The following is a 60,948-nucleotide window of genomic DNA, read 5'->3' as shown; positions in this document are numbered from 1 at the left end:
TTCATGCATGCAGTTATTTATGTATCTACCAATCTATAAAAGGGAGGAGAATGATTTGGACCTGAGCCAAGTCCAGGAGTTCTTAACTTGGGGGCCTACGTATAGATTGGAAGTGGTTGATTTGTAAATTTGAACAAATATATTTAATTTTAAAGATATTTCTAAAATAAATATAAAATAAAATGTATGCAGGTACAGAAAATCTCTTTTTAATCAACGTCTACCTAAATTTAACATTTCCATCATTTAAAAATGCTCCTCTGATCTCTACAGGCTTCATCAGACTCACGACATGATCCATAACTCACAAAAAAGCTTAAGAATGAATAGACCAATCAATCTCGTCCTCTTATTAGTTTTCAAAGTAATTTTCATTCCAAGCTCATTAACAGTAAACAAAAGTCCCAATAATTAACAAATCATATGACATTCTAAGTTTTGTATCTCATTTATCCACAAGATAAAATATTCTGAGGGCTCCGCAGTTTCAGGTAAATTGTCCTACAAAAAAATGCTTGGAAAAAGTTTGCTCCGGGGAACCAAATAAATAATGAACACCAGGAACTCCGGATTGCGTGAATTTCTGACAGAAAAGAGTAGCGGGTTCTCTGTGGTTTCTCTCGAGACTTGAAGAGGGAAATCTCATCTCTCGCGAGATTTCCAAGATTGCGGATATCACTAGAGGAGCTGGTCAGGGTGGGTCTTAGGAGTCCGAAGGGGTGGGGCGTGATGGGTCGTGGGCGGTGCCCTGGTTGATGACATAACGGCGTCCAATGACGTGAATTGCCGCGGTGTGCTCCAGCCAGTGCTAGGGCTCTTTGATTTTAATTGAGAAGATGCAGCCACAGTCGCAACCTATATCGATGGGATTCCCTGGGGTGATCACGGTCAGTAGCCCCTATCTAGACTCTGGGACAGGGTAGGAGGCCGGGCTCTCTCCCGGCTCCGACTCTTCCCGGAGCCCCTGAGCTTGAGGAGGGAAAAGTGGAGGCGCTTCCGGGGGAGGTGATTACCTGGGAACTGACAGGGTGGGTAGGCTTGATCCGGACACGGGCTCTGCGTAGGTCCGCTCAGAAACTGCCAGAGTCAGAAGAGCCCCCTGGAAGTCCTCCAGACCTACCTAAACCCCCCCTTTTACAGATGGAAAAACTGAGCCCCGCGGAGGACCAAGTGACTTGTCGAAGGTGCTGTGGACCGAGGTTTGGCAACCTGGTCCTAGAACCAAGACTGCGACTTCCACCTCCCTGGGCCTCGGTTTCCCATTTGAAAAATAGTATGAACTCCTAAGGACTCTTCTTCCAGCTTTAAATCTCTGATCCAAGATAGTGAATAGCCAAGCCACGCCTCCCTCCTTTTCTGCTTGCTGGCCAGAATTCTTGTTTGACAAAAGAGGAAATTAAGGTATTGAAGAGTCTATCTTCTGGAGTTGGGATTTTAGAGAAAGGTATCCTGATACAGGGAAACGTTTTTAACTTTTTAAGGTTTGTTTTATTCGCTATATATCTAAATCTCAGTACTTTGCATATAATCAATGCTTAATAAAAACAGGTTGATGAAGGGGATGGGGGGAGTGTGAGTTTGTCAGAGGATCTGAACTAAAATCCTTGGGAATGGCACTTGGAATTCTTTGAGCCCCTAAACCAACACTGCTATGGTAGCCATCTTGTATATAATTGATTAATGAAACACTTGTTGAATTGGATGGAATCAGGACTTCAGAGACCCAAATGTGTTAAATAGTTTGCCCACATATTAAGTGGCAGAGGGAAGATTTGATCTCAGGCCCTGTGATTCCAAATGCAACACTCTGTGTACTATATCAGCTGACTCATTATCTGTGGTTCAGGCTTAATAATATGTTAAAATGAGGGTTTTTAAATTTTATTTAATGGATTAAATGACCATTAGACTCAATTCCATCTCTATATTTATGATGTTTTTCCTGTGAACCAGGAATCAAAATTGGGGTTTCCAGTGCTATCTCTAACTAAGAAGGCCAGTTCCTGGGTCATTCTGGGCCTCAGGCTTCTGTCAGTCAAGCAGCTGGCAAGTCAAGAAGTTAAGTTAAACAAACCTTTTTCTTAAATGCTGCCTAAATGCAGAGCATTATCCTATTCCCTGAAGATATAAAGAAAAGGGCATGAGGGTGGAATCCTGCTCTCAAAACTCACAGATTGGAAGAAGACATCATGTAAACAGTTATGCACAAGCATGATCTATACAAAATAAATTGGCAATAATCTCTTAGGGGAAACATTAAGATTTAATAGGTCTGAGAAGTGCCTTTGGCATAAGATATTTTAGCTGAGATTGAAGGAAGCCAGAGAAATCAGTAGATGAGATGAGGAGAGTTTCAGACATGGTTATAGTCAGTGAAAATGCTCAATTGGGAGATGGATTTTTTATTTTGTGTTCTATTGTGTGCATTTACAAATTTAATTCTGAGAAAGTGATTCATAGACTTAAGTTTGCCAAAATGGTCTATGACATAAAATTTCTAGTCCTATGGCATCATTTTCCAGAAGAGCAAGATGAAGCACAGAAAACGTGTCCAATGTCATAAAGTCAGTCTGGTAAAATTGATAGGCAATTTGGTGTGGTGAAAAAAATATAGCCCTAGAATATCAATACCTGTGTTCAAATGCTGGCTTTGCTACTAGGTAGTTTAATCATTTAGAGTAATTCACTTCAATTACCTGAGCCTAAATTTCCCTGTTAGTCAAAAAAAGTAACTTCACCATCTAAAATACTAAAAGGACAAAGCCCACATAAGACATGCAAATCAGCATCCTTTCTATGACATTGCATTTGTCTCCCTCAAAAGCATAATGGATAGAGGTGAATATAGTTGTAGTGTGTGTGATTTAATGAATGAATGAAAAAGCATTTATTAAATTCTTACCATGTGTAAGACCCTGTACTAAAAACTGGAAATAACAGAGAAGATAAAAATTGATGCCCTCTATTTGCTATATACCTTTTAATACCTCTCAGAATGATGCCTCATTTACAATCTGCATTAGTGTACCAGCTTTAGAATAGGATCCCTAGATCCAATGATGTGCTTTCCCAAAGCACCTACCTTTTGCATCCTTAGTTGTTTTTGTTTTTTTTTTCTGTTATTTTCTTATTATTCCTTCCCAATTTTCCCCTCTTCATTGTGTGTGCTTTTTTGACCTAACAAGTCTCAGGAAGCAGTGCTAAATATTCAAGGAGGCATTTACAAGTAAAGAAATTTTTCACACAAACAGGTTAAAGTAAGAGGAGTATTGTCCAAACATTTATTCAGGGTATTTTTCTCATAAGAACTAGTAACTGGTCCATTAATAACTTATATCAATTTAATAAGTTTATGATGTTTATTCCTTACAGCACACTGACTGGTCTGAGCCATGGTTATTGGGACTTTTAGCCTTCCACCTACTTTGTCTGTTGCTCACTTACCTTACTTTCCAACGATATCGACTTCAGATTGGGCATTTCCTGTGTTTGGGTGAGTTAAAAAACAGTCCTTGAGTCCAGGCTACAATCTGTGTGAAATAATCCTTGCTTCCACCTTCTACAGATATACCTCAGAGTGGAGTGTAAGTGACTTTGAGTTCTTGAAGGCAATGATGGATCCAAACTCTGATAATCCTTATGAAATTGGAAATGTTTTAGTTTGGAACCTAATAATAGCATATTGTATGTTTGTTATATGAAGTTACCAGCCTAGCTGGAAATTGGAGAAATTTGTTGCCAGAGGGTAGCTCTCATTTTTTCTTCCAGAGCAACTCATGGAGACTATCTGCTAAGAAGTAGAAGTGTTATAGTCTACATTGATGGAAGAGAGTATCTACACTAATGAAATCATGGATTACTTAAGGAGTGAAATAAGTGGTGTACACATTATGAAAATGTCCAGACCTACTTACCCTAATTTTAAAATTAATTTTAAATGCAATACTATAAACCCAGTACTGTATACAAGTAGGTACTTAATAAATCTTTGTAGAATTGAATTGAGTTTTTGTATGCTGTTTGTACTTGAATGAATAAATCTTAAAGTAGAGTAGGCAGTGAACTAAGTGCCTCATAGTTCAACAAGATATCATTTTACTCAGTACTCAGTAACTGTTAGTAGACACTGAACTAAACATTGGTGTTTTTTTTTTTTTAACTATTTGTAAAAAAAGAAATTGTAAACACATGTGTATCTACATATTTATACATACATATATTTTTAGACATACAATTTCTGCCTTCATGGCGCTTATAATCTTATTTGACAGGTAAGATGTTGGAATGATTTGCCATTTCCTTCTTCTATTCACTTTACAGATGAAGAAACTGAGGCAAACAGTTAAATGATTTACCCATGTCATGCAACTAGTAAGTCTGAGGCTGGATTTGAACTTAAGAAAATGAGTCTTTCAGACACAAAGCCCAGCTCTCTATCCACTGTGCCACCTGCTTCCTCATATAATTTTTCCTTATGCTATATAAAATAAGTTTTAAAAATGCATTTTAATTATTAATAATATTATAATATTTTAATAATTACTAATACCAAATGATTTTCATTATGATTTGTTTTCTTTTTTTTCCAGTGACTTTAGTCTATTCTGCTGAATATATTAATGAGCTGGCTGCTATGAATTGGAGGTAAAAATAATTTAAGATTGTATGTTTTTTTGATAAAATACTTTATAACATATTCTTCAATTTCTCCTAAGTTAGAGTTCAGGAAACTGTTTCCAAGATTTTTTCATTTTATTTATGCTTTGGAGAAGAAGTTTCATACTCACTGTCCTTGTACAAGCAGTCCAAAATTCCATCCTGTGGGCTGAACCAGTTTAAAATGGGAAAAGTATATGAAAAATAAATAAAAATATTATACAGCCTACATATGTATGTATATGTATACATGTACATATGTATATATATATATATATATGACAATATGTAATTTTCTAAATCATATTTCCTTCCTTCACCTTTCTCTATTAAAGTTCAATACTACTACTTTGGAGTATATAGCCTTGTTTTTAAGACTTGTTTTTTCATCTGAACAAGAGACTTTGGGGCATTTCTTTACAGCTTTCTCATTGGTATTTTCTCTAATTAGAAGATGGAATATGTTTTGGAAATTGGCAACCCTATAAACACCAGGTTTCTTTACTTGTAGCATTTTCCTATACAGATACCTCTGAGCAAAGACCAGAATCTTTTCTGGGCTACATTATTAAGTTTTATGCAAATTATAATAAAGTAATCAGAGGTCAAAAGAGACTAAAGAGAGTTTAAAAGAGAATAAAAATAACTGAGAAATTATGGATACTTTAAAACAGTAATACACTGACAGAATATTGGCAGGGAATATACTTTAATTTTGAAAGAATTTGAGAAATTATAAGGAACTAAGCATTTAGCTAAAATTAATGTAGAATAAGGAGTGATTTAATAAAAACTTATTTTGGAATAACTACACAGAAGAAAAAGTGCCAGATAGTTTTATACTTATTATAGTAACATAGTGTGCACATTTTGATCCAATAAAAATATGAAGCCATTTCTTCAGGAATAACATTGTTTATTAACAGATGCATTCATCTGCTGACAAAGAATGATTCTCTTTTCTGGCTCCTAAGAGTAAGAGAGCAATTGAGGATTTAGTCCTGTCTCTTGCTAATAAAGAGAGTATGTCCTTTCTGATTGGCCTGATCATTTGAACTTAGCACCTCCCTTTACAGTCCCCATTGGTGAGTATTTTGAAAGAAGAGGTAGACTTTGAGACTTCAGTCCTTCCTCATTATTTCATTGCAAGAGAGGTGGGTTTCACAAGGAACCAGCACAAACTTTCCCTAGCAATGTTCAATAGCTGACTTCCCTTCCCTAAGAGAGTTCTTTAAAGATAAGTAAGGAACAGGGCTCCATCCTGCCTCTAACAAAAGCTGTTCCTTTCAGTTACATTTATAAATGCTCTTGGCTTCACCTTTCTTGAGTTTCTCACTAAGCTTTCCTGAAGACACATTTTGCTACCATTGCTCTTTCTTGCTTTACAAGGTGATATTACCAGTGATATTTTAATGTGTTCCTTTATAATATTTTCTAAAGAATTTTGTATCAGAATTTGGTGTTGCCTGACCTACAAAGATTTTTCTAATGGTAAAGAGATGAAATGTTTAATGGTCACAGTTATTCCTGAATTCTTTTAATGCTAGCTATCATTTAAATCATGCTTGCTTATATGTGAAAGCATTCATAAACATTATCCCATTTGATCCTGACAACCACAATGAGGAGGATAGGTGCTATTATTATCCTCATTTTATAGTTGAGGAAACTGAGGCAAAAAGAAGTATAGTGATTTGTCCAGGGTCACATAGCTAAACAATGTCTTAGGCTGATTAGAACACGTCTTCCTGACTCCAGAAACAACATTCTTTTCACGATGCCATGTAGCTGACATTCTCTTTACCTTTTATTACATTTGCTTTACATCTATTAAATTTGAGGAGAAAATGGTAACAATCTAAATTATAAACTGAATTTGTTTTTAAATTTTTCAGTTTTGATCCCTTTTTATAATGTCAGGTGGAAGCTATTGTAATTAACATACTATTTTATCCTTTCATCTTTTTGGGTGTTGATTTTGAACTTCCATTAACTAGTCAATGATTTCACTGCTTGCATATAGCAAATTAAGAAATGTGTCCTTTATCAATAACTAGCTATTCTGTTATTGAGATTTGGTTATTTTCATTCTTTGTGAAGTGGTTCATTGCTCACTATGTCCAGTAAGATCCTGATTCTTTAGAAGTCTTAATGATATGTAGTTATGAAACCACTGAGTATACTAATAGTTTACATACCTTTCATTTCTCAAATAAGCCAGTTCCCCTTATTTGCATCTCTAAGAAGAAACTTCATAGTATGGATGATGTGCATATGTGTGTGTGTGTGTGTGTGTGTATATATATATACACACACATAAATAAGCATATATACATACATACACATGCATATGTAAAATATATTCATAATTATCTATTAATAGTTTCAGAATTTGAAGCCAATGGAAAGCTGTAGATAATTATAAAATTAATCATTTTAGTTAAAATAATTTCATTAGGTTTAATCTTATGATATATATTTCTTTTTTATAAGTATCTGGCTTTTCTTTAAACCAATCTTGTTTCATTCATTTTTCTGATAATTTCTGGAATACATAATTAATTTGATTGCCTTCTAATGTATTAGTATAAAAAAAAAAGATTGTAGGGAGAGAAATAGATTTAGAAATTGGTTTTATGATGTGGTACTGCACTGACTCATATATTTCATTAGATAATTCTGCTGTGTGTGGGAAATTTTTAAAAAGAGCTTTCCAACTAACATTTTCTTTTTTTTTCATATAGGTTATTTTCTAAATACCAGTATTTTGATTCAAGAGGAATGTTTATTTCCATGGTTTTTTCAGCTCCATTGCTGTTAAATGCTATGATCATTGTGGTATGTCTATTACAAAATCATAAATTTTAATTTTATCTCTTCAAATGTACTTTATTTATGTGTATTGCTCACCAAGATTTATTTTTTTAGATTACATGGGTACGTAAAACTATGACTGTAATGACCGAGTTGAAGATCTTGCAACAGAAAAGAAAAGCAGAAAGAGAAAAAAGGAAGAAAACAGAATAATGTAGAGTACCTTTTACATTGAATTTTCTAACAGTTATCTTTGTTTCCAATATTTGTATATCATGAAGTAGACTATATTGCAATGGTACCTTTAGTAAGTTCATGGTTTGATGCAGACATACATTCTTTTATTTGTCTTTACTATGATAGAGGAAAATATTCAATTCATTTATTTAATATAAGTTCTAATTTAATTGTAAATGAAACTATATTTCCTTCAGCTCCAAAATTGTGTTATGCCGATTTATCATTATTGATACAGTCTAAAGATAGCCCAAATAACACACCAAGGTCTGTGATTTAAACATATTAGTGTTCCCTTTGTACTGTATCTGTATTTGTTATTTTAGAAATTTGTTCTGATTATTAAGTTATACACTAATCATTTATGGCAGTAGTGTTGCTCAGCCATTTATAAGAATCCCTGCTGGTCACCTACTGACTCAGAAGACCACATGTTAACTTTATCTGTGTTCTATTGTATTTTTTACTTATTTTGTTAAATATTTTTCAGTTATATTTTAATCTGGTTCAAGCACACTCAACAGTGTTATGGGTTAGCTACGTGTTTGACACCTTATTTATGTGATAAAACATTCAAAATATTTTTCTCTTTATATCTAACATTAAATAATGATTTATGGCAAAATTAATGGAATCTGGTTTGACATCTTCAGAAAATGATCTTAGTTTAATGAAATATTCTTTAAATTACAATCTTATATCATTTCCCCACATAAACAGTTTCTGTATAGATTATGTGAAACATTGTGACCAAATAATCCTGTATGATAAAATGAATTGTCATGAAAATTTTAAAATGTTGTTTAAAATATATATGTATGCTTTTATAATATTTAAATTAATATTCGATAACTCCAAGTATTATTTTATAAATTTATTAATAATCACTTGAAGTACAGGAAATAAAAGGACAAAAGTAAAAGGCTGAATAAAGAAAAGTTTTCCCAGCTGCATTCTTGGGAAAAAAGAGAGAGGGTGGGTTACACATAAACTTTATCTCCAAAAATATAAAAACATAACGTAAGAAGGAAAGTGGGATGCTGGGATATGGTGTCCTGGGGAGAAGATTCTTATTATACACTTGAAAATGCTACAATAATTATTTTTAAAAATAATGAAGTAGTTAATATCTTATGTCCCAAAATTCTTAGTGAAGTTTTAAGCATTAATGTGCTAAAAGAAGTTTGAAACACCTTTTACAAGTGAGCATACATCAAAGATTCTAAGAATAGGATTATGATAAAACAACTCTCTGTTTTACAGAGCCTTTATATTTTTAGAAAATGTTAGAAAATCCATGTACAATGAGATAGTTAATCCATTTTCTTTGTTGGTGTATTTTCAGGATTTGACTACTTAGAAACAATACCTCTAATTTTATTTTTAAAGAAGACAATATAATGAGATACACCCTGGTTTCCTGGTTTGTAGTCTCACTCAAAGTAACATCCAAGTTCTATCTCAGTCTAAAATTGTACAGTTTATGTAAAGAATGATGAAAGATTGTTGTAGAGAAAAAGTATACACATATTTCAGAAGGCAAACTGATAGAGCTACATTAATAACTGCATTGATAATATTCACTAATATTTACATAATACCATGCTAAAACACTATAGATTTTATCTCATTTGATCCTCTCAACAACCTTGGGAGGTAGGTGCTATTATATTATTATTATTGTTGTTGTTATTGTTATTATTATTATTATTACCATTTTATGGGTGAGGAAACTGAAGCATACAGAGGTTAAATGACTTGTCCAGGGTTATACAGTTAGTACATGTCTGAAGTTGAATTTGAATTCAGATCTTCCTAACTCCACGCATCATGCTACCTACCTGCCTTTTTTTCTTTTTAAAAGAAGTTCTTTTCCTCAATGTTTTAAATAAAATAATAGATCTCCATTTTTTTCTAGAGTAAAAAAAAAAGTCTTAATATTTTAGAAATTTAAAAGATGGGTGACTGAGATATAGCAATTATGCATAAACATTTGGAAGGCAAAATAATCTCAGATTCAGAAACTAAATCTTTTTTTGTTAAAAATATTTGTCCTTTGTGGATAATGATATACATAATGGCCAGGAGGTTTTGTTGGATGTTGGTTTGCCACTTTACAAAATTACTTAAATTAATCTTAAAAATAAGCAAGGAGCTTTTAACCTGAAAATGTTTTATCAGCTCTTAACACTTAGTAGAGTAGCTTTTCTTCTTAAGCATATGTTGGCACTGAATATGAAATAGTATAAAGAAATAAAATATCATTATTATGGTTTAATTTTTAAATGAACATAAATCAAGCCTAATTTGTTTGAGTTCTGGAATATATGGTATCCTGATAATTTGCATAGTTACTGTGAGGCTTGAATATTAACTGAATAAATGACCATAGAATTCTTCAAAAATTACTAATTTGGGATGCTAAATGGTACCAGAGAGGGAGGAGAGTTAATATACTCTACACTTTATTCAATTTACACCAAAGAGACCATAATATTTCATGTGTAACATTTTGAAATTGTAAAAAAAAAAAAAAATTATAACTATTGATGTCATACTCTGAAAAATCATTATACTAGAAATAGAGGTAGCTAATGGGAAAACAACACTGTCTTTGAACTTAAATGATGTAAATTATGCTTTTACTACCACTGAAACAATGATTTGTGGGTGATTGAAGTCACTTTAAAAAAAGAATATGGTTGTGCTTATTCCGTATTAATAAGATGTATTTCACTCCACTAAAAAAGAAAAAAGGAAGTTAAAAAACATAAATTTTTACTAAAATTCAACCTCATTTATATTTTACCTGAATTTTTATCTTAATCCAGAACTATCTTAGCTATAATTTGAACTCTTAGATTTAATGTAACAAAAATATTTTTGACTAATATTAAGAACTCTAAAAGTATTAGAGAGTGTTTTCATTATTATTAATTATTTTCATATCACATTTATTTTATCAGGTCTGTCATTGGGACCTTTAAAGAATTTTAAAAAAGAAACAAACTATATAGATGATTTGATCTTGTTACTGAAGCTATTTAATATTTTTATATTCAACTACCTATTATAAATCTTGGTTGTGATTATTAGTAGGAAGAATCCTAGAAACCTTAGGACCAGTCTCTGCATTAATCTAAATATCAGATCATGCAGAATCTGCCCAGGTGGTCTGCCTTTAGACCCTATTGTTCCTGTATAAAATACAAATTCTTCAGCCTACCATTTAAAGCCATTCACTGTCTGACTCCAGTCACATTATTTCCCTTCATTAAATATTTGTTTCAACAAAGCTGTTCTTGAATGTAACTTTCTACCTCTCCTTCCTTTATGCCCTTGACTGAACCCACTTCTCTCCCCTTTATGCTTAGAATTATTTCTTTCCTACCCACTCTCTACCCCTGAGAATTTTTAGCCTCATTTAAGCCTTTTCCTAGGTGCCAACTCCTAAAGAAATCCTTTCCTCATCATCTTACCTGTTTGTGACCTATTCTTCAAATTGTGTGTGCGTAAACACACACATTTATACATACAAATATTCACATACATATTGAAAGGATGGGTTTTGGTAACGGGTGACTAGGGGTTTTGCTTTACCTAGTCTAAATACCAGTCCTTTCTAGATCAGGGGTCTGATGTCACCTTCCTGATCTTAAGCGAAATAAACTCCAATCTTACTGTGGTTATAATAAAAAGGTTTTATTGAATACATACAAATTGGTTAAGGTGAGGTGAGTGGGCTGTAAGGTTTCCCTAATTTATACCTAAGTCTACCTTTTTCCCATCAATTTATCTTTTACAAGATTTCTTCACTCAGCAAAACCGAGCCTCTTTTAAACTTGCTCTCTGCCTTGATTTCCCCTTTCTGTCTATATAAAACCTAATCTAAGCCCACGTAAGTAAAAATAGATTTTAGTTCAATTGCAAATGGAGTCCAAAGTCAGGATTGATGCTGTTCACCTTGGTTAGAAATTGTTCACCAAGAGGAGTAGTTGGCTTCCAGGTTAAGATGGCCGCAGAGTAAAAAGCAGCTGCTTAACCTCTTCTAACCGAAACATATTGGATTCCTCATGGGGACATAAAAACAAATCCAGACGAACGAAGGGACCCCACAACAGGGAGCAGCATTGAAGGTATGTGGGATCAGGGCATTTCCATGTTAAAAAAGGGGTGAAATACTCTACTAAAATACGCGAGCTGAGGAACCCCCTTCCCCCACACATACCACCTACAGGACCAAAGCCAGCTCACAAGAGTTAAAGCAAGTTTGGAGCATCCATTAAGTCCTTGACAGCTTCCTGGGGTCACCATGTTCCTGAGAGCAACAAGACTTAAGACCCCAAGAGGCTAAAAAAAGTGCAGTCATTGAACACAGACCCTGAGCGCAGGCAAGGTCGCAGCTGCAGACTCAGATTCTGAGGGCAGGCTCGGACCTTGGGTGGGGACCCAGTGCAGAGGGGTGCACAACTGTAGAAGCAGTGCCCTGAGACTGTTAAAGGAGCTTTGGGCAAGGGGACCACCAGGAAGCTTGACCCTGAGAAGAACTAGACCTGAGACCTCAGGAGCCCAAAGAGCTCAGACAGACCCTGGGCTTGAGGATAAAGCGATGAGGGCACTGGGCTAACAATGGCAAGCCAGAGACAAGAAACCCAGAAGAGAAAGATCAAGAAGAAATCTTTAACAATCAACAACTTTTACACAGAAAAAATCCAGACAACAGAGTAAACAGCAGAGGAGAACAAAGAAGTAATCATATCCAAACCTCTAAAAAATGAAAACTGGTCACAAGCCCTTGAAGAGTTCAAATCTGAGATTATGAGAAAGATGGTAGAGAACTGCCAAGAAAATAACAGTTTAAAAGGCAGAATTTCGCAATTAGAAAGTGAGGCTTAGAAATCAAATGAATTGATAAGCAAATTGAAGACCAGAAATGACCAGCTGGAAGCCTTGAAGAACCAAACAGAGCAGATTCAAAAGGAAAACCAATAATTGTAGCCAAAAAACAGTCTCTAAAAGCTAGAATTGGGCAATTAGAAAAAGATGCCCCCAAATCAAAAGAATTAATAAGCAAATTGCAGACCAAAATCAAACAGCTGGAAAACAGGATAGATAAAATTGAAAAGGAAAATCAAAAGAATATAGCAAAAAAACAGTCTCTAAAGGCAAGAATTGGGCAAGTAGAAGCCAATGATCTCTCAAGACAACAATAACAAATAAAGCAAAGTCAAAAGACTGATAAAATAGAAGGAAACATGAAATATCTCACTGAGAAATTGATAGATCAAGAAAACAGGTCTAGAAGAGATAATTTGAGAATCATTGGTCTTCCTGAAAAAAACAAATTAATAGAAATTTGGACTCCATACTAAAGAAAATTATTCAGCAAAATTGCCCTGAAGTTCTACATCAAGAGGGCAATATAGACATTGAAAGGATCCATAGATCGCCCTCTACACTTAACCCAGAAAAGACAACCCCCAGGAATATAGCCAAATTCAAGAGCTTCCAAGTGAAAGAAAAAAATTTACAAGAAGCCAGAAAGAGACATTCAGATATCAAGGAACACCAATCACGATCACACAGGATCTGGCAGCCTCCACATTACAAGACTGCAAGGCTTGGAATATGATATTCAAAAAGGCAAGAGAAGTGGGTCTACAACCAAGGATCACCTACCTACCAAAACTGACTATATACTTCCAGGGGAAAGTATGGGCATTCAACAAGATAGAAGATTTCCAAGTATTTGCACAGAAAAGACCAGGACTAAATGGAAAGTTCGATATCCAACCACAAAAATCAAGAGAAACATCAAAAGGTAAATAAGAAACAGAGGGGACACTCTTTAAGTTTGCCTCTTTAAGAGTTTCAATAAGATCTAATTATTTGTATTCCTATATAGAGAAATGTTACGTGTAATTCTCTGTAGTTAACGCTATTCACTATTATAGTATCCACTATTAATAGTATTTAGAAGAATTATTCACAGGAAGAGGTTGGAGTACTAAATCGTCTAAGATGATAAGGGGGTGGGTGGGAAAGAGGAGGGTGAATAGTAGAGGACACTAAGAGAAACTTGAATGAATAAGAAAAATAGGATATTCTATTACTCACAAAGAGAGCATGGGAAGGGAAGGGGATGAATAATATTATAAGAAGGAGAGGAAGAAGGCATTAAGAGGTAATATATAAACCTTACTCTCAGTGGAATTAACCCTGAGAGGGAAGAGTAGCTATATCCATGGGATATAAAACTCTATATAACCCTACTGAGAAAGTCAGAAGGAATAAACCAAGGGGAGCAGAGGAGTGGGGAGGTCAAAAAAGGGAGGGGAGGAGAAGGGAGAGGGAATTCATTAGGCCTTAAAAATAAAAAGAGGGGAATAATAAGGGAGGGGGTAAAAGGGTAGTAAATCAAGGGAGGGGACAAGGGTTACTGGTTTAAAACAAATCACTAGTTTAAAAGGAAATAGCCTAAGAAGGGTTGAACTAAGAGAGGATACCAAAATGTTGGGGAATACACAACTGATAATTATAACTCTGAATGTGAATGGGATGATTGATTATACTAAACTAAAAAGCTTTTGTACAAACAAAAACAATGCAACCAAAATCAGAAGGGAAACAGCAAATTGGGAAAAAATCTTTATAACAAAAACTCTGACAGGGGTCTAATTACTCAAATATACAAGGAGTTAAATCACTTGTATAAAAAATCAAGCCATTCCCCAATGGATAAATGGGCAAAGGACATGAATAGGCAATTTTCAGATAAAGAAATCAAAACTATCAATAAGCACATGAGAAAGTGCTCTAAATCTAATAATTAGAGAAATGCAAATCAAAACAACTCTGAGGTATCACCTCACACCTAGCAGATTGGCTAAAATGATAGTAGGGGAGAGTAATGAATGTTGGAGGGGATGTGGCAAAATTGGGACATTAATGCATTGCTGGTGGAGTTGTGAACTGATCCAACCATTCTATATGGCAATTTGGAACTATGCTCAAAGGGCTATAAAAGATTGCCTGCCCTTTGATCCAGACATACCATTGTTGGGTCTGTACCCCAAAGAGATCATAGATAAACAGACTTGTATGAAAATATTTATAGCTGCGCTTTTTGTGGTGGCAAAAAACTGGAGAAGGAGGGTATGTCCTTCAATTGGGGAATGGCTGATCAAATTGTGATAGTTGTTGGTAATGGAATCTATTGTGCTCAGAGGAATAATAAACTGGAGGAATTCCATGTGAACTGGAAAGACCTCCAAGAATTGATGCAGAGTGAAAGGAGCAAAGCCAAAAGAACATTGTACATAGAGACCGCATACACTGTGGTAAAATAGAATGTAATGGACTTCTGTACTAGCAGCAATGCAATGATCCATAACAATTCTGAAGGACTTATGGAAAAGAACCCTACCCACATTTAGAGGAAGAATTACAGGAGAGGAAACACAGAAGAAAAGCAACTGCTTGAACACATGAATTGAGGCAGACATGATTGGGGACATAGACCTGAAACTACCACATCTATGCAACTATCAACAATTTGGAAATAAGTCTTGATAGATGACATATGCTAAAATTATGGGGGGGGGGAGAGGTTGAGGGGTGAAGGGGAATGTAAGAACATGAATCATGTAACCATGATAACTTTTCTAAAAAATAAAAATTATTAAAAAAATTGTTCACCAAGAGAACTAAAAGTAGTTTGGATCAGTAATACTGATAATTGCTGGCAGAGGCTTTCCAAGTAGGAGGAAATGCTGGAAGAAGTTGAAAAGTGTTGAATAGATGGCAGGTTGATCTCCAGAAATCAGTCAGGTAACTACAGGTATCAAGAGCTGGGCTCAGAACAAGTTATTCTCCCTTCACAGTTCTAATCCAACTCCCAGAGTCTGTCCATTGCCCTGCATTCCACATCTCAAGTTTCCAAAATCTTTTCCTGGCTGCTTTCTTCCTTCTTCATTTTGTTTCTTCCTTCTGTTCTCTGTTCCTCCACTTCCCAATTACTTTTCATCTTTTCCAAATTCCCATCTATCAATATACATACATATCTGTGTATATATATTAAATTGCATCCTACAGATTATAAACTGCTTGAGGAAATCAGTTATTTTTAAAATTATACTTAGTGCCTTGTATAGCCACTTTAAACAGCCTTTTAAATTGTGTTAATAAAAAACTGAATACATCAGAAATGCTTCATCAAACCTTCTTAAAAGGTAACTAACAATATTCAGAAATAATTCTCAATTCGTTTATTTTTATTTTCATAAATAAGCTACCCTATTTCAAAATGTTTTAGATAGGGAATGTAAGGAGTGGAAGAGTTGTGCTGAATCAGATATTTTTGTGACTTCCCAAAACAGTGTTATGTTACTATGTAAATACTTCCATACTCTCTTCTTGTACTCAGATTTGAATATAACAAAATATATTGACAATAAAATTTGATCTTTTCTAAAAAATGTGTTGATATTCTTGTAATTTTATAGATTTTGACTATTTTATGTCTGTGAAGACAGGGTAAGTTAATAAATTATGTTAGTTGCTAAGTAACTAAAACTACATCAGGATGAAGGCGAGTGGCTTTGGTCTTGTTTGTGATCTAGAGTTCTTAGATGTCTCAGGATAAGGAAAGATGAACATAGTGGATAGACACAATACACAATAGCAAATGACCCCAGTAACCTAGTGTTTGACAAACCCAAAGAACTCACAATTTGACAAAAACTACTGGGAAAATTGGAAAGCAATATGGCAGAATCTAGATAAAGCAACACCTCACATCACTTGACAAATGGTCAAAGGATATGAACAGGCAATTGTCAGATGAAAAATTAAAACTATCTTTAGTCACATAAAAATATCCAAACTATTATTATTTAGGGAAATACACATTAAGACAATCCTGAAGTACCACTTTGCACTTATCAGGGTGGCTAGCATAGCAAAAAAAGAAAATGCTAAGTGTTGGAAGAGCTGTGAACTGCTACAACCTTTCTAGAGAACAATCTTGAACCACACCCAAAGGGCTGTGAACCTAATATGCTTTGACCCAGCAATGATACCACTACTAGTCTGTATCCCAAAGAGATTAAAAATAAGAGAAAAGGACCTCCCTGGAATAATTATCTCTTTTTGTAGCGGCAAAGAACTTGAAAATGAAAGGATATCCATCAATTGGGGGATGGCTAACCAAGTTGTGATATATGATTGTGATGGGATACCATTTTGCCATTAGAAATAACAAACAAAATGGTCCCCAAAACACTTGGAAAGATATATATGAAAGATAAAGTCCTTGAAAATTTTGAAATGCTACCCAAATATTAGGTGTTATTAACTATATAATTCTATAATATTTTTAAATTGAGTATCAAGCAATCATTTACTGAATACTTTATATTTACCAAGTATAAAGGTCTGCATTAGTGGATAAAAGAGTGCCTCATGTTAGAATCAAGAATGCCCATGTTTAAATATTACCTTCAAACCTCAGTCACTATGGATAAATAGGAACTTCTTAATTCTCCAGTGGAAATGTATAAAGCAGTGATTCCCATAGTAGGCACCACCCCCTGGTGGGTGCTGCAGTGATCCAGAAGAGCGGTGATGGCCACAGGTACATTTATCTTTCCTATTAATTGCTATTAAAATTTTTAAAAAATTAATTTCCTGGGGGCTAAGTAATATTTTTTTCTGGAAAGGGGGCAGTAGGCCAAAAAAGTTTGGGAACCACTGGTATGAAGCAATTTTCAGACAAATTAGAAATCTACGTCAGTGGAGAGTATTTCTACTCTGGGAATCTCTATACTGATTATAGATCTAACATACCACTCCCAAAATAAGCAAAAACATTGACATATATTCTACAATTTAATACATGTAATCATTTTTAACTGCTCTGTCAATAGCATTACATTGGTTACATGTGTAAAATTAAAATAACTTTCTAGAAAGTAAATATCATTTGAATTTTTCATACTGCATATATTCTAGCCAGACTGGACTATCGTTTGTCCTCATTTCTTGTTCACCTCTCTCTGTAACTTTGCTTACACAATATCTCAGGACTCTAACAGACTCCCTTTTCCCTCCATCTCTATCTACTGAAATCTTTTCATCCCTCTGTTCAAAGCCTAACTCAGGAATCATATCCATGAAGTCTAACCTATGAGCTGTCCCTATTTCAATGACCCCCGCCCCTTAAAAAATATATTCTCTTCCTTCATTTCCTAATAACATTTCATCTAGATCTTTTCTCTATACCATATTTGCATTGTTTCTTTGTATTTATTCCTTGATGTTAATTTGTGTCCTTGTTTTTTTCTCTTCCCATTAGCTTGTATTTCTTTGAAACCAGAGCTTATGCTCTATCTCCTTGTATACCCATCACTAAGCATAGTACCTCACTGGGGGAATTTAATTCATACTTGTTGTTTCTGAAGAAAAAAAAATTTTCCCTCAGAATTTCTGCTGAGGGAAATCAGTTTTCACTAAAAGCTCTAGGTGGCGAGAATGTTCTACTGATAAATACTATTTGGTGCCTGGATTTTGTTACCTAAGTTTCAAATACACTGCAAAGGAAAAAGTAGATTTGTCAAGGTGCTAATTCAAGGTTTTGTATTTGAAAAGAACTCACCTCAGTCACATATATTTACAGATTATGTCTTGAAAGAATTTTTCATAAAAGTTTCAGAATTGTAAAATTAAATGGACTGACTCTCAAAGTGTCTCTTTTTCCCCCTTTCTCTTCTTTCATTCAATTAACAAAATTATCAAAAAAAAAAAAGTCAATTGAATTTTCCTCTGCTAAAATCCAAACTAGAGCTTGATATAGGAACAAAAACCCCAAATCATCCAGCATGTTAGTATTTCAAATAGAACGTGATTGTGTAATTAGGTGATTATTATCATCAACAATAACAACAACTACAATATATTCACATCCAGCCAAAGTAGAATGGATTATCTTGGGTAAGAATATCTTACATGGATGTGATCATTGAGAGTGAATGAAATCACTTTCAGGGATAGGGTCAAGAGTATTGTTTAACAAGTAGAGTAGAAGACTTCTCATCTTCCTTCCAAATAGGAGTTTCCATAGTTTTGTAAATGTGTCCCTTTAAATCAGTGGTTCCCAAACTTTTTTGGCCTACTGCTCCCTTTCCAAAAATAATATTACTTAGCGCCCCCTGGAAATTATGAAACTATTTATTGAACTCAGAATAGAATGTAATACAAAAAAAGTGTGACCATCACTGCCCTTCTGTATCGCTGCAGCACCCACCAGGGAATGGTAGCGCCCACTTTGGGAATCACTGCTTTAAATGATCATGTGACATTAGTCCTGATTGCCAACTTCTTAAGAATCATTTATTTCAGTGAGACTCAAGAGGAATAAAGGGAACTATTCAAATAGGAGAAATGAGTGAAAAGGAAATAAGATTGCCTTCCTCATCTAACCTCATAATTCTTTGTGCTTACGTATCTGTGTTCTAACTTCCATTGTGTACATACATGTATCTGAAAATATATAGTTTTTATGTTCCTTAATAGGAAGAGAAATAACTTAGTTATCTTTGTCTCTCCCTCATCTCTAAATAGTGTTCCATGATAGGCATTAAGAAAAATCTTGAATGAGAATTCTAAGAGCTATAGTAAGTACAAATAGACCTAAATAATAGTGATATAATTTAGTCAAAAGAGTCCTGGATTTTGAATCAAGACATTACTTGGTTCAAATTGTCCAATTATACTGGTATTATAATTAATTTATTGGGTTGTTAATGGGAATCAAATCAGGTAGTCAATATCTGCTTTCACAATAAATCTGACCTAAAATGATACATAACAATATGAATTATTTTGGGCAATATTAGAGAGCAAAAACCACTGGACATGAAGGTCTGAGTTTGAGATCTATTTGTGAAATTTATTAGCAATGTGACCTTGGTCATGTACCTTCTCTTCTCTGGGCCTGTCTGTAAACTGTAGTATAGAAATGACTTTAAGGCCTTGATTTCATACTTCTGTTATTCTATATGATTCTGAAAAATGCAAAGTGGTTGGAGAGATAGGAATAAGGCCTTAAACATAAATGACTGAATGAAAGGATAAAGTATCACAGGAAATAAAGCTAGAAAGGAATGTAGGTATTATCTAGTCCAACCCCTATATTTTTATTTATTTATTTATTTATTTATATTTTTAACCCTTGTACTTCAGTGTATTGTCTCATAGGTGGAAGATTGGTAAGGGTGGGCAATGGGGGTCAAGTGACTTGCCCAGGGTCACACAGCTGGGAAGTGGCTGAGGCCGGATTTGAACCTAGGACCTCCTGTCTCTAGGCCTGACTCTCACTCCACTGAACTACCCAGCTGCCCCCAACCCCTATATTTTGAATACACACATATACAGACAAAATACACAAACACACAAGCACTCACACATATCTATCTATCTAACTATCTATCTATCTATCTATCTATCTATCTATCTATCTATCTATCTATCTATTTATATATATATGATATATATATATATATTTAAGTCTACTTTTGCATTTCAAATGTGCTCTAGTGCTTCCTTTACTTTTTTCTAATAATATAAATCATAGATAACATTAAGCTCCTCCCTTGACTTTGGTACCAGTCTGCATATTTTGAAGAATGACTATTCTTTCTTGGTGTTTCTTATATACTTTAGTACGGTTACACTTTATAGAGAATCTGGTTGCTAAGAATGAGAATGATATTCAATACAAATTTCCTTAATAGGACAATATGCAATTTCACTATCACTGAGGGCCCAGATGAAAATTGCTTTAAGGATGGAGCCAAATAGATAGTTCTTAGGTATGGCATGATAAGGAAGTATATATACTGTGACTTTGGAGACAAGATCAATCAAATTACAAAAGGAAAGCTGTGTGTGACATTTTCATCTCTGAAATAGATCTGGGTTTGAAGGTCAGGCTATTTTGAAATTGGTTAGCTCCTCCCAGGTATAATACAGTATAGTATATTGAAAAGATCACTAAATTTGGATTTAGAAAACCTTGTGTCCTCTTCTTGATACGTGTAAACAATGTGATTTTAAGCAACTCAAATCATTTGTCTGGGCCCAAGATTTTTCTAATTGAAACATTAACATGTTGGAGGATTTTGTTGTTGTTGTTGTTCCTATATCAAGTTCCTGTTTGAATTTTGGCAGAGGAAAATACAATTGACTTTTTTTTAATAATTGTGTTAATTGAATTAAAGAAAAGAGGTCCATTTAGTTTTACAATTCTGAAGCTTTTTATGAAAAATTCTTTCAAGACATAATATTTAAATATATGACTGAGGTGAGTCCTTTGCAAATACAAAACCTTAAATTAAAAGTTTCTTTCTCACAACAACTCTGCAAGTAAGTAGTACAAGGGTTGTAGTGAGAAAGAAACTTTTTTTAAAAATAGAAACCACTATGAAATATAGGTAGTAGCCTATTTAGATCATCTGTTGCTAGATGTAGTTAAGTGATAGGCATGAGATATCCCTGTGTAACCTTGAAAAAGTAATTTAATCTCTCTGGCCCTCAGTTTCTTCATCTAAAGAATAAAAAGGGTTTACTATAATTCCTCTGGTGTCCCTTCTGCCCCTAAATCTATAATCTTTTCATTCTTAAAATAGATGATGGAATCTTCATTTCCTGTTTCCTATAGAGATACATTATTAAGATTGTATAAAATATTGATTAATCAGAAATCCATAAGTAATGTATTTTAATATATAAATGTATATATGTATTTGCATGTCTATATGTATATATTCACATGTACATACAAATATATGACAAAGACTGAAATATACTTGGTACCCTCTCCTTTAATCTCACTCTATTAATCACTGCTTAAGTTTGGGTTTTCATTTCTTTCATAAAGAATGTTCTTTTATCTAAAGGCCTTCAGTTTCTAGCAGAACAACTTAGTACTTATTCTATTAATCACTGCTATATTTCTTCGTATATCTTGTTATTATGAAGGATTCAAGGCTCTATTTCATTACATCTCATACTCACCTTGTTTCCATTTTTTACCAGTTTACTTAAGTGTTTGTACTACTTGACTTCTACTGTTTCTTCTTTTTTTAATGAATGCTTAATTTTTATGAAAATAATTTTAGATTTCTGTATTTAATAATCTGACTTTCTGTCAGAGCCAAACTAGTTCTCCTTGGGGTTTTGACTCATTTTTTTCTTGAATACTTTAAACCTATTTGAATCAGACGGCACGATTTTTTAAATCATCTTCACAGCAATTTCCTGAAAGCAGAATACATTTTAAATTTTGTTTAAATGTATGCCATGCAAAATTTTGCCATACTTTAATACTTTAATGAAGTATTATTACCTTAATACACTTTAATAACACTTTAATAAAATTTAAGCTTTTAGATTGTAAGCTTCTTGAGGATGGAGAAAGAGCTTGTCCCATTTACTTTTATATGTCCTATAGTAAATTTTCAATAAAAATGTCTAATTTATTTTAATAAGGAAAAACTTTAGGTAAGTTACCTTAAAGTTCACTTTTATGAAGATTGGAAGTCTCTACAGAACCTAAGGCAAGCTCCTTGTCCATCCTCAAGTAGCCACAAACCCCCACCTTGCTCCCTGGCTCTCCCCTTATTCCAGGCAGGGGAGGGAGGAAGCACTCCCATTGGTTGCTGGTCAGAGGAGTGCGTGAAGTAAGGAATATCTTCTGTGAGTGTAGAGAGGGGGATGGGAGTGGTCAGAGTGCTCAGCTACCCTCCAGCTCTGCCACAGGTGAGCCACCAATTTTACTCCCCTGTGCACTCCCATTGGGCCACTGAGCAGAGGGGTGGGTAATGTGAAAAAACTTCATTATGCAAGGTGGAGAGGGGAAGAGGAGCAACTCCACCCAAGTCCTTCTGCCTTTCTATTCATGAACCCTGGGGGTGGAGGATGAGGAAGGAGGGTAGCAGAGTGCTCACAGAAAGTGCTCTGTGTGTCATCTTTGGAATCCATGCCACAATTTCACCATCACTGCCCTAGATATTAGAATATTCTTCAGTTTCACATAGTAGGACATCTCATCAAGTACTTAATCATCAACTAAAAGTTCAGTTCTACTTAGACTCTTTGATCTTGCCTTTTGCTCATCCCTTTAATTCGATTGGAGAATCAAAGAATCTTGGAAGAAATGGGAAGTGGGAGAAAAATGGAGCCTGCTATTCTTCCAGTTTTTATGATCTTTATTTGGCTGAACCCTCCCTTAGGTGGACATAAAAGTTATAGTACCCATAATTGGTTAAATAAGAATTATAAGGAATGCCTAGCCCTAAGATAAATCATTCTCTAGGCCACCATAATATTAAACCTTTTAGCGACCAAATGCCCAAACTTAACCCTTATGCCATATGTGAGCCCTCTGACTTACCCCAGAGAGGGGAGGGAAGAAGCACTCCCATTGGGCTACTGGACAGAGGGGCAGTGATGTGAGAAATGTCCTTAGGCTTGTGTGGAGAGGCGGGAGGGAGCAGCCTCTTCTGGCATGCTCTAGCACATGTTCCATAGGTTTGCCAACATGGGTCTAGGATAATGGACTTTGATTTAGCCCTAATCACACAGTATTTTCAGACATTAAATGACTGTGGGCTCTAGTTAGGTGATTGACAATTTTATGTCCTAAAAACCTTGATCTTTGGAAATAAATATTCTCCTGAAGAGAAAAACCTCACACAACTAAGACACTAATCACTTTATATATAGAAATGGTAGATTTCCTTCATTTTGAAGAGAAAAGTATCTGAGAGTTTCCTCTAAACTGATGCTGGTTTGATTGGGTCCATTTTTCTCATTAAACCAAATGAAACTTTAGTCTCTTGTCTCTAAGGTGAAAGACAGATAGATGTCAGACCCATGGAAGGTTTGCAATCACATACCCAGTAGAGAAACACCTAGCAGTGAACAGAAGACTTATTTTGCATTCTATGGTTTATTATTTAAAGATAAACACTTTAATAGGGACTTCTAAACTATATATTTCATTAGAAGTAGACTCAAGGAGAACCTTAAAATTGAAGTAACAGGGCAAGTCAGGGAGTTGGGGGAAGGAGATGCTAAATATAATTTAATATGTTGGTTTCATAGACAACTATTGGGTAGTTAGGTGGCACAGTAGATAGAGCAGTTTGGGCTTGGAATCAGTATGACTTATCATCAAGTTCAAGTCTGACTTTAAACATTTAGTAGCTGTGTGACCCTGGGCAAGTCACTTAACCCTGTTTGCCTCAGTTCCTTATCTGTAAAATGACCTAGAGGAGGAAATGGCAAACAACTTTAGTATCTTTGTCTAGAAAAACCCGCAAATGAGGTCATGAAATGTCAGATATTATTGAGCAACAACAAATCAGAGGCATACATACATGATAGAATGCTTTTTGTACACCTGTGGTCAGAACCTACCTTCAATGGATAGTCTAGTGAAGTTTAGTTTCTTCTTTATCTTCTTTTACTTTGGAGTTAAGGGCTGTGGATACTTCAGTGATTAGTTCCTGCCACTACTATGAGAATAAATCTTGCTTTTGGCTGGACTTATTCACTAAGTTCCTTTCCTGATTACTCATTTTATCATGGAAGTGACCTTATTTTTTTTAAAGTTAAGCTAGTGGAACTCAAGCTTTACTATGTCCCTACTGTTGTGAGGAAGTTAAGGCCTCACTGTCACTTCTGTCAACTGTCATTTCCCCAAACAGCTAACCCCAGTTTCCCTGGCTGGTTTGGTCCCAGACTATTGTCCATTCCTGTCTCCTACTCTCCCTTCTGAACCCATATAAATATTTAAGTTAACTTCCCCTGGTTTTCCCCATAAGACTACTCAGATGGCCTTCTCAAGTAGACCTATAGAACGTCAGGCAGTTGTGCCTTCCCCACACTCTCTATATACCTTTCACCATTCCCTAGCAGCCTGCAGCCTTCAGGACACAACTGCTTTCTATTTTCCCCTTCCAAGTGCCCCCATATCCTGAGAAAGCCCATGTGCTCCTTACTGATTTTTAAGAGCCTTCCATGTTTCCCTAAGTAGCTACTGTTAAGGATATATAGACAGTCTTTTCAGGGACCTGTTTAAATAAAACACTAGAAGCAAGTGTAGATAAGCATATTTCATTACTATTTATCTTGCCGTCTCTCTATTTCTCTCTACCACATTCCATTTAGCTCATATGAAGTAACAGATTATCAGCTTTAGAGTTGGAAGAAAACTTACAGTTTATCTAGTCAAACACCCTCATCTTAGAGAGGAAGAAAAAAAAATAAGACCTAGAAAGAGGGCAAATGATTCATCCAAAGTCCCACAACAACTAGTTAAAGGAATTGAACGTAGTGTTTTTTTCCTCTACAGGAATAGTTCTTACATTTTTTAATCTCATAATCTCTTTCCACTCTTAAAATTAGGGATCACCCAAAGAACTTTGGTTAATATGGGTTATTCCTACCAATATTTACCATGTTAGACATTAAGATATCTGATGATGATGATGAAAATAGTTTTGACCTCACAAGGGCCCATAAAAAGATCTTGGAAACCTAAATACATCCTTAGATCACTTTGAGAAATGTTGTACTATAGCATAGTTTTCTGCCTTATTTTGTATCTATATATCATTGATTTATTTTATATCATTAATAAATACTTTCCTTTCCAAAAGAAAAAAATGACAATACACAATTTTTACTCAGTTTATATGTTATTGGAAAGTTTCTTGTAAATCAAATGTTTGCCAATTGAATGTTTTCAGTGTACTACTGGTGTATGTTATTTAAAGAAACTAGGGTGACATGTTTTTATAAAGTGCAGAATCCCTTCATGATCAGTTGTTTTTTAAGCTTTCTTCTATTTTAAAACAGGGTAGTCAGTGCTGAGATTCAATTCAATAGGTATTTATTAAATATCTAAAATGAGCTAAATACTATGCTAAGCTCTAGGTATATAAAGTTTACAAAGAAAAATATAGCCCCTGTCTTATATTGTACTTATATTGTAGGGGGGAATGAAATTTGAAAACTGACAAATTCAAACCAATTTTAGCAACTTGGAGACAAGAAAATACTTTATGTTTGGCATAAATGATAGAATAAGCATTTATGAAGAACCTCCTATGCTAAGCAGTTTGAAAATATTATCTTATTTTATCATCACAATAACCCTATGAGATAGGTGCTAATATTATTTCCATTTTATAGCTGAAGAAACTGACAGAAATTAAGTGAATTGTCCAGTCACACAACTACTAAATTGAGATCATTTGCTGTAAGATCTCTTTTCTTTCCTTTTTCTTGTCTTCTATCACTCAATTAGCCTTGTCTCCCATGATAAGGTGGCATTACTTGTTCTCAAGGCTAACCCCTCTACTTCAAGTGATCCCTTTCCATCCATTTGTCCAACTGTTTGCCCCACTCCAGTTGTTTTCAAAATCTCCATCTCCTGGCTCATTTCATAATGCCTGCAAATATGCCCATGTCTCCCTGTCTTTAAAAAATAAAACAACTCATTTGATCCTTTCACATTTGCAATCATCCCATATCTCTTCTGCCAATTGGAGCCAAACTAAAAAAGGCTGTCTTCAATAGGTACCATCACTTTCTCTCCTCTCATTTATTTTGGAATCCCTTAGCTCTCTGATAACCTTCAATGCAGCTTCTGACCAATATTCTCATTTCACTAAAACTGCTCCCTCCAAAGTTACTAATGAACACTTAGTTGCCAAATTCAATGATCTTTTTCTCAATCCTCATTTATCTCTCTGCAGCCTTTAAAACTTTTGATCCCTTTCTCCTCCTTGATATACTCTTCTTTTTAGGTTTTTGGGACACCAACCTCTCCTGGTTCTTTACCTCACTATCTGACCAAATGTCTCCTTTGCTGAATCATTCTCTCTCTGTACTTCTTCACTTGGTGATCTTATCAATTCCAATGGATTTAATTACTATCTTTTTAACAATTCTCAAATCTACCTATCCTACCCCAAATATTTTGCTAACCTTCAATCTTGCATTTCCAACTACCTTTCAGATATCTCAAATTGGATGTCCAGTAGACATCTTAAACTCAATATGTTTAAAGCAGAACTTATTATCCCCCTAAACTTTCCCTTTCCACCTGCTTATTACTGTAGAAGGCAGCTCCATCCTTCTCATCCCCACAATTTAGAATCTAGTTATTATTCTCCCTCACTGTCTTTCACACTCCATATCCAATCTGTTGTCAAGGTCTATAGTTTTTACCAATGTGACATCTCTCAAATATCCCCAATTCTCTACTCTGGCACTGCCACCACTCTAGCACAGGCCCGCATCACATCATTTCTGGATTATTGTAGTAGCCTGCTAGTGGGTCTACCTGTCTTATAACTCTCCCAACTCCAGTCTTTCCTCCAATTGGTCACTAAAGAGATTTTCTAAAATCTCTGCTAGCTAAGAAGCTTGCTTTTTGCCTCAGAGATAATAGGGAGCTACTGTAGGTTTTTCAGCAGAGGTGTAATATGCTCATACCTGGGTTTTAGTACTATTAGTTTGAAAACTGCAAAAGATGAGTTTGAGATCAGGGAGATTCATGAAAGATGAAAGCAAGTCAATTAGTAGGCTTTTAGCCTAACCTCTACTCTCACTATAAAGGTAAGAAATGCTAAGGGCCTGGTCAAGGGTCAGGCAACCATGAATGTAAAGAAGAGGATAAAGATAAGACTTAAAAACTGATTGGAATTGGAGGATGATGGAATGGGAAGAGTCAAGGATGAGTCAGAGGCTATGAATGTGAATAACTGGAAGACTATTGATAGCCTCAATAGAAATAAAGGAATTAGAGGAGTGGGAGGGTTGGAGGCAGGAGAAAGAATGAGTTCTATTTTGGACATATTGAATTTGAAATGCCAACATCTAATTGGAGAACCACAAGTTCTTGTCAATAATATATAATTAGTACTTAAGAGAAAGGTTAGAGTCAGATTTGTAGATTTGTGAACTATCTGTATAAATATGATGATTAAACCCAAAGAAACTGATGATATCAACAAGGAGAATGTATATATAGAGAAAGATAAAAGAAGAGGTTTAAGAACATAGTCTAATAGTCTTGAAGATAACTCATATTTAAGGAATAAGGAAATAGATGACAATCTAGCAAAGACTAAGAATGAGTAGTAAGATAGGGAGGAGAATCAGGAGAAAGTGTCATAGAAATTAGAAGAGGAAAGGGTAGCAAGGAAGATAGATTTGATGTCAAAATCTAAAGCCACCAAAAGGTTAAAGGCAAAAACAAATAAGACAAATCAGAGAGCAAAGATTATCATATCTGTAAGTTAAGTAATATTAATAATCATAGGGATGCTTTTATTGAATAGTGTTATCAGAAGCTAGTTTACAAGATAGTGAAGTCCTTGGGAAAAAAGGGAGAATGGCTTGGGAGTCAATAGATGACTATAATATTGTATTGGATAAAATGATGTAGATTGATGGACTTAAAGAAAGAAAGGTTTTGAATGATGGCTGGAAGGGTCAATGAGGATATTTAATATATGTCTCTTGGGTCCAGGCAACATGCCATGACACAGAAAATGAAATTACGATATCCTCATTTGTATGAAAATAAAAGACCATCTCTTGCTGAGCGAAAATCGGTCCTTGGTTTAGGGACCAGGTTTTCCATACTGACTCTGCTACTTCTTTAACTATGTGAACTTTAGGAAATAGTTTAATAATTTAATTTCTTTAAGCAGAACATAAATAAAATCTTTTAAAGTGTTGAGCTATAACAATTCTGATCTTTAAAATGACAACCCCAAACTTTGAAAACTTAACAACAGGAAAGTAAGAATCACATAGCATCAGTGTGGAAGATGCATGTGTGAATCTGAGGGAACTAAATGTGTGCCAGCTGAATTTTTGGAGATATTCATGGCTACTAGAGACACTTGAATAATTGAATAAGATTGAAAAAGAGTAAAGAAGTTAAAAGATTGTAATAGTATCTTGAACAGAAAAGCTTGGGCTACTCATCCGGACAAGAAGACATCCTATTTTCATTAGAACAATTTATTGGGATAGTGGGGAAAGGGGTGACAATGCCCTTAAGAATCTCGCAGCTACAAATCTGATGGGGCCAAAAGCTAAACTAGGAGGATAGAGCATAATAGTATATGTAAAGTACACTTGGGAGTACTTTATAAATACTTGGTCTGTTTCCTCCATTACAATCTTTTGTGCAGATATTTAATATGTATGTAGAGGTAAAAAGAAATGCTTGTAAGGCCAACTGAAATAGAAATGGATTATAATAAAAGAAAATAATACTTTAAAGATATCCTTCCTAGAGCAGTCCATGGTAATAGAAGTCAAGAGGCTGGGGATGTGAAGAATGTGACTTTAACAATTTTTAAATGTTTTCATTTTCCACTCTTAAACTGATAACTTTGTTTATAGAACTTGCTTTAATAATGCTTTGAGTGTTCAGACTTCTCTGGAGCTTACATCTCTAATTCTAGATTTTTTTTTGTTTGATTAATTAATTTAGAATATTTTTCCATGGTTACATGATTCATATTCTTTCCCTCCCTTCCATGCTCCCCTCTCTAGGAGATGATGAGCAATTCCACTGGGTTTTAAATGTATTATTGTTCAAAACCCATTTTCATATTATTAACATTTGTAATAAATAAAGTGATCAATTAATGTCAACATTCTCAATCATATAACCATCAAACCATGTGATCAATCATATGTTTTTCTTCTGCTTTTCTACTCCCACAGTTCTTTTTCTGGATGTGGTTAACATTCTTTTTCACAAGTCCCTCAGAATTGTCCTGGATCATTGCATTGCTACTAGTAGTGAAGTCCATTACATTTGATTGTGCCACAGTGTATCAGTCTCTGGTACAAGGTTCTCCTGGTTCTGTTCCTTTCACTCTGCATCAATTCATGGAGATCTTTCCAGTTCAAACGGAATTCCTCCAGTTCATTATTCCTTTCAGCTCAATAATATTCAAACACCATCAAATGCCACAATTTGTTCAACCATCCTCCAATCAATGGACACGTCCTCATTTTCCAGTTTTTTTTTTTGCCACCAAAAAGAGTGCTGCTATGCATATATTTGTACAAGTATTTTTCCTTATTATATCTTTGAGGTACAAACACAGCTATATGTATGGTTGGATCAAAAGGTAGATAGTCTTTTAAAGTCCTTTGGGCAAAGTTCCAAATTGCCTTCCAGAACGGTTGGATCAATTCACAACTCCATCAGCAATACATAAGTTTCCCAACTTTGCCACAACCCCTCAAACATTTATTACTTTCTTTTGCTGTCATATTGGTCAATCTACTAGGGGTGAGGTGGCACCTGTTTTAAAGAAATTGGGTAATCTAGGCAGGTCTCAGGCAATTTGGGTATTGAGGAGGGATAAAAGGGATATAGGTGATTTGGAAGGGGAATGAAGCTGAGTGTAGGGAAGAGATGAATGAGGTGGTATATAGGAAGGTAAGGGAATGACAGGGAGTATACAGGGTGGCAGCTCAAACAGACTTATTCACTGAGGCTAGAGACAGAGGATACTAAGGAAATAGACTGAGGTTCTTCAATCAGGGAAGGTATCTCTAAGGTACAACAGGATTGGGCCAGTCAGAAATGTTTTATATCTGACTGGAGGACTTCTCTTGTTAATGTCTAAGTCCCTTGAGGAAGGAGACAAAAGGGCTCCTCCCTGCCAGTGAAACTGATGGCTGCAGGAGGTCTTAGGCAGGTACTTCCTGCCAAGATGGATGCCTGTGGTTCCCTCAAGGAATAAAAAGAAAATAATCCCTTCCCTCTTCAGCCCTTGCCTTAATCTTCGATACAATGATTCACCAGAGGCTTTGAGTAGGTAACAAAGGGGATTTATTAATGACAGGGATAATCAGAAGGAGAGAGGCGTTTAGGGTTTTGTAACAGCTGCTAGGGAGAAAGCTGATGGTGGGGGAAGGGTCACAGGAGGGGGTTAGACTGAGAGAGCCTGCTCTCCCAATCAGAAAGATTTGACTGCCTTAAAGTAAGGTATTTACTATATCAATAAAATAAAGGATAGTTTGTTTTAAGAATGTCTTACTTGCCTACAGAAAAGTAAACCCACAATTTCCAATCACCAAGCCACCCTTCCTCCCAGTGCCCAAAGAGAAATTCTAGGAAATAGCAGAGATGTAATGGAGAGATCAGGGAGAGGTCCAGAGAAATCAGACAGATCCAAATTTCCCAAAAGACAGAAATACAGGCCAATGCAGAGCCAAAAGGCAAAGCCAAAGCCAGAAGCCAAAAGCCCCATCAGTTGGAACTTCAGCACTATTTATAGCCTCAGGCTCCAACTGACTTTCTGAAAATTCTAAAACTTAACTGCCAGGGCTGCTTACAGTTGAACTTAGCAAAAGCAAAAGCTTCTGTAACATCCTTGTATTACACACCTCAGAGTTGTTTTGATTTGCATTTCTCTAATTATGAGAGATTTAGAATACTTTTTCATGTTCTTATTGATAGTTTTGATTTCCTTATCAAAAACTGCCTATTCATTTCCTTTGCCTATTTACCAATTGGGGAATGGCTTGACTTTTTTCTACAATTGATGTAGTTTCTTATGAATTTGAGAAATTAAACCTTTGCCTGAGGTTTTTGTTATATTTTTTCCAAGTTGTTGCTTCCCTTCAATTTTTGTTTGCATTGGTTTAATTTATACAAACCCTTTTGAATTTAATGTATTCAAAATTATTCATTTTACATTTTGTAATATTCTCTGTCTCTTGCTTGGTCTTAAATTCTTTCCTTTCCCTTAGATCTGATAGATATACTATTCCATGTTCATCTAATTTACTTACAATTTCCTTCTTTATATTTAAGTTATTTACCCATTCTCAATTTATCTTGGCATAGGGTGTGAAATGTTGATCTAAACCTAATCTCTCCCATAATATTTTTCAATTTTCCCCGCAGTTTTGTCAAATAGTGGGTTCTTGTCCCCAAAGCTGGGACCTTTGAGTTTATTGTATATGATTTGAGTTTTATGATTTCCAATTTAGTATTTATCTAGGGATTTCTGATTTTTTTCTCTATCTAGTTTTTTTAAGTTGCATGCTATAATGATGATTTTAGAAATTTTAAAAATTTGTTTTATTTGTTTAAAGATAAGAAGTAGAGAAGCTGGCTTGAGGAAGAATTGGAATTTCAAATAGAGCTGAGAGAGTGTTAATTTCAACTGTTGGCAGTTATAACTGTTATTCTATGACAGTTACACTCTGTGTGTGGCATTCCAGGTGTTGTCTTCTGGCAGTTGACAGAGCCGCATGCAGGGTCTTTCTCTCAGTGCTAGAGAAAGTAACATCTTTGTCTGTCTCTGTCTGGGTGAAAAGACTTGAAGGAGTGGAGTGTTTTCTTTTCCAACTTGGAAAACACTATTCATTTATCTGGTACTAATTATAGATTGGCTAAACTCTGAAAAGACCAAACAAAAACAGACTCAGAGTCCTAACCTGATTCTTGTGGAGACTCAACCAGCTAGCCTTGGTTATCTTTATAACTTAAAGGCGAAGTTAAGAGTTATAGTGGTTAGGTTTATTTAGAATAATATAAATTTGGTTAGTGAGATCAGGGTGGATTAGCATAGCCTGTGAACCACAGGAGAAGCAGTTCCTTGCAGAACTGGGGAGTTTATTTGGGTGGAGTTAGAATCCCTTAGAATTAGAAGTCCTTTTACCCATATCTTAAATAAAAAAAAAGTTTATTTTCTATAACAAGAGTCTCTTTAGCATTCTTTGTGCCTTGCATTGCTCACCTAATTTTATTTTTACAATGCCCAATTCATTGACCTATTTCCTCTCTGTTTTGTTGATATATGCACTCAGGGATATACATTTTCCTGTGAATACGGCTTTGGCTGTATCCCATATATTTTGATATGTTGCTTCCTCATTGTCATTCTCTTCAATGAAATTAGTAATTGTTTCTTTGATTTCTTCTTTGACCCACCAGTTTTGAAGAAGTAGACTATTTAGTTTCCAATTAATTTGAAATTTGCCTTTCCATAAATAAGAACTTATTGATTATGATTTTTATTGCATTATGGTTTGAAAAATTGCAATTATTTCTGCTTTCATAAATTTGCTTGCAATGTTTTTATGCCATAGTACATGGTCAGTCTTTGTATATGTTCCATGTGTTACTGAAAAGAAAGTATATTCCTTTTTATCCCTATTCATTTTTCTCCAGATATTTATTAGCTCTAATTTTTCTAAAATTTCATTCACTTCCCTTATTTATTTATTATTTCTTTTTTAGTTTGATTATCTAATTCTGATAGGGGAAGGTTGAGTTCACCCACTAGTATGGTTTTACTATCTATTTCCTCCTTAAACTCCTTTAGTTTCCTCTTTAGAAATCTGAATGCTATATCATTTGGTGCATATGTGTTGAGTACTGATATTTCTTAATGATTTATACTGCCTTTCATCAAGATATAATTACCTTCCTTATCTCATTTAATGAGATCTATTTTTTCTTTAGCTTTGTCTGAGAACATAATTGCTATTCCTGCCTTCTTTGTCTCAGTTGCAGCCCAGTAAATTCTACTCAACCCTCTTCCTTTACCCTGTGTATGTCTACCTGCCTCAAGTGTGTCTCCTGTAGACAAGATATGGTAGGATTCTGGTTTTTAATATATTCCTCTATCTGCTGCCCTTTTATAGGTGAGTTCATTCCATTTGCATTCACAATTATGATTGCTATCTGTGTATTCTCTTCCTTTTTGACTTCCTCCTTTGATTCAGCATTTTCCCTTGTCCCTCTTACCCTCCTTTCCAACTTTTTGCTTTTAGTCAGTCTCCCCACTTTTCCCTCCCTAATGTAATTCCCCTTTCTACTCTCTCCCCTCTTATTTTAGTGCCTTTTAAATTACTCCCATCTCTCCCTCCCTTCTATTGCTACCCTCCCCACTATCCCATTTATTACCTTTGTTCCCAATAGGCACAGTATAATTCTCTGCCACAATGGATCCGATTGTTCTTCCCTCTCTGAGTCAATTTCAATGCACATAAGATTTAAGTATTACCTGTTGTCAACCTCTTCTACCCTTCTATTTTATTGTTTTTTTCTTCTCTCCCTCATGTGCTTCTTTATGAATTATATATTTACCACATTTTATCTCTTTTCCCCATTTCTCTTAGTAGTTTCCTCTCTTTTACCTCTAGTTTTATACACACACACACACACACACACACACACACATTTGTTTGTTTGTTTATTTGTTTATTTTTTTTGGCAAATCATCCTATATAGTTTGTCAATATACCCTCTAAGTATAGTTCTTCTAGCTATGCCAATGATAATAATAGTTTTTAAGAGTTACCAATATAATCTTTTCATATAGGAATATAAATCATTTGAACTTATTGGGTTCCTTAAAAAATTTTTCTCTCTTTCTTAATTACCTTTTGGTGATTCTCTTGAGTTCAGTGTTTGGGCATCAAATTTTCTGTTAAAGTCAGGTAGTTGATTCATGATTGTAGACCCAGTTCCCTTAATTTCTGGAATATCATATTCTCTACCTTCCAGTCCTTCAGTGTGGATACAGCCAGGTCCTGTATTGTTCTATCTGTAGCTCCATAATATTTCAATGGTTTATTTTTAGCAGCTTTAAGTATCTTTTACTTGGTCTGAAAATTCTTGAACTTATCTATAGCAACATTCCTGGGCATTATTAATTGGGGATTTAATACAGGAGGTGATCTGTGGATTCTTTCAATCGCTACCCTCTTTTCAAAGAATGTTGGGGCAGTTTTCTTTGATACTTTCCTATAGAATGATGTCTAAGCTTTTTCTTTTGTCATGATTTTCTGGGAGTCCAATAATTTTTAAATTATCTCTTTTGAATCTATATTCCAGGTCATTAGTTTTTATCAATGATGTGTTTCATAGTTTCCTCGATGTTTTCATTCTTTTTATTTTGTTTTATAGACTCTTGCTGCCTTGTGAAGTTATTTACTTCTAGTTGTTGGGTTCTAATGCTTAAAGACTTAATTCCATCCCTGCCTTTTTGGTCATCCTTTCCCTTTTGGTCTGTTTTTCTTTGTAGGTCATCTTATACTTTCTTTGCCTCATTTTTAAACTGGTCAATTCTGATTTTTAAAACAGTATTTTCTTGTTTTAGTTCATGTGCCTCTGTTTCCAGATGACCTATTTTCCTTTTTATGTTTTTTCCCAATTTTCTTGTGCCTTTCTTAATTGCTTTTGAATTGTGTTTTGAGTTTTCTAAAGTCTGTGTCCAATTTGCTGGATTACTTGAGTTTTTGCTTGGTGTTCCTTAGTCCTCCTCTGTTCCATTTGTTCTTTGTTTTTTTAGCTGAATAGAAGCTAAATTATATATTTACCACATTGTATCTCTTTTCCCCATTTCTCTTAGTAGTTTCCTCTCTTTTACCTCTAGTTTTATGCGCACACACACACACATATTTGTTTGTTTATTTATTTGTTTATTTTTTTTGGCAAATCATCCTATATAGTTTGTCAATATACCCTCTAAGTATAGTTCTTCTAGCTATGCCAATGATAATAACAGTTTTTAAGAGTTACCAATATAATCTTTTCATATAGGAATATAAATCATTTGAACTTATTGTCGATTGCAATTTCTTTTTTCTTTTTCTGTTGTTTACTCATATTTTTTTCCTTCTTTTCCAACCATTCATTGGCTATATTCTTGCTCCTCTGTTTATTTGCTGGATCTGTGGGTTTGGGCTTTTCTATCGGAAGGGATTTTTTCTTTGCTCTGCTGATTAACTGGATAGACTGAAGGAGCTGACCTGTTGTATTAATGAACCCTAAGGCCAGATATTCCCCAGCTGTCAACAGAAGATAAAGGGGAAGGTCAAGATGTTGAGGCTGAAGGTAGTTCCTCTTGTCCTCCTTTCTTCCTTTCTGGTAGTTGCCTATCAGTTGCAGGTCAGAGCCCTTAGCTTCTGTGGTGGTACACCACAGAAGTGGTGGTTCTGAGTTGTTTACACTTTTGGTGATTAGATTTGAGAATGGGCAAGGTAGATTTAATCTCATTATCACATAAGATGGGGATAATGAGTGTTTCCCTCTCAGAATGAGTATGAAACCATATAGCATTTGTAAAATTTAAAACATTTTATAATTCTTTACTATTGCTCATAGTAATGTTATGAAGTTGCTATTAATATTGTTAGTAATTACAGATTATTGACATATTAAGTAATATCATTAGTATTAAACTTTTTTTAAATTGCTGACTTTTCTGTTGATAAATACTATGGCAACCATTGCCACAAACAAAATATACAAAATGAATAAATAAAGGACCAGGAAGATATTCCTATAAGGGTCCAGAGCCTATACAAGGCTATTTTAATTATTATTATAACCTTATTCATCACTCTAGTTATTAAAATGAAGTTTAGTGTTGAAAGCTAATCCTGATCATATTAAAAACAAATCTAGGAATCAAGATGGTGGCTTAGAAGTGGCAAAAGCCAAGACCTCTGTGAAAACCCTCCACACCAATCAAAAACAAAGCTCTTTGAGGGGGACACAAAACCAAATACAGCAACAGGACAGAGTTGGGAGTTCTTCCTCTTTTATTCAATTTCTTAGGTTTAAGGAAAAGAAAGAAGGAAGATCTCAAGACCCTTCTCCCAACTATTGTGCTGAGACTTGGGCTTTTGGTGGGATCTCATGGTGTGGGCTCCAGCCTGGTGAGAGGGCCTTGCTACCACAGCTACTCAAGGTACAGAGCTCTGACCACAGCTGACAGGGAGGCAGCTGGAGGAGAGGGGCAGAGAAGAGGGCAGCATGGTCACAGCCTCCAGCCATGGCCCCCCATTTTGGGCCTCTTCCTCTGGAGGTTTTGGCATCAGAACACATCCTATTCTGCAGATCAGCTTGGCTGGCTTAATTCCATCTATCAATAGTGTGGATAAGAAGCCACCAGAGGGCAGAGAAGCTCAATCTCCAACACCCCTCCACCATCTACTGCACTGAGACCTCTGATAAGGGAAGGCTATAATATCAACCTATTGGAATAAGGAATAGTATGTATACAACCTACTGAAATGTTTATGTTAGAACTCCAAAGATTTTACTTTTTTACTGAGTATCAATGGTAAACACTGACATTTTAGGTCTACTTACAAATTTAGCATGACTTTAGTAAGCATTACATAATCTTAGCTCCATTTATAAAATCAGGACATAAGTGTCAGCTGCTAACTAATGAATCGTGGAAATCAGAATTTCAAAAAACTCTCTGTAGACATAAGCCTAGAAAGTGTATACCATTTATTCTAAAACCCTAAAATTTCTCCTTTGCCTCAGAAGGAACATAGTCCCATCTCTATAATCTTTTCTTTTCCCTGATTTAAGTCTTGCTCCTCATTCATAAATAGCCTTCAATTCCTACCATCACACTGAATCTTAACATATGCAAAGCTAATAAGTTGTGGAGGATATAATCATCTAAAGCAGTGATGGGTGATGAGGTTTGACTTAATTTTTTCATGCTGAAGGAATTTACCTATTACACTGTCCTATCCTCACCAAAACAAAACAAAACAAACAAAACCAAAAGAAAACAAATAAAATCAAAACAAAACTGAACTACTCAGTGCTTTTTGAAAACCTAGCATATAGGGTCATGGTCTGATTGCTCAGACATTTCTCATTTATAATTGAATGGGTCTGCAATGTATTCCAGTAATTTAAAAATTCATGCCCAGGGTGAAATACGAGGTTGATGAGACTTCTTAGTTCAAGACAAGTAAGTCATCTACCTGTTGGCAGGGCTGCCCACATGTTCTAGTGATGTTGATTCTGATGGACACCACCTTTTAGATCTTACAATAAACATATCTTCATTCTATAGTTTCTTTTCTATATTCAGCCTGATAATTGTATACTTCCAATCACTTCTAGTCCATTCTTCATGCCATTGACACAATTGTTCTCATACACAGACCCTTTCAAGGTCCTCCTTTATTCAGAAACCTTCAGTAGTATCTTGTTTATTCTGAATAAACTTCAAATGCTCTGCCTAGTCTTCAAGGTTTTCCATGATCTTGTTCCAGTTTACTTTTCCACCCTTGTTACATATTACTACTAATCTTCCAACATCACTGATGATGTCTTTTGACTCATGAATAAACAGGATTTAAGTGAGCCAGAGTTGGACAAAGTTGACTGTCTTACTCTCTCTTTCAGAGTCCTTAAAATCCTGTGGCAAGACAAAAATCAAGACAACTGGTGATAGCTCAGGATGTAATGAATAACCTTGGCTTGTCCAATGTCTAACCAAGTACTAAGCGCTTCACAGTGCCCACTTCAGCAACCTTCATGGTGTTTGGAACAAATTGTTCTCATTTGCCTCTTCTATAGAGGGAAGTCTTTACTTGGCTGGGATAACAACCTCCTAACTCATTGAGAGGTTTGAGTTCTCTCAGTTACCTTCTATATGTTTTAGCTTGTCTGCTGAGACAGTTTACTGGAATGTGGCCAATGCACATATTACGTTTTTTAGAGCCACAGGTAAGAGCTGGATAGCATATGTATACCAAAGGAGAAAAACAGCCCTGAAAAGGACTTGACTAGTACATACACTAAATGTACTATTCTTCCCTTTTTATAAGAATATATAAATATATAAGTTAATCAATGAGAAACCAGCAAGGGTTTTGGGAAACTGCCACTCACAGATCAAACTCACAAAGAAGGATAGGCTATCAGAGGCAGAGTAAAACTGCCAGAGGAATGGCAGTTGGGTTTACTGGTCTCCATCGACTACCAGGGAATAACACAACGATTAACAACTCACACACTATGGGTCCTTTGAGGTAAGAGGAAACAAACAGGAAGGAAAATAAAACAGTTTAATTGTATTATAAGGGTCAGGAGAATGGGAGAGGTATATCTGTAACTAGGAATCTCTAACTGAGAAGAACTGGAGTTCTAAGGGGGAGTTTCTCTATCAACCTAACTTCAGTCAGGCTGACAGCCTTGGCTAAGTACTAGAGGGAGAGAGCAGGATATTGGGGTTTCTGACAAACAGTCCAGGTCACTTTCTTGATGGCTTCAGGATACCAGGAACCAACTCCTTGCACAGCCAATAATCCAGAAGATACCAGGTAGGGAAAAATGCACAGCCAATAATCCAGAAGATACCAGGTAGGGAAAAATGCTTGCAAGCTGTCCACCAGAAAACAGACACTATCCACTACTAAGGGTTGTCTGGAGAGATGTTGTCTTCAAGTTTCTCCAATCCCAAAGATCCAAAGCTCATGGAGTCACTGCTGGCTGGACCTCTGCTCCAAACCCCTCTCACACCAGCAATGTCAGTTTTTTCTCTCTCCTCCTTCTTCACCTGCATTCCATTCAGAATGTCTATGGCTGACAGCCAAGGTTTTGTCCTTAGCCTGTCTGCTAAATCTGCTTTCCTACTCTTAAAAGTCTATTTCCCTCTTACACCCTGAACATCCTATATTTGTATAGATGTACATATATACATATGTGCATATATGTAAATAGACACAACACACATACATTGCCCTTATTTTCACACTCCTGCATATTTCCTCAATTTGTTCCCCTTCTCTTTCCATTACTGATATGCTTAATTATGTAAGTATTTAGAGATATAAATTTCCTAATATTAAACCAGGCCAGAATTCCTAGCATACATCCCACCTGGTTATATAGTGAATGATTTTTGTGATATATTACTCTAGTCTTCTTGCTAGTATTTTATTTTTAAAATTTGTATCAATATTCATTAAGCAAATTGGTTCATAATTTCTTCTCTGTTTTTTTTTTCCTGATTTAAGAATAAGCAACATATTTGTGTCATAAAGACAATTTAATAGAACTATTTTCTCTATTTTCATAAAGAATTGGTATAGTGTTGGTCTGAATTGTTCTTCAAATATTTGATAGAATTTATTTGTGAATACATTTTGCTTTTATTTTTTTCTTAGAGAGTCCTTTTATGATTTGTTCCACTTCTTTTTCTGAGAAGGGATTTTTTAAGTATTCTATAATCTCTTCTGTTAATTGGGCAATTTATATTTTTGTAAATATTCAACTATTTTGCTTAGATTGTCATATTTATTGGCACATAATTGGGCAAAATAGCTCCTAATAATTGATTTAATTTCCTCTTCAATGATGATGAATTTGATTTTTTTTCCCTTTTTTAATCAAATTAATGAAGGTTCTATCATTTCTCCATAAAACAAACTCCTAGGCTCATTTTTAATTTAATGTTTCTCTTACTTTCGGTTTTATTTTTTCTTTGATTTTTAGAATTTTCAATTAAGTCTTTAAATGGGATATTTTAATTAGTTTTTTTCTAGTTTGGGTTGGTTTTTTTTGTTTGTTTGTTTTTTACTTTCATGCCCTATTCACTGAACTGATTTTTCTCTATTTTATTATGTAAGTATTTAGAGATATAAATTTCCTCCTAAGTACTGATTTGGCTATATTCCATGAATTTTGTTATGTTGTCTCTTCATTGTCATTCTCTTTAGCTAAATTATCAACTTTTTCTATAATTTCTTTGACTTGTCCCCCCCCCTTTTTAGAATTAGATCATTTAGTTTCCAATTTATTTTTAATTTGTGTTTCCATGGACATTTATTGATTGTAATTTTTATTCATCATGAGCTGAGACAGTTGCCTTCATATTTGGGGGTTTTCTGCATTTGGTTGTAAAGATTTTATTCCCGATTACAAGGTCAATTTTTGTATGTATGCCATGTTTAGCTTAAAAGAAGGTATATTCCTTTCTATCCCTATTCAATTTTTTCCAAAGAGCTATCAATTTTAAAATTCATTCACTTCTTTAACTTTTTTATTGTTTCTCCTTGGTTAGATCTATCCATTTCTAAGAAGGGAAAAGTGAAGTCCACAATTAGTATAGTTTTACTATTTCCTCCTGAAGCTCACATAATGTCTCCTTTAAAAAAACTGGAGGCCATACCATTAAGTATCTTTATGCTTAGTATAAATATTACTTCATTGTCTCATACCTTTTATCAATATATAATTTCCTTCCTTATCTCTTTTAAATACATCTAATTTTGTTTTGGTTTTGTCTGAGATCTTGATTGTTACTCCTGCTTTTTTTTTTTTTTTACTTTAGCTGAAGTATAATAGATTCTCTTCCAGCCCCTTACATTTACTCTGTGTATGTCTTCCTGCCTCAGATGTGTTCCTCTTAAACAACACATCCAGGATTCTACTTTTGAATCTACTCTGATATATGCTTCTGTTTTATGAGTGAATTTTTCCCATTCATATTCACAGTTATGCTTCCAACTGTATATTCCTGTCCTTCTTAATTTTCCACCTTTGATCCTACTCTTTCTCTATCCTTTCATTCTGTCTCTTCTCAACAAGTGTTTTGCTTTTAATCATTTCCCTACTTCCCACTCCATTATTTAACACCCCTTTTTTATTCCCCTATTACTTATCTATAAAGTAAGATAGCATTCTATTCCCAAAAATGTATGATTGTAATTCTTTCTTTGAGCCAATTCTAATGTGAATAAGGTTTACACATTTCCCATTACAGCCTTTACCTCCCATCCATTGTAATAGTTATATATATATATATATATATATATATATATATACCTCTTTAAGTGAGATGATATACCTCATTCAACCTCTCCCTTCGCTTTTCTCTCAGTGTAATTCTCTTTTTCATGCCTTGATTTTTTTTCCTATCACATACTAGTCAACTTGCTCCTATACCCTCTGTCTTTCTAAATTCCTAACTTCTCTGATGATAAAAATTTTAAGAGTAACAAATTCCTTTCCATATAGGAATATAAAGTTTGATTTTATTGAATCCCTTAAATTTTCTTTCTCTTTTTAACCTTTATATGCTTCTCTTGAGTCTTGTATTTGAACTTCAGATTTTCTGTTTAAATCTCGTCTTTTCATTAGGCATGCTTAGAGATCTATTTTATTAAATGGCCATTTCTTCTCCTGTTAGAATATCTCAGTTTTGCTGAGTAGGTTATTCTTAGTTTCAAACCTAGTTACTTTGTTTTCTGGAATACATATTCCAAGCCTTCTGATGCTTTAATGAAGACGTTGTTAAGTCCTGTGTAATCCTGACTATAGATCCATGATATTTTAATTGTTTCTCCCTGGCTTCTTACAGTATTTTCTCCTTGCCTGAGAGCTCTTAAATTTAGCTATAATATTCCTGGGAGTTTGCATTTAGGGAATTATTTTTAGAGATGATTGAGGGATTTTATTAATTTCCATTTACCTTCTGGTTTAAGAATATCAGGGCACTTTGTTTTCATAATTTCTTGTAATATGATGTCTAGGCTTTTTTTTAAATCATTACTTACACATAGTCCAATACTTTCTCTCTTAGATCTAAATTATCTCTCTTAAATCTATTTCCAGGTCAGTTGTTATTGTTGTTGTTTAATGAGTTATTTCATATTTCATTCTATTTTTTAATTTTGTTTTTTTCCAATGTCTCATGAAGTTATTAGCTTCTACTTGCCCAATTCTAATTTTTAAGAAATTATTTTCTTCTGTGACCGTTTGAAATTCTCTTTCCATTTGCCTAATTCTACTTAAAAAAAAACCTCTTTTCTTCATTAGATTTTTATGCCTCTTTTTCCATTTGACCTGTTTTTGAAGATCTTATCTTCTTTTATCACTTTCATTACTCTTTCCAATTCTTTCTGTGCCAACTTGTTTGATTTTTTTAAATCCTTTTTGAGCTCTACCAGAGCCTGAGACCAATTCCTGTTTGTCTTTGAAAATCTTAATGCAATTGCTTTGATCTCACTGTCACGTTCTAAGTCAGTGCCTTGTTCTTCTTTGTCTCCATAATAATTTCCTATGGCTAGGTTTTTTGTTTGTTTGTTTGTTTGTTTAATGTTTGCTCATTTTCCTAGGTTTTTTTCTTGACTTTTATTTTTATCTTAAAGGTGATCTCTGTTGTCAGGGTAGAAAGGGCACTGTCTAAACTTCATATCTTCCTTGCTGCTACCCTCAGCATGGGTTTTTGCAATTTTGGTTTTTACAATTTTCAGTTCTTCCATGGTGGTCTAAGGGCTGGGACCTCTGAAAGTCGTCTCCCTCTGATGATTTAATATTCCCCTGGGATTGCTTATGGCTTGCATAACTCAGAGCACTATGTGCTACCTTGTGCTGGTCCTGAGGTCTCCATCTCAGGTCTGTGCAAGGGCTCCAGGCCTCATACTACCTAGATACACAGTAAACTTCCTTACACTAGGGTGCATACATTTCCTCGTTGCAGGGTTGGTCTAGGGTTCTAGACCTCCCCTTGGGTTTGTACCCACAAGGTACACTGTGGACTGCCTTGTTCTGGGGCTTAGGACCTCACTGCAGGCATGGTCAGGGGTTCCTAGCCTCACACTTAGCTTATACCAGCCAGGTGCCCCTTGGACTGCCTTGCACTAGGACTTGTGGCCTCATTGGCAGGCTATGATTTGGCACTTCATGGGGTAGGCATGGATTGTTCTGCTATTGGTTTAGGCAGAGTCTGGGGTTTAAAAGTTGACTTGGAACAAGGTTTAGAAACTTGAGGGGGGCAGCTGGGTAGCTCAGTGGATTGAGAGCCAGGTCTAGAGACGGGAGGCCCTAGGTTCAAATATGGCCTCAGACACTTCACAGCTATGTGACCCTGGGTAAGTTACTTGACCCCCATTGCCTACCCTTACCACTCTTCTGCCTTGGAGCCAATACACAGTATTGACTCTAAGATGGAAGGTAAGCATTAAAAAAAAAGAAACTTGAGAAATAGGGTTAATGTGGGAAGGAATTGTTTTTGGCTTGTGCAGGTACTCCTTGGAGCTGCCTTCCTGCTGGCTGTGTTTCCCTCTTACTCCTATGAAATAGATCCTTTCTGTCTATCTTTCAAATTGTTTCCTGCAAGAAAATTGTTTCATTCCATAACTTTGATAATTCTGTCTCTCCAGTATTCATGTTGAAGCATTATTTTAAAGTTAAAAGGAGAGAATTCTCAGAGTAGTTCAAGCTTTCTGTGCCTCAACTCTATCATCTTGGCTTTGCTTTCTCAAAAAAAAAACTTGCCTTCTCTTTCTGTACTTGAATTCCTCTTTGTTTTTAAAATCCAACTCAAATGTTTCTTTCATGATACTTTCCCTATTTCCTTTTCTTTTTTTGCTTCAGATCTCATATAACACTTTATTCTATGCCTCTATAAGGTTCTTATATAATAAGTTTAAAATTTTCTTAGTTACAATGAGGAAAAGCAACATATAAAATGAAGTGGTGAAAGGGGTAGAGGAATTCCCAGTTCAAGCCATGGTACAGAAATTCCAAAGTGCAGCCTGGAGAGGAGTGAGACTTGGCTGGTCTAGGAACTTTTCTGGAATGGAAGTTCTGGGAAAAGCCATCCAATTAGATAGGCAGTAGGGGTAAAGGAACCTTGTAATATCTGAATTCTAGGACTGAAGTGAGGTTTCAGGATGAAAAAATGAAACATGATAGAGGAAGTCTGGGATATAGCCTGGGAAGATATGAAAGTCTAAGAATAAATATAGATTATTATAATAACAATGTAATTGATAACCGAGGAGTTTACTTAAATTGAGAAACATTTTTCCAAGGGTATTCATTGAAGAGATTGTGGAAAACAACACAAAAAGATTTCTATACCTAAAAGATTGGAGTCATTATTATAGAATGAGAGAGAATGGGGTTAATAGTGATTGGTTATGCCTAAAACACCCTTAAATCACCCAGGAAAGATTACTCTTTCATTTCACTAAATGGCCCTGGCTGAGAAATTTTCACAGATCGTGGATCTGGTGATAAAATTTGATGAAGCTTCCAAGTAATACATTGTTGAAGCTTCTGTCTGAATCAAAAGCTTGTAATTAGACTAATTTAAGCTCTAAAACTAATGAGGCCTAAAATGATTACCTTAGGAAACAAGCAACAGAGCACTTAAAGCAGGATGATTTAAATGTGGAGGCTTTCAGGTAGAGAATTTGGCAATTTCATGAAGAGAAAAGGGTAGAGTAAGAGAGCAGGGATACTGAAGAAGTCCTAAGATTTGATTGCCTTCTTGGCCTTGACAATTGTCTGACTTGTCAAGGTACTTTTCCTTTCTGACCCTCATTCCTCATATGAAAAAAGAGAAAGTTGGACCCTGTGATCTCTAAAATTCTGCTCAGCTTGAAAAATCTACTTTTGGAAAATATTTCCCAGTTTTTTCCCTTTTCTTTTGTCTTTCTTTTTCCCCATTTTTTTCCTCTGTATGTCTCTCTTATTCTCCTTCTCTTCTGCCTCTCTTTCTGTCTTTCTTCCTCTACTTGGGTTTAAATTCATTTCAAACACTACCTAGCTGTGTAACCCTAGTTAAGTCACTTAACCCCAATTATGTAGTTTGTACCAGTTTTGTGTTTTAGAATCAATACTAAAGCAGAATCTAAAAAGCATAAAAATAAAAGAAAAATAAGAAAAATTTTAAAAATGAAATAAGAACAACAATATAGAGAAAGATTATTCAGAATGAACACATCTTTAAGTAAAAGTGACTTCAAAATAGCATTACATACATTATGCAAACTGTATTACAATAAGATTTTGCTATTTATAGTAACCTGTGAAAAAGTCATAGAAGACCACAGAAAAAAAAAGACCCAAATGTATAATTTTGCTTTATGTCCCCTAATTAAACCAATAATCAGTAACTAAATTAAGTTTGAAATAGAATTTATTTTTTCATGTTCTGGATCCAGTTCCTACCTCTACAAATAGAAGAGAGTGCTTTTAACAGTAACTTATGCCCCTTCAATTTCTAACATTCCATGAAATGACCCTTTAAAATTTCTTCAAATACTTTGTGTTAGACATAGAAATAGAGTGCTTAGAGTGTATAATGAAATACATTCATACAAACAAATGCTGACATATTTTTTATACCTCTGAGTGTAAGTAGAAAGATCAATAATATAGATGTGAAGCTTTCCCTCTGTCAAATGAATTGCAGTAAGAAGATAAAATTGTGATTCTCCTAGTGGGGAAATAAAATCAAAACCTGAAGAATATCCAAGAAAGTTATGTTAAGACTGGGAGAAATGAATCAAGAGCTCTTATTATAAAGCTTAGAATCACAGAATGTCAGGACTACCAGACTGTTAGAAACCATGTTATTGAACTTTCTCATTTAACAAATAGCAAATAAAATGTCAGAGAGGGAAAAAGGCTTTAATGAGAGGTTATATCAGGACTGAATTAGAACCCAGGTCTACTGATTTTTAGAAACATGTACTTGCTAATAATCTACATGATGCCTTTACCATTACCTTTGGAAAAGTATGTTAGCTTGATTCATTGTGGGATTCAATAATGTGTTTTTAAAATCTGATCTTTTATATCATTACTAAAGAGGAGGGGTTTTATCAGGAAGTTACAAGTTTTATTAGGTAAATTGTGATCTAAACTAATGAAAGCTATAACAAAGACCATAATGAGATGGAAATCACAATTTCATACTGATGATTTCATAATTTCAATTATTATTGCTTTCTTAAGTTCTCAAGCAGAGTTTAATTTTTTGAGTTCACAACATATTTTCATAATAGCCATATTGCAAAGGAAACCACAAATAAAATGAAATATTCAAAATAAAAAGAAAGTTTTTAAAAATTTGCTTCAATCTGCAATCAGAGTTCATTAATTCTCTCTCTGGAGGTGGAGAGCCATTTTTCATCATTGATTCTTAGCCAAGTCTTTCACAATTTATCTTTACAATATCACTTTTACTGTGGATAATATTCTCCTGGTTCTGCTCATTTCATTTTGCATGAGTTTATATGTCTTTCCAGGTTCTTCTGAAACCATCCAGCTCATCCATCCCTTTTTATAGCACAATAACATTCTATCACAATCACTTTAGCACAAGTTGTTCAGCCATTCCTCAATTGATAAGTGTCTCTTTATTTTCTAAATCTTTTCTCTACCCAAAAATATATAATATAATTTTTGTGCAAATAAGTGCTTTTAAAAATTTCTTTAGCATATAGACCTAGTGTTTTGAGGTCAAAGGGGATGTGGAATTTTATAGTCCCTTGAACATAGTTCCCGATTAATTTTCAGAATAGTTAGATTAGTTTGCAATTCCATCAACAATGCATCAGTGTTCTAATTTTTCCACATCCCCTCTATGATTTATCATTTTCCTTTTCTACCCTTTTAGTCAACATGATAGGAATGAGGTAGCATCTTGAACTGCTTTAATTTGCATTTCTCTGATCAGTAGTAAATTAGGACTTTTTTAAAAATCTGATTATAATAGCTTTGATTTTTTTTCCTCCTGAAAACTGCCTTGTGATATCATTTGACCATTTTTCAACTGGAAAATGACTTTTATTTTTTAAATTCATCAGAGTTCTCTATACATTTGAGAAGTGAGACTTTTAAGAGAGAATTTATTATAAAATTTTTCCTTCTAATTTTGGGGAATAAGCTTGGTTTGTATAAAAGCTGTTTTGTTTTATGTAATCAAAATTATTCATCTTTATCTTTATTATTATGTTATTCTATTATTTTTATTTATTTATATTTTATACTATATTTATTATATTATTATTTTATCATTATATCTTATTACCTTTACTTCCCCTAATTTTCTCTCTCTTACTTGGTTATAAATTCTTTCCTTATCCATAAATCTAACAGTTACATATTTCCATGCTCCTTTAATTTACTTAGTATTTCACCCTTTACACCTAAACAATTTATCAGTTTTTAAAATTTTGGTATACAATGTCAGGTTCCACTTTCATTATTCTTATCAATTGAAGATATAGAAGCAAAATATGGTTAAGATCTTGGTTCCTAAGAATCATATATTAAATTTTGTATAATGAATTAAAACATGAATGAAAAGGTGCTGAGGAGAAGAAATATACCTAATAAGGCTTGTTAGGAATCTGCCTCTTTATCAATATTTTACACTTTCACTCTTTCCATCTCTTTGTAAATTAAAGCTGCTAAAAGTCATTTTGACTTTAGCCATAATAATATTTTTAAATCAGTGATCACAATATTACTTTATAACTCTCTTGTTTAAAAAAAACCCTAAATTTAAATTCATACGGTGAAAGATGGCATACATATATGGATCATTTAGAAAATGAAGAGAAGATATGTGTCTATGAATGAGAGAGAACCTAAAATTTTTCAGGTCCTATTTCTGAAGATTGGAAGGAGAAACTCAAGGTTAATAGTATATTGTATAAGGTATTGGATCTAGTGTTAGATATATAGGGCTCATATGCTGGCTCTGTCATAGGTTACCTGCATAATATTGGGCTTGTTGTGCTTTCTAGGTTCAAGTTTCCTCATCTGAAAAATGAGAGAGAGGTAAATTTGATGATCTTTAAGGTCCCATTCAACTATAAAACTATGGTGTTATGATTTATTAGAATACCTAAGATAAAAAAAAAAAGGATCTAAAGCTTAACCAAGAAACATCATGTTCACCTAGAAATCATCTGATCATGAAGTGGGGATTTGTATAGTAGGGAGAAAATATTTGGAGGTTGTACTTAGAGACAGGAACAGGGGTCAGGTTGACAGTGTCCTTGGGAAAAGAACACCAGAACAGCATCATGGCATATTTTTTCAGAGTTTGCAAAATGCCATGGTGGCTATTGAGAAACAACAACAACAACAAAAACCTTACTTACCATCTTAGACAGGTAAGAAATGTCTGAGGCAAAATTTGAATCTAGGACCTCCTGTCTCTAGGTCTGCCTCTCAATCCACTCAGCCACCTAGCTGCCCCCTTTATGGTAGCTATTTAATTGTTTATACTTGAGAGGAATGGGTATTACAGAAATCTTCTCTGACTAGGGCATGTGCTTCTTGTTACTGCCTCTCATTTAGGGAAGGGAGAAGATCTATATGTCCAAGGTCAAAAGACTACTTCTCTGGGTCAATGGAGTAAACATACCATGATGAATGTTAGAAGGTCTATAGGAAAACAGAAACTATTAGATTATTGGTAGTTATGAACTCATATAACCATTCAGAAAAAATAATTTGGAATGATACTGAACAAGTTACTACATGCACAGTTCCTTTGATTCAGGCATATATTAAAAGAATATCAAAAACAGAAGGAAAGGACTCATATATGTGTATATATTTACACACATGCATATACACATGTGTATATGCATGTATATATGTATATGTAGTGTATATATGTACTATGTAGGTATATATTTATATACATATTTATATCAACACCATGGATGATAACTTTTGGAATGACTGACCAAATTGTGGTACATAAATGTAACAAAGAAGTATAGGGCTCTAAGAAATAAGGATTATGAAGAATTCAGTCAAGCTTGGGAAGTCTCATATGGTCTGATGCAAAGTCAAGTAAGCATGACCAAGAATGCTATTTCCATAATGACCACAATAATGTGAAAGAAAAACATTCTTATTATGGAGACCAATATCCCATACCTCTGTAAAGAGCTGGGTGGAGTTGGGGGTGGGAAGAAAGAGTGGGGTTCTACTGATGGGTTACACTCCTCTTAATTCAAAGAAAGGGAGTTGTACACTAGAGGGCTTCAAGGAAGCATTCTTTTCTCTCCAAACCTTACACCCCATCCACACATTATTTCTACCTTTCTTTTAAGCAGGAAAAAGCTCTTACATTTAGAGAGAAAGCTTTATATGCAAAAAAAGCAAATCATAGATGATAAATTTTATTGTCATTCCATAGTTTTAGTCTTTTCCTACTCTTCATGACTCCATTCGGGTTTGTTTAAAGGTTTTATTCTATTTTTTATTTTTTTTTTTTTTAGCAAAGATACTAGAATGATTTGCCATTTCTTCTTTTGCTCATTTTACAGATGAGGAACTGAGTTAAATAGGGTGGAATGACTTGTCTTGGTCACAGAGCCAATAAATTTCTGATGTTGGATTTTAACTCAGAAAGATGAATGTGTCTGACTCCAGGACTGGTACTTTGCCCACTGCACCATCAAGCTACAAGATGATAAATTTATTGATAGTAGTCATAAATTGGAGAATGGAGGTTATATGAAGAGGTAGTTGATTATTGTTACCTATAACCTGGCAGCTGGTATCACAATAAAAAATGCAAAAGAAAAGAAAACTTGTGGCTAAATCCCAATGTTTCCTTCTTGCCTCCCTCAAAACAAGCTTTCAAAGTCAAGAGATGGAAGGTTTAGTGAGGGAAATATGCATTGGGGCAGATTTAAGCTTCATGAAAAAGGGGGGGAAATCTGTAGTTGACCCAAAATGAAATGTGCTTCCTCAAAACTATTTAGACAAACCCCTGTTCCCCTTCCTGGATGTATGAGATGATATGGCGTAAAGATTACAAAGACCATCTAGGTAAGGAGAGGCAAGTTTTAATTTTTCTCATGAGAAAGGGGTCATGTCCTAATGGCGATGCCCAGCTCATGGGTACAGATACAAGTATTTTATAGATTCCTGATACTAGGCCCCTCCCCTCTCCATTCAATACTCTCATGATCTGGGGGCTGAATTTACAATCTAGGCACAAAAGTCTAGCCAATTTGAAAATAACAGGTTACACAGCAAGAGCACCATCACAGTGCGGGCTTCATCATGAGTTTCAACAGGCTGGGGAGGGGGCAGGGGAGGTTATGAAAAAGTAGCTATGTTCTTAGGAATGGCTCTTCTGATTTCTAAAGGTCAGAGGCGATAAGGAGGTGGGATGTCCAAATGGTTTGCTCTCTTTGAAATAAGAGTTCTCTCAGTTCACTAGGCCTATGGCAATAACAGAATACTCTTGAGAAATTGTCTAATGGGATCTATGGAATCCCACCCTGAGAAGTAGAAATTAATTTTGTTCTCTCCACACACTGGCGATGTCAAAACACAGCTGGATGAGCACTTACTGAGCATGTTTTAGAGGGGATACATGTATAAACTGAATATCTGAGATCAATTTATTATTTTTTTAATTTTTATTTTTTTGAATCTTTTTTATTGGTCAATTAAGAAATCCTTTCCATGATTACACAATTCATGCTCTTTTCCTCCCCTTCCATAGCCCATGCACAATTCCACTGGGTTTTACATGTGTCATTGCTGAGATCAATTTTAACTTTCAAAACTTTTTATTTTTGAAACTGATTAATCAAAAAAGTGAATTTCTTGAGCATCGAAAAAAAAATAATTGGTCAGAGTCATATCTTGGAATTTTGTTTAGAATGTATATTGGAATAACCTAGTATCTCATTGTTAGACTGTTCTCATTGGCTTTTTTGCTAAGCATTCTGCAAAATTGAGGGAAGTGTGGACTTTTCAGTCACCGTGCTCTAAACAGCAATCATCTCTAGAATAATAACTCTAGGAAGAAAAAATCGGCCCATTATTTCAATTTGAGAAGTCCTTTAAAAAGTAGTACATGGTAAGTAGCCTGAGAGCACTGTCATGTGGTATTAATTTAAATGATTATTGCTATATAACTGACCTGACCTTATCAACAAACTGTTCTGACAGCACTCTCATTGAGAATCTCTGGTTAAAATGCTTTTGAAAATAACACCATTTACTACTCCCTAGATTTCCAAATACAGCCTGCCATTAAGTTTTATTGCACTAATCTCAACAGACTAAAAACTCTGAACACTTAATAGGTTTTTCATGATTTAGAATTATCTGTTTCCAGAGAATGGTGTTTCATAAGTAAAATATATATTAAAATAAGCTCTATTCTACTCAGCAATTCCAATTTTCTTTGACCACACACACAAACACAAATGTGTATAGACATGCATGTATATATATACATGTATGTGTGTACATATGTACACATGCAGCTAGTACATGTCTGAAGCTGAATTTGAATACAGATGAGTTCTTTTGACTCCAGGACTAGCATTCTATCCACTGTGCCAACTAGCTGCACGCTCGGCTTTACTTAACGTCAACACAAATTATACAATGTTCCTCTAGGTTTCTGTATACCTCCATTGGTGTTTAGGAGGGTGCTTTCTACATCCAACAAATGCTTTTGATAAAAACTTAAGTCTAAGACAACCAAAAATCTACTAAATTATATTAAAATTATAATACCACAAATAATTTTCTAAAACAAAATAAAAACAAAAACAAACAATTTCTAAAATTCCCCAAAAGAGAAGAATGCTTATCATTGGAGAGGGTACTGTATATGGAGTTAGGAAGATCCAAGTCCAAATAATGTCTCCAGTTCTTACTAAAATGTATGGCAATAGAACAATAATTTAATCTCTTTTTCTAAATTTCCTCATTGTCAGATGGACTCTGTATCAAGTGTTAGTAATGTTATCATATCTTACAAAGTTTTACGTGGTTCAGATGGCATAATATATCTAAGACATTATGTAAGCCATAAAATATTATATAAACTTCAGCTACTATTCTTTTTAGTACCATGGATTTTTTTTTCTTTTATCTTTGAGGGAATTAAAGGAGGAGGTATCACATCCACAATCATTCAAAGCCATTGAGTTACAGATTTTTCCGAATTACTTTTGGCACTTGTTTAAATTTTGTGTGTATCTTTTAAGGCTTGTTTTATTAAAAAATAACAAATTAAATAATAAAAAAAACTTTCTGTGCTTTCTTATTAACTCTAGGAGAAAATACAAAATTCTCAGACTGGTATTTAAATTTTACACAATCTTCCTCCAACATATATTTCTTTTATTTTTTTCAAACTTAACCTTTTTGTCTTAGAATTAATAATATATCTGTTCCAAGGCAGAAGGAAGCTGTAAGTCCTAGGCAATTGGTGTTAAGTGACTTGCCCAGGGCCACATAGCCAGGAAGTGTCTGAGGTCATATTTGAACCTAGTACCTCCTGTTCCCAGGCCTGATTCTAATTCCACTGAGCTACCTAACTGCCCCTTTAACCTAATCTCATTTATAATCTTCGTTTCTAATCTAATTTCATATTTTTTCCCTTTATTCACTTCAGGTTTTAGTCAAGATAGACTTCTACTAGTGGTTTCCTGAATTTGACACCCTTCTCATACATCCATGCTTTCTCTTAAATCATCCCCCACACTTAGAAGGGACTCCCTCTTTCTCTTAGTCTGCTTTTATTTTTCCTTCCAGGCTTAATTTCTTTCCTAAATCCTCCCCCTACTTATTAGTGTTTTCTCTTTTTTCAAACTGCTATGCATTTATCCATCTGTGTTTATGCAGAATATATCTCATTGATCAATGAGACTATTTGTTTTTGTTTGTTTTGCTTTTTCTCTTTTTATCCTCAATATTTAGCATAGTAGAAGATGGTTACTACATAGATATTGAGTTCATTTGAATTGTAGGTAGTTGGAGATGGAGAATGGATCTCATGAAGGTTCTTATGCTTACAAATGGGTAAGTATTTAATTACGCATTAATTTTATTTTTTAAATTTAGTTATTACAGCATCTCCTAAAGCTTTACTCTGATATCCCTTCATGGGAATACAAGGGTTACTGAGTTCTCAAAAGCAGTTTTAGTGTCTCACAGCTTTTGGCAGCTCCTTTCTACCCTTTCAATGTAACTAGATGTACTCTCTCTCCTGTAAGTCATACCTTCCCCAAAGATCTAAGAGAGTTAATTCTTATAAACCTAGAGATAGGTGTTATTCTTATTATGAGGTGTCTGGCCAATGAAATTGAAAGAGGCTTGATGACTTTTTGAACCCAGTTCATGAAAGGAAGCAGGGCAGAGTGAATAAAGAGCTGGACATGGAGCCAGGAAAACCTGAGCTGAAGTTCTGTCTCTGATATACTGGCTGTGTGATCTTGGTAAAGTCATGAGCAAAATAATACTCTAGAATCTCTAAGACTAGTGATGGGCAAACCATGGCCCACAGGCCAGATGTGGGCCCCTGAAATGTTCTATTTGGCCACGTGACATTACTCCTAATCTGACGAATACAATGAGTAGGATACAATACAATGAAACTTCGAAAGAGTTGCCATAGAAATGGACTGACAGATGAGCATTTCCTTTCCTTTGGCCCCCTCTTTAAAAAGTTTTCCCATCACTGTCTAAGAGTATAACTTGTCATACACCCCGACCCAAGCTTTCAAAATATGATAGATGACTTAAGATGGGTGTGTGAGAAGGATGTTAAGTTTCCTATGCCATGAAATCAAGGTCTAGTCCCCATCCCCTAGTCCTAGGATTGCTGTCTACTAAGTTATTAGAGAATTATAATTTATGTGAATGAGATAACCAAAAAAAAGAGCAAGGGGGAGTAGAATTGTGGATCATATTTCTATAGTTTAATATTCTATACTTTAAGATTCACAAATAATTTGCATTTAAAAACCTCATGGTTGTGTAACTATAATCATCCTTATTTGACAGACGGTAAACTGAGGCCAAGAGAAGAAAGAGGATGACTAACGACCATGTATAGGAGATATGGTTCTTAGAACCAGTATTAATAGTGTCTATAGCATCAAGGAAAGAACATGGCATAGAAAAGGAATAGTTTCCTTTTCTATAATACTCATCCCTCCAGTTTCAAAGTGCTTCATTGCTATGATTGTTGTTGCTATTTTGGTAACTTATATTCATTAAGAATGAATCTTACAAACTTAGGAATTTTAATTCTGCTTCTATTCCCCCTGCTGTGAATTCTCTGATAGACTCACACTCCTGACCTTTAACAAAGGGATATTACTGTATGTTAAAGGTAGCCATCTTTCAAATTAACTATCTATTGGGGAAAGTTCAGTGAATTAGAAGCTGCATGTGATGAGCTCCTGAGGAGGTATCTGACCTTATAAACAAAAGGAACAGCAAAGTCTCAGTCGTATTGAAATAAGGGCTGTGGGCAGGTCTACAATAGATCCTAATTCCTAGTATAAAATAAGAAAAAAATCAGTCACAGTCAGTTATTTTGTTTACAGGATGTCCATGAAATCGGTCAATTTGTTCCAATCAGTCAGTTCCATGAAAATATCAGTCACGCCAGTTGTTTGGGGCCTCAGGAATATCAATCAAATGACTGCATTTGAAATGCATCTATTTGAAGTGACTGCAAAAATGCTCTATGTATAATAAAGGTATTCCTAATTTTGTCCAAAATAATTTTTAAAAGGAACTATTTACATCAGTGCCATTAAGCCCATCCAATTATCCTTTGTTCTCTGGAGGTAATAATTATTCTTCAGGGAAAAGACTGAATTATAGAAAAATGTTACAACTAAAGTCTTTCTTGGTGCTTCAACTAGGCGTGGAGGTTACCTAATGTTTTCAAATATGCTTGTGGGATTTAAGCTTCATCAGGCTCTTCCAAGATAGAACGAGTCCACTGTGGTATAGTGAAAATATATATATATATGAGATTGGCTCAGAATCAGGAGATCTGGACTTGTCCCTCATTTCTTCTGGGCATGTTGTCCTAATTATAGTCCATCTGGGAAGATGGTTTACATCCATATTGTAGTATGTGGAAGAAACTATTGACTAATTCAAGGTAGCATGGCAATTTCCCCCCCTTTCTCCAATTCAAAAAGGGCTAGCAAACAAAAAATTACCTATTTTATGGGTCAAGACAACTCCATTCTGATATGACATTATTAAGTTCAAACACTTAATAGCTCTCTGATTATTTACAAGTCATTACGCCTTTAGTACCTCAATTTCCTTACTCTATAATGGGGATAATAGTTCTACCTGCTTCAAAAGATTCTTGTGAGGAAAGGAATTTATAAAGCAGCCAGTAAGAATGGACNTATATATATATATATATATATATATATATATATATATATATATATATGAGATTGGCTCAGAATCAGGAGATCTGGACTTGTCCCTCATTTCTTCTGGGCATGTTGTCCTAATTATAGTCCATCTGGGAAGATGGTTTACATCCATATTGTAGTATGTGGAAGAAACTATTGACTAATTCAAGGTAGCATGGCAATTTCCCCCCCTTTCTCCAATTCAAAAAGGGCTAGCAAACAAAAAATTACCTATTTTATGGGTCAAGACAACTCCATTCTGATATGACATTATTAAGTTCAAACACTTAATAGCTCTCTGATTATTTACAAGTCATTACGCCTTTAGTACCTCAATTTCCTTACTCTATAATGGGGATAATAGTTCTACCTGCTTCAAAAGATTCTTGTGAGGAAAGGAATTTATAAAGCAGCCAGTAAGAATGGACAGTGAATAGAATGCTGTACATGCAGTAAGGATGACCTGGGATCAATACAGGATGAGACATGTACTAGCTATGTGACCCTAGGTAATTCATCTAACCACTGTCTTAATTTCCTTATCTGTAAAATGGAGATATTAATAATACCTACCTCTGTCTTATTGTGAGGATCAATTGAGATGATATTTGTAAAGTATTTTGCAAGTAAGTTTTGCAAATAAATTTGCAAAAAAAGTATTATATAAATGCTATCTATTATCAGTAAAAGTTAAAATGGATTTAAAATGTAAGGTATTATTATTAATAATTCATTTAACCTCTGTATATATTAGTTTATTCATTTGAGAAATGGGCATAGTAATAGAACCTACACCCCAGGGCTATTATGAGCATCATATGAGATAATAACTTTGAAGCAGGTAGCACAATGCCTAGCACATAATAAGCACTATATAAACATTATTTATTATTTATTATTATTATTGGCTTGGCAAAGGTATGTGCTATCTGTTAGCCATAGGCTCACCTAGTTACATGGTCATAGCCATTATAATACTTACCAAATGAGTAAAGCTATAAGTGACTCGTAGCCATCTTGTTTATCATATGGATTGTAAGAATTGGAAATGAGATGCAAGCCCTGATCTCTAAACTCCAAGTATAGTCCATTGAGCTTTCTCACTACATATACTAACTCTCATTTAATTTTTAAAAAAGGATTTCCTGACTTTTTCACCTTTATGTCACAGAGGCAACTAAATGATTCAGATAGTTTGCTATACCTAGAATCAGAAAGAACTGAACCTAATTCCAACTTCACTCAGTAGCTGTATGAACCTGAGTAAAGGATTTACATTCTTTCTGCTTTAGTTTCCTCAGCTGTAAAATGGGGATATGATAGAAATTACCTTCCAGATTGGAATTTTGTTAGGATCAAATGAGATATTTGTAATGTACACATTTCAATGTTTGTTATATAGGTAGATTATTAAAAATATTTGTTTTCTTCCTCTTTAACTTCAAAACTTCTGTGTGCTAATTGTTAAAGAGGGACTTGAGAAAGTAAAAACTTTCTAAAGCAAAAATGATAGGATGGAACAAAGTGACTATTCTCAAAGACACTAGTTAATCTCATTAATATAATCAAATTACCTAAAATAGCATTAACATCAACAATGATTTTGATCAAGAACATAAAGAGTTCCTAGTTCTAGTGATCCAAAAATTTCAAATTGAGCTAAATAAAATTATATGTACCTAAAATATGAAATATGGGAGATGCAGAAGTGAATATTTTAACCCTTCCAATCTGTTCCATTCATCAAGGCTAGAAATAATGATTTAAAATTTAACTGGATTTCAGACACACAGAAATAAATTCATGCACAGTGATCCTGTAACGGAACATGGCAAGCAGAATGGAAACAGTCTATTATTCATCCATACTTTAAGTCCCATGATTTTGTTGTTGTGGGAGCCTCCCTCCTACACTACAGATTATAACCCTGCTGGTATTCCTCTCATATCTATCTATCTATCTATTTATCTATCTATCTATCTATCTATCTATCTATCTATCTATCAACTATCATCTATCAAATATATACGTATGTATATAGGAGAAAGAGAGAGAGAGCAAGAGAATGAGAGAGAGAGAGAGAGAGAGAGAGAGAGAGAGAGAGAGAGAGAGAAGAGAGAGAGAAGTCATGAAGTCCATTTTACAGCTATGGAATCTCAGGTTTGCAAATGTTAAGTGTATTGTTCAAGTTAAGGCAGGCTTTCAAGATCCTCTTTGCCTTAAATATGTATGTACTTATAATCAAACTGGTAATGGGTCACTAAAAACTTAACTAGACTGGTCTTTGCATGACCCTGCATGATCTTTTTCATTGGACTATTAAAGCATCAAACAAGTATTTCAAAGGGGTATTTATTCTGTTCACACACACAAAAAAAATTTTACATATGCAAATGTTAAATTTTGTGCTTTTCCTCCTTTTAAAAATCATACTACTAAACAGAATGATTCCTAAGATAAGTGAACTTTGATCACTTGGATTCTTTGATTTGTCTATTCTGCTTCCCAATGCAAACATCCATTCCTTTACCTCCTTCACCACCACTACAAAAACCTCTGATCTTCTTTGGCTTAGAAACTAATAATCTGGAAGATGTGAAATGATTAAGATGTAGTTTCCATAAATTAGCTTTGCCAAATGTTGCTAACTGGCTCATCTAATCCCTTGCAGGTAATATTGTAGCCCTTTGTTTATACAAAACCTTTTGTAAGAAGTAGTATGCTATGGTTTACTGATTTCAAACCTTTTTGAGTTTGAGGACTCCTTTCCAATAACAAAAAAATTAAACAAACAAACAAACAAAACACTTTTCCACATTCCCCAAATATTAGCACTACCAGGGGGAACAACTGAGAAAATACTTTGTAACTTGAACGAATCTGTGATCTTACTGATCACTCCTATGAATAAGGCAGATGTTCTCCCCTTTAAGAACGTTCACAGCTTCTCATCCTTCATTACTCTTATCCATCTACAGCCTCATAAATTTTCTTCTAGGGTCCTCTAAAATGGAACCGTAATTCAAGTGGTTGTTTCTCTTACTGAGGTATGATCATGGCATGTAATTTGAATATTATTTATCTCTTGCCCTTTCTATGTAAATTGTTTAGCAAATTTGTGATCATACATCTCTTCACAGAGTGTAGTTTACTCCTCTTTTCCTACACAAATAATCAGTAATGATATAACAGTCTACTCATATGTACAATGTTTCTCTCCATCACTCCATAGGGAACTTGAAATGAAAAAGCATTTATTGTTGTATCAATGTAACATAGTTGCTTTGATCCCACTCTAGAGTCAGGCTAACAAGCCTAACAAGCTAATAAATACTTTACCCTCTTAGTTTTCTCTGGTACCATAAAGGAATTGGGAAATATCTCTTTTCTGTCATCAGCTCCAACTTTCTCTTGCCATGTTAGACACATTTTAAGGGCTCGGAGAACAGCAACTCAGTTATATTTAAACACTTACCAGATTAGCTTTGGCACAGAAACATTTCCTTCAAAGTTACAACAAGATCAAATGTGCGAACATTGCCCCCCAAACTGACACATAATTTGCCCTTCCCCTTCCCCTTAGTCTGAGGAGTGGGGAAATTAGGCTTATAATTTAGGTCAATTTGAAAATAATATTGGTCCACTAAGTTCAAATATAGGCCAGTATAGCATGCTTCTGCTAATATGGAGACCTGTATTCTTATTCCTCAGGATGTTGCTTCTGGACTGGCTCTAACATCTGGCCCTGATTCCTATATTCCCAAATCATCTAACCACACCCATCCCACCTTGGTCAATTTGGAAACTCCATTCTATGAACCTAGGAGAAAAAAGAACCCCCCCCCAAAAAAAAGACCCATTGCCATTTAGGGAGTGGTAGGGAGTGGGGTTATTGGAAGTGAAGGGAACAATTGAGTCAGGACAATCCTGCTTAGGATAGATAGACAGATTTTAAGTGTTCAGTGTGAGCACCTCAGAAATAAGCAAAATACACATCAGGACTTGATTTATTGTTTTTTTGATTACCAAATGTTAATGTAGATAAAACAAAAGCATGCTCTGAGTACATTTTCCCTTCAGATCAGGATGTTAAACATTTACAAGCACACTGCTGGTAGGGGCTTCTAGTGGGAGTAAAGGAACCTTTAAACCATAGGAATAATATGAAAGCCCTTTGGGTGATGTCAGACTACTAGAAAGGCTCAGACAGTTCCAACCTTACAGGCAGTAGAAGAAGGCTGCTTTCAACCACTGGTTAGAATGTCTAAGTAGTCTCTAGTTCTTCAGAATGGAAACAAGTCTAACAAAATCCTCCACATAATAATGCTATTCCAGGTGAACCAGGGATTCAGCAAATTTCCATTTTACTAACAGTTTACTATGCAATAAACACGGTGCTAAGAGCTGAAAAGAAAAATAACAAAAGTGATACAGTGGCTATTCTCAAGTAATTCCCATGCCTAGAACATATAAAAGAATGTTCGGTTGCAGGGGCAGGAGATGGAAAAAACTTGGAAGTCATAAAGATGGATCAGCAGGGCAGATGACAAAGTCCAGGAGTTGTTAAGGTGAATCAGTAGATCAAATGTCAATTCCTGGGGAAACTCAAGAATTCACTGGATTGAATCTGAGCCCAGAATCAAAAAGACCTGGCTTCAAATTCATTTTCAAACATTTATTGGCTCTCAAGAATTTTATAATCTTATGGAGAAGACAAAGTATAAAAATAACTAGGTACAAATTAGATCTTTACAGAATAAATTGGAGGGAAGTCAGTCAGATTAGAGAGTAGAGGTAAAAGGTTTCTTGTTGACTTTAGCTTTCACTCAAAGGCAGGGAAGCTAAGAGGTAGTGATGAGGAGAATATTCCAGAAAGGGGAAGGGTAAGATAGCAAATTAAATCACTTGTAGCAGGGAGGAGTGTAATATTCAAGGGACAGAAAGCAGGGCAGTGTTATTGGATTACAGAATAAAGAGAGAGGAGTAAATTATACAAAGATTGGAAAAATAGGTAGATACCAGGTTATGAGAAATATTATTAAATCAAACAGGCTTTCATATTGGAACCTATTGAATGAAAGAGTTGGTGGTAATGTGGTCAGATGGTAAGGCGAGAAGATCTCAGAATACTCCTATATCTACTTAGTAAATTAAAAGATGTTCATTATATTTTAAAGCATAAATTAGGTTGGCAAAAATAAGGAATTGCAGAATTGATGCTTTTGATAATTTGGGATTAATGATAAAATCCTATATAACTGGTCTTGTTAGCTATATTGAGGGTTTTTAATTACTTTTAGAGTCAAATTTTTCAAGATATTGTTAGACTAGTGATTTAACGAGGTTGCAGAATTAAAATTCTAGAAG

At 34.7% G+C, this 60,948-nt stretch overlaps 1 protein-coding gene across 1 annotated transcript; it reads left to right on the top strand.

Annotated features, from left to right (window-relative positions):
• Positions 1-803: 803 nt before the first annotated feature.
• On the top strand, positions 804-8,551 carry TMEM18 (transmembrane protein 18). Its single transcript, XM_044660931.1, has 5 exons — positions 804-887; positions 3,373-3,493; positions 4,590-4,644; positions 7,401-7,494; positions 7,585-8,551. The coding sequence occupies exons 1-5, from the start codon at positions 837-839 to the stop codon at positions 7,681-7,683; spliced, it is 420 nt and encodes a 139-aa protein (XP_044516866.1). The 5' UTR covers positions 804-836; the 3' UTR covers positions 7,684-8,551.
• Positions 8,552-60,948: the final 52,397 nt, after the last annotated feature.

The sequence above is a fragment of the Gracilinanus agilis genome, chromosome 2 (assembly GCF_016433145.1).
Source record: "Gracilinanus agilis isolate LMUSP501 chromosome 2, AgileGrace, whole genome shotgun sequence".
In the NCBI taxonomy this organism is placed as follows: domain Eukaryota; kingdom Metazoa; phylum Chordata; class Mammalia; order Didelphimorphia; family Didelphidae; genus Gracilinanus; species Gracilinanus agilis.
The sequence above is the reverse complement of the archived record's forward strand: the minus strand, read 5'-3'. Positions and strand labels throughout refer to the sequence as shown.

Coding starts and splice junctions, on each gene's coding strand:
- TMEM18 (XM_044660931.1), top strand. CDS start 837: ATGCAGCCACAGTCGCAACCTATATCGATGGGATTCCCTGGGGTGATC. Junction 888..3,372: donor GATTCCCTGGGGTGATCACG/GTCAGTAGCCCC, acceptor TATTCCTTACAG/CACACTGACTGGTCTGAGCC. Junction 7,495..7,584: donor TAAATGCTATGATCATTGTG/GTATGTCTATTA, acceptor TTATTTTTTTAG/ATTACATGGGTACGTAAAAC.